Below are 72,089 nucleotides of genomic sequence, written 5' to 3' on the forward strand. Positions count from 1 at the left end.
ACTTATTAGCCACCTTTCTAACGCGTGCCTGACCCTCTGGTTTATACTTAACCAAACATTATATCCCTCCCCCACCCCCCATCCCCCCCCCCGATCCGCTGCCCGGTACTCTAGTGTTTTACTTTTGCTCTATATCATATACCCAGATTTTCATAACTTTTGTTTCAAAAACCCAAGGAAAAATAAACAAAAAATAAAACAATAAAAATAAATCAATCAGCATTACAATGTCGGCTAAGGTATCTTTTCATTCCAAGGACACACAAAGTTCCCCAGGGATGAAGGTAATTTCCCAAGTAACAGAGCCAGTCTACTACGTATGAGAGAGCTGCCTCCGACTCGGGAAAGTCCTGTCAATCCAGGCGGCCGCCTCTTCTGGGGAATAGAAGAATTTAGCTTCGTCATTTTGTATCACCCGGAACTTCACAGGGTACAACATAGCGTATTTAACATTCAATTCCCGCAGCCTTGTTTTAATTTCTCGAAACCCGGCCCTTCCCTTCTGAACATCATATGGAAGATCGGGAAATGCTGCAATTTTTTTCCCATTATATTCTAAATCCCCCATGTTGCGGGCGAGTCTTAGAATGTCATCCCTGTCCTTGGACTGAAGCACACGAGCGATTAGAGTCCGATGAGGGCCCCCCGGTATTGGTGGCCTTGTTGGAACACGATGCGCCCTTTCAATCGAGAACATGGGTGATAGGGCCTCACTCCCCAAACATTTACGAAGCCAATCCTCAATAAACTTTTCAGGTGAGGTCCCCTCAACCTTCTCCTCAAACCCCACAAAGCGAATGTTATTCCTGCGCATTCGTCCCTCCATGTCCGAGATTTTTGTGCGCATTTCAGATACTTTTTCTGACAACATCTTGACCTGGGTGGTTAGGGGATCCACCCTATCCTCAATTTGTGACACCCGAGATTCCACCTCTGATACTCTCTGGCGAACTTTTTGCATATCATCTCGTATAAGCATTACGTCTGATTGGACCTTATTCAATTGCTCAGAAAGCCGTGATTCACTGGTACTTATAGCTTCCAGCACTTGTGACAAGGTAACTTCATTTGCACCTGAATCAGTGCCAGTTTTTGTGGGGGTATTTTGGGGGGTAACATTTCGTGAAGCATTCGCTCCCTGTGCCTGCGTTCGGGCATATTTCTCCAGCCTTGCGGCTGCTGCAGACTGGCCCGTCTTCCCCATCTGAACTTGTGGATTTTTTCACCACACGCACCCTATGAGAGGATATGCACTCTGTATAATCAGACCCTATCAAAGCTTTTACCTATACAGTCCCGTACCAGTCACTGTCAATTTATCAGTGCGTGTGGACTTATTAAACACAGCTCAGAGAAAAAGAGAAAAAAAGACGATTATATCCTGTTTCACTGAATACAGGTGCTTAATACAATTGAAAAGTCCTGAGACACAGCCTGTTCTCTACAGGTCAGTTGCAATACCCTTGTCACAAAAAAGAGAAAAAATGCCAATGATACTTGCTGTTTGTTCTTTTCGAGTAGGCTTCCACTCATCCACCCAGTATCTTCATGGGTAGGCGATCTGCCCTCACAGCTGCAGTAGTACTCTCTATCTCTCCGGCCTCTCTTGCGAGCTTTCACGTAGGGGGTCCCCTGCTGCTGCAGTATACTGCCCACCTGCTACACCATTTGGTATAGCGTAGCACACCCCATTTAACAGGCACAGAGGGATGCAACCCACTCACTGCACCGCGCGTCCTTGAGTTCTCCACCAACTGGGCACACGTGGCAATCTGCCCGCCAAACGACTGGAGGGGTGAGCAGGTCTCTGCCGGCGTCTCCGCAGCAACTGTTTCACAGGGTCGCGGTAGAGGGGCTCTTTTTATTTTTATTTTGCCGGTGCCTGTATCTCAGGGACGCCGTTTCCACGCGCCCACCGCTGCACGCTAATCTGTGTCCGCCCCAGGCTCCAGACGCCGACCTCTGACGTCACCAGCCCAGTCCTTGCTGTATGGGAGCGCGCGGCAACCCGCCGCCTACCCTTGAAGCTCACCGTGCCACAGCACACACGCACCGGCTTCCGCAGCTCACACTATCGGGCAACAGGTAGGGGAAGGGTGGGAAGAGAGAGCATGAGATTCCCGACTGGTAGTCAAACACACCAGAGGGTCAGAGCAACCTCCCTCACGTGCACGCCGTCGTGGCTCCGCCCAATATGGCCCATTTCTCATTGTATATGGCCCCGTCATGTCCAAATATAAATGGCCCCCATTGTCAGCGGCACCCCAGTATTGACGCCAACCCGAAGCGTGGCGAGCGTAGCGAGCCCGCGAGGGGCGGCGGTACGCGTCCTACGACCTTTTCATACCCCTACTATCCACGTCGGCGTGGAGTTGAGAATAGAATAGTGTGGCGAGCGCAGCGAGCCACCGAGCCCGAAGCGTGGCGAGCGCAGCGAGCCCCGCGAGGGGTCGCGGATACCTTCACAGGTATCCGCGTCCCCACGCGGGCTTCACAGGTGTCCGCGTCCCCTCGCGGGGCTCGCTGCGCTCGCCACGCTTCGGGCTCGGTGGCTCGCTGCGCTCGCCACACTATTCTATTCTCAACTCCACGCCGACGTGGATAGTAGGGGTATGAAAAGGTCGGAGGACGCGCACCGCCGCCCCTCACGGGCTCGCTGCGCTCGCCACGCTTCGGGTTGACGTCAATACTGGGGTGCCACTCACAATGGGGGGGCAGTTATATTTGGACATGACGGGGACATATACAATGAGAAATGGGCCATATTGGCCCATTTCCCATTTTATTCCATGTAAAATGGACTTTATAAAGTCTAACTTATCTTGTGCCATTATAATGGCACAAGACCGACGCGACCGACACGATTTCAATGTTTAAATATTTTAACATTGAAGCCTATGGAGAAATCGCGTCCATCGCATCGGTCGCGTCGTGTGCCATGTTAATGCACACGACGCGACGCGATGGACGCGATGGACCCGATTTTTCACACACGATGGACGCGATCCTCATCGTGGGCGCCGCCAAAATACACAAGTACCTTATTTTCTAATTTGGTGGATGTCCCAGGATTGTTGATGCTTATCAATGCATTGATAAAGATTACTAACATTTTAATTAAAGTGAATATTTTATCTTGTTGGATCTATATTCATCATGGCAAAAGATAAAGGCCTTTTCATTTTTAGATTATGTATTTTGTTATTTCTTTTTCTTTCTAAATACATTGGTACCAGAAGAGTGTGCGCTTCAATGTGGACTTCAGGTGTTATTTCCTTAACACATTTGTTGAATAGCTACCTTTTGAAATTTTTATTCTAATTGAATTTGAATAAACTGTTTGTTTGATTTTCCCCAATATATATTTTACTGAGTATCAATGTAACATTGTTTATGGAAATGTCCTGTGAGACGGGGCTTCTGGACTCAGGTGTGGAGTTACACCACACAACATTTGCTATCTGCAATGTTACGAACCCCAGAGTAGGCGATATTTGACATTATGTCTGAAGGTACTCGTGTGACACAGGGGGTCCGCAAATTATTGATTATTGTATCCGTGGTTGCTAAGAAATGTATTTTACCGTTTTGGTTGCATCCCACGGCTTCCCCATTCTCTTTTTTTCTCAATAAATGATATCATATTTTTTTAAATGGAGTAGTGGGAAGCATCTTTGCGGACAGATATATCCACTGAATTTTATTTTAACATGTGGGAAAGTTTACATTGATACTCCACCCCATGCCATAAGGGATCAGATACGGAGATGCTCTGGTATGAAACTCGTATGTGTATGCAAGATCCCCCGATCTCCCTTGACACTACTCAGCATTAGTACAGTAGATTATGTTTTTATTTGGGATTGCCCATTATGGGAATATTGGTTTGGAAGTGGACCGTGCTACGATATATGTCTTTATCTCTTCTCCCTTTTATTTACAATGTTTTTTTTTGTTCAAAGACCTTTGCCCTATTACTGCATTGGTAAAATATACATTGGTGTTTTAACAAGTTATTATATGTTTATATACAGTATATTGTATTCTTTGCACAAACTATTTGTATTGAATTCTCTTTTTTTACGCTTCAATAAAAGAAAGTAATTTTTTTCTAAAATTACCCATTCCAGGAGGGACAAATACTTTCCCCTGCTGTGTGGTTTGAGTTTAGGGGGCTCGCTCATATTCCCAAGCAATTAGGACAGCCTCCCACTTAAATATAAACTGCCTGAAAAGCTACTAAAATAAAAAAAAAACATAAAAAGCTGCATAATAACCAAAAAAATGCCCTTTACATATTATGCACAACACCGCAATGCCCCAGACACAATATGCCACACACTGCAATGTCCACACATACCTACCACACATACCTACCAACACTGGAGGCAGAGGAGAAGGGACATGCAAAATTAGGGGGGATGACCTACAACCATGGTACTCCTGCAAGGCCACGTCCCCCATTTTTTTATGCTATGGGGGCATAGCCAGTGCTCTGAGAGCTGTCGCGCATGCCCCCAGCCTCTCTGAATAGAAGCTGTGCGCATGTGTACACTATCTATTCACCGCTGCTCCACCGCAGGACACTGCCAGCCCCTGGTGGAATGCAGTACAGACCCCAAAAATGCATTATGCTACACACCGCAATGTCCTACACATTATGCCACACACCACAATGCCCCCGACACAAGATTCCTCATGCAATGTCCCACAGTAAGGCTTCTAATGCAGGAGAGGTCCTGGGGACAGAAGGCTAACAGGGGGTGTTGAGCATGAGGTAGAGATGCTGGGGGCAGGAGACAGAGGTAAGGTGCAGAAGGAGCGGTGCTTGCATGAGGCTTACGTGAGGTTTTTCGGGGCAGGAGGCAGAGGTGAGGTGCTGCGGGCAGTAGGCAGAGGTGAGGTGCTGGGGGTAGGAGGCAGAGGTGAGGTGCTGGGGGCAGGAGGCAGAGGTGAGGTGCTGGGGGCAGGAGGCAAAGGTGAGGTGCTGGGGGCAGGAGGCAAAGGAGAGGTGCTGGGGCAGAAGGCAGAGGTGAGGTGCTGGGGGAAGGAGGCAGAGGTGAGGTGCAGGGGCAGGAAGCAGAGGTGAGGTGCTGGGGGGGTGCAGTTTTGAAGGTGGAGGGGAGCTGATCATTGGAAGAGTAGGGGGGAGCATGATCAGCTTCCCCCTACAGCATGAGTAGCCATGCAGTACAGGTGAAGGGGAGCCGTGGAGAGGAGTAAGCGGGTAGCTAAGGATTAGACAAGATACAGAGAAGAGTACTGCTGTGGGCGTTGCCCAGTGCGGTGCGGGCTTACCTCATTCCTGGTGGGTTCCTGGACAGGAAGACTGCACAGCCACAGGAACAGACTAATGGCCGGAAGACAGGAAAGGCCAGTGAGGAGATGCAAAGATAGGGGGCGGGGCCTCCCTGTCAGACGCTAAAAGTCAAATATGACTTCTAGCGCCTTTCTCCTCCAATGGCGGCGGCGAAAGAAGACATCGGGTGTGCGGGGGAAGGAGGCGGCAGCAGGGGAAGGAGTGCGGGGGAAGGAGCGCGGGGGAAGGAGGTGGCAGCAGGGGAAGGTGGCAGTGGGCGGACTGGGCGGGGAGCAGTGGTCGAGCCACCCGTTTTGCTACCTGTAGCTCGCGAGCGACAGGTTGGTGACCACTGATCTAGACTTTCCCTTTAAGCGGAGAGGTGTTTTAAGTTAGTAGACTTCAGATGAGAGAGTGAAGCTGTACAGTGGTTACATCTTTGGAGAGATCAGGAAGTTTGCTGTAGCATGTAACTTCCTCTAGTACCAGTGAACCTTCAAGTTATTGGGTTGGTTTGGTGTACTGTGGTTTTGATGACAAAAAAGGATATAGCATTTTATCCTATTGTAGCATTAGTCAATTTTAAATGTTAAAGGCTCAAAAATGAAATTACAGAGAGGCAAAGATTCAATTATATCTGTATGGCTCATTTTTCTAAAGGCCCAGGCAATGCGATGCGTTATCGGCTGGATTGCATCACATCGCAACTCATGTGTTTTGCATGCGATTTGCGTGCAATGCGATCTGCAGGCAGTACAAAAAGTATGTGCAGCACATACTTTCTGTACTGTGTGTTGCGATGCCCGCGGGAGCCTTTACAAAAATGTGTGCTTATATAAATCTGCAGCATTATTTTTACGAAACCTAACTGTCAAATACATTATTTTCTAGTGTTCAAAAAAGAGAAAATGTTGGGCAATGTGACATATAGCATTAATCCATGCAGACTGTTAGATATTAGTTGAAGAACTCAGTGTCAGGGGTAGTAGTCATGCGTTTGGAACCATAGCTCCCAACATGACCGATTCCAGAAGGGACAAAATGCTCTTTTCCTGGACTTCCTTGCCAGTGCAGTGGCAGTTGTGAGGCAATAGTGCAGTCCAAAATCAAATAGGGGAGCCATAACTACTGCCAGTGTTTTGGCAGTGTTTGGACTTGCAGTTGGTGGGGATCTCTATTTGAATTTAAATCTGTGCTGCAGCCCCACCTCTGCAACTGTCACAAAAAACTTCCCAACATGACCTGGAATGGCGCATGTTGGGAGGTATGCTTATGCTCCACTCTGTATGTTTTTTTCTGCTACCATGACACTTGCTGGTCAGAGCATGTGATATGGGTTTCATTGCACTGAATCAGCTAATGGAGGACTTGTCTTCCATTGCAGCTGTTTATTGACTGCTTGTACGATTATGCAACAGCAAAGCAACCAATCAAATCTATTTCTTATTCTTTTAGCACCTTCTAGAAAATAACATATAAAATCTTTTGCTATGGTTGCTATGGGATCTGATTGGTTACCAAATCTTCAATAGAACTCCCATCTTAGTAAGTTTACCCCCTTATCTCCAGAACTTAAGGTCCAGCTCTGGAAAAGTTTATGTAAAACACTATGGTACAGAATATAGCTATATGTCACGATCCGGGTATTACGTCAGGCCATCTTACCGGCTAAGTGCCTCCGCAGGCTCAGCTTGCGGTTCAGATCTCGTCACAGCCGGCATCCTGGCTGCCGTGCGCCATCATCGCTACCATCCTCCAGTCCTCTCAGCGCTGCTGAGTCTGCGGCTGCGCGGCGCACTGCTTCCTCCACCCGCAGAGACAGTGTCCAGTGCTCGGCAATCCGCCTGTCCGGCGCCATTGCTCCCGGCCACGAGCATGGTGCATACAAACAGTCTTTCCCGCCATAGCCTGACATGGGGGCTGCCATGTTTTCCCATTCACATGTCATTCCTGTCCAATCCTGTGTGATCTGATCTCCCTGTCATACCTGCCCGGCCAATCCTGGCCACACAGTGGGTATAAGTATGCTGGGAGCTCTCAGATCAATGCTAGTGCTTCAGTTGTCTTTTGTCTATGCAAGTGTTACCTGCTGGTGCATGTTCTCCATTGCTGCAGTGTGTTCCAGGTATTCCATCTCCTGAGAAGTCCGGGTGTTCCATCTCCTGTGATCCAGTATCCGCTGCCCAGCAATCCAAGCCTAGCTCCAGGACCTTGGTCCTATTCGATGTTCCACCATCGGCCCTGAAGTCCGATATTCCTGACCCACAGTCTACAGCTTCCGTCCGTTGTTCCGGACCTACAGTCTCAACTACAGTCCGTCATTCCGGACCCACAGTTCCATCTTCAATCCGATATTCCGGATCCGATGTTCCACCATCGATTCCATCATTCCATCCAGCTGTATCCAAGTATTGCTATCTACAGTGACTGTATATATTCCATCATTGCCTACTTTACTGCCTGTACCGTGACAACCTTCTGCATAATAAATCTGGTTGTACTTTTACCTCTGTCTGATTACTGGCTCTCGGTGCACTGTTTCGCATCACATGCGAAAGGGTCCTCTACAACCTCCCCGGTTCAGGTACCGGTCCAGGTCCCCACCAGAGGTCTCAGTCTCTGCGACTCAGACCCCTGGTGTGACACTATACTCCCAAGATTCCCTGATTACTGTCAACACTGCCTCAGTTCTGGCTGACTCTTGAAAACAGGTCTGAGTTTAGCTGTATTATTTGTTTATCAACATGTGAACATTGATATCTTAATCGTATTCGGTATTTCCTCATCTTTGCGGTCACAGTTTATGCTATGGAACTTACGTAGTGTAACCTGCACCACCCCGGGTCCACTTCACCCTCCTGTGTCCACGCCACCATCTATTACCTTTAGTAAAGTTGTGGCGAGTGAAGTGAGCCACCAAGCCTGAAGCATGGTGAGCGAGGGGACAATGGGGCTATTCTAAAAGTTGCTAATGTAACTGGCGTAAGCTGTGGTGGCAAAGATGAGGAAGTACCTTGCATTCTTATCTATTTGTGACATCAACACTTGTATTTCACTAATTACCATTGTCATATCATCTATATCAGGCATGTCCAAACTGTGGCCCCCCAGCTGTTCTGAAACTACACATCCCAGCATGCCTTGCCATAGTTAAGCATTTCCTAATAGCAAAACTGTGGCAAGGCATGATAAGACTTGTTGTTTCACAACAGCTGGAGGGCCATAGTTTGGACACTGCCATCTGCAGCAAGAGAAACAACATCTAGCTTTCAAAGCATTTGCTTCAAGCTGGCTTACTAGTTAATCGTATGTTACAATTTTTTCGGTACTTGTTTCCTAGCACGGCCACAATCTTAAGTAATCGTGTCCCTTACTTAAGGGACACGATTACCCCCGATGGACCCGATTTCTTTTGAAATCAGGTCCATTTTGCCGGCTAGGAGACAATATCGGGGGCATCGCGTCGGTCGGGACCATTAACATTGGTCCCGACGCGACCGACGCGATGCCCCCGATATTTCCATAGGCTTCAATGTTAAAAAATATTTTAACATTGAAATCTTGTCGGGAAAGGTAAAATATCGGGGGCATCGCGTCGGTCGGGACCATTAACATTGGTCCCGACGCGATGCGACGCGATGCACCCGATTTTTGCATAGGCTTCAATGTTAAAATATTTTTTAACATTGAAATGCTGTAAAAATGTGAAAAAATGTGAAATGGGCCAATATGACCCATTTCACATTATAGATGTCCCCGTCGTCACCCCACGATAGACGCCAACCCGAAGCGTGGCGAGCGCAGCGAGCCCGCGAGGGGCGGCGGTACGCGTCCTCCGACCTTTTCATGCCCTACTATCCACGTCGGCGTGGAGTGAGAATAGAATAGTGTGGCGAGCGCAGCGAGCCACCGATCCCGAAGCGTGGCGAGCGCAGCGAGCCCCGCGAGGGGACGCGGATACCTTCACAGTTATACGCGTCCCCTTGCGGGCTTCACAGGTGTCCGTGGCGACGCGGACACCTGTGAAGCCCGCGAAGGGACGCGTTTACCTGTGAAGGTATCCGCGTCCCCTCGCGGGGCACGCTGCGCTCGCCACGCTTCGGGCACGGTGGCTCGCTGCGCTCGCCACACTATTCTATTCTCACTCCACGCCGACGTGGATAGTAGGGCATGAAAAGGTCGGAGGACGCGTACCGCCGCCCCTCGCGGGCTCGCTGCGCTCGCCACGCTTCGGGTTGGCATCTATCGTGGGCTGGGGTTAACGCGCTTAAATTTGGGGGGGTTGGGAATTTTTTTCATTGAATCCAATGTAAAATTGGGTCCCAGGGACCCAATTTACATTGGATTCAATGAAAAAAATCGGGTCAAAAATCGGTCGGTCGCGTCGATCGCATCGCATGCGACCAAATCGCATGCGATGCGATCGACCCGATTTTTCCGACACGACCACCCCGATCTGAATCGGTGTGGCCGTGCTAGGAAACAAGTACCATTTTTTCTTGAAATGTAAAGGAAATGTGTATTTAAAAAAATGTAAGGGAGAGGGGAGTGTTAGAGGTAAAGACAATTAATAGCTAAATTTAAACGCATGGTTATTAAGCTGGGTTCACAGTAGAAGTCGACTATGTAGTCCAATTCAGCGGATATTACAGATATATCAGGCAGATCATTTACTGTTTTCCCACTATGTTGCCAACACTGCAAACTCCTGCTGGTCAGCAGCAACATCCTCTGTTGGTCCTACATGCATGGTTCACGGGGATGTCGCTAGCGAGGGCTATGCTGCCGAATGAAACATGGCCCCCACTCCGTCACTGTCGGCATTGTCAGATGCATACACTTGTCGATGCTGGGTCCCCCGCTGGGTCATGTCGCTGTCAAAGTGGGGCTGGGAACTTATATTACAATCCAGGGAAAGTGATTGAAGAGAATAAGATGTTGCTATATAATAATTCATGACAAAATGGAAAGTTTGGCAGGACAAATGGCAGGGATAGTTATAGTAGATAAATGTAAGGATATATACGTTGGCTGACATACTAATTATGTTATGCACCTTTTAAATGGAATATAATTGTAGATATTGAAGATTGAATATGATATAGGAATGTATGCTGCCTGGCAAGCCAGCCAGAATCATGCCCTATATGCAAACATAATTATACAGTTTAAGTCGGTTGACATGCCTCATCTCGAAAACTAGTGCACTAATGGGCACTTGTTCACAAGATGGTAATAATAATAATAATAATTAGAGATGTGCACCGGCCACTTTTCGCGTTTGGGTTTGGGGTTTTTGGTTCTGATTCCCTTCGGGTTTGGGGTTCTAATGGGTTTTGCCAAACACCCCCTCAACATTTTGGGTTCTTTTTTTTTTTTTCTAAAAAGCATAAAACCGCTAAAATCTGTGAATGTTTTTTTTTTTTTTGCTCCAACACTGTTATTAACCTCAATAACATTAATTTCCACTCATTTCCATTCTATTCTGAACACCTCACAATATTGTTTTTAGGCCAAAAGATTGCACCGAGGTAGCTGGATAACTATGATAAGCGACACAAGTGGGCGGCACAAACATGTGGCCCATCTAGGAGTGGCACTGCAGTGGACTGCATGGCAGATTGAAAAACTAGGCCCCAAAGAGCACATAATGCAAAGAAATAAAGAGGTGCAAGATGGAATTGTCCTTGGGCCCTTCCACCCACCCTTATGTTGCGGAAATAGGACATGCACACTTTAATCAACCAATTATTTCAGTGACAGGGCCTACAAAACTGTGGCTGAAATGATTGGTTCGTTTGGACCCCACAAAACAAGCTGGCAAAGCTCCCGGGGGAGCTTCATAAGATTTGGCACTTGATGTGCCATTTTTTACATGTGATAAATCGGATGCGATTTATCACATGTAAAAATCTGGGGAGCTGCAGGAGAGCTAGCGGTCCGTGGAAGCAGTCCGAAGGGGGGCGGGAGCGGTAGGAGCAGGCTGGAAGTGGGGACCAGTCCGGGGAGCGGCAGGAGCAGGCTGGGAGTGGGGACCGGTCCGGAGGAGCGGCACGAGATGTAGCGGCAGGCAGGGAGCGGGGACCGCGTTGCAGATCCCTACGCAATTTGGCCAATTTCATCCAGTTTCACGCCCCAATCCTCCAGAATCAGGTGAAATCGGGGCCAAATCGCGTAGTGTATGGGGGCCTTTAGAGCAGCAGTGGGTGCGCTGTTGGTTGCTGTAGCACAGGCTAGATGTCATCTTTTTGCCCTATTCCAGGTATTAGCAAGGCTCCTGGGACAGCAGTGGTGTGCAACAAAGCTCCACTGGAAAAGCTGCGGTCACACTTGGATCCCGCTGTGAACCACACAGGTGTAGTTATATGTGCAGGTGCTCCTTTAAGGCTTGGAGCCCGTCGGCAGGCGACTCCATGCCTCTGGGAGTGTTAAAGAAATCAGAAATTGAGCAGTCTAGTGAATACAAGATTAAAACAATGGCCATCCCAATGAATAAAAGACAGTCCATTGGGAGAGGCCAGAACAGGAGGTTAGAGATAGTAGTTTAAAGGGAAAACATAAATGGGGACAATCAAAAGGCATGTTTTCAAATGCTGTTCACTGTATGTTCAACTGTGTTGCTTAACTTTGCTTTCCTACACTTTGAGAGCAAAACGCTTTCAGATATACAGTATCAAAGTTTAGGGAACAATACATTTAGCAGAAAAAAAGTACCAACCAATCGGCTCCTGTAATTTTTTAAACACACACCTTAGTACACTGTTAGCTATAAGTTTTGTTGTATACATATTATTATTATTTGATCTGATGCCTGCATAAGATCAAATAATCATATGCCTTATTTTGTGTCATGTATATGTGCAGTTTGCCTTATAAAAGTAACATGGATGGTTGAACAGTTAGCATTACTGCCTCACAGCACTGAGGTTGTGAGTTCGATTCCCACCCTGTGGGGAGTTTGTATATTCTCCCTGTGCTTGCATGGAATTCCTCCCACAACCCAAAAATATACTGGTAGGTTAATTGGATCCCATCAAAAACAACCCTAGTGTGAATTGATGTGAATGTACATGTGGTAGGGAATACAGATTGTAAACTCCACTGGAGCAGGGACTGGTGTGAATTGCCAAAGATTCTCTGTACAGCGCTGCGGAATATGTGAGCATTATATAAATAACTGGTAATAAATTAATACAACTGTTTGCATTATTCTGAATATAAATAATGATTTTTGGGCTTTTAGCACCCTCTTGTGGATAGTTCTGCTCTACCAGCAAGCAATAAATACTGTTCTCAAACTTTGCCAAAAGGGAGAAAATAATAAAATACATTTCAGGACATATGTAGGGACAGGAACAGCAATAAATATCATATATTATTATAAGATGTAATATTCAAAAATTATCAGGCTCAGATTGGGAACTTAAAGTAATCTTGGATTTTTTTAAAGTGGCCTCAGGTTGGTGAGACCAAGTCAAAGGTAAGTGGAGCCCAACATAAACATAGGTCAGGGTTGCTTACCCTCCCGGAATGGCCGGGAGTCTCCCGAAAATCGGGTCCCCCTCCCGGCCCCCCGGAAGGGTGGGCAACCCTCCCGGATTCAGGGGGGACCCCCGCTGCGCCCCCAATTGCGGCACTTAAATGCCGCAATCCGCGGGTCTCAGAGGAGGGGGCGGAGCTAAAATGGCAAAATCACGTCATTTTAGCGCCGCCCCCTCCACGGAGATAGGCAAATTCACCCGTTTAACATCATGGGGTGCGGGGCTTAGTGACATCACACTCAGGGGGAGGAGAGGAGAATATTAAAGTCGTCAACCCTGACATAGGTTTAGTTAGCAAATGATTAGCTCTAACCAGGAGATTCCATGCGCACTCCATTAAAAGGGGTATGGTTTCATGGGAGGGGACTTTGCATCCTGACCCCTATTTTCATCACTCCAGGTGTCCCTGGGGCTCGGGCTGCCTCTGGTGATGCTGTTGTCTGTATTGGTAGTTCTTACACTGTGACAGGAACCTGGTGCTGCACATAATGTTACAGTGCAACATCCACCATCAGCCAGCATTTTGGTGTCAGCCCTTGACAGCTGGATGCTGCCTACACCCCCATAGTGACGCCATTGTCATTAACCACAGAGTGCATCCCAATGACCAGAAGGAGAGGGGACTAAGACATAAGAACTTACATTCTAAAAGGGATGAGCAAACACAGGAGTGGCACAGAAGGGGTAGAGGCAGGGCAGCCATCTATGAGGGGACGGGGACACCGTGATGCCTATTACATGTTACGCCACACACCATGATGCCCATTACACGGTACGTGACACACCATGATGCCCATTACAAGTTATGTCACACACTGTGATGCCCACTACACGTTATGCCACACACCATGGTGCCCATTACATGTTACATCACACACTGTGATGCCCACTCACCGTTACGCCACACACCGTGACGTCCATTACACGTTACGTCACACTGTGACACCCACTACACGCTACGCCACACACCATGTTGCCCACTACACGTTATGTCACACACCGTGATGCCATGTACATATTATACCAAACAATGGATATTAAGTGTTATGCCACTTACCTACATGTTAATTGCTAGGGAATTCTTGCTCGGTGCCATAGGGGATCACATTCTTGTAGCGTAGGGCTCAGGGCCCAGGCAGGACCAGTCAGGGCTCACTCAGATCATCAGCTGCAGGACAGGACACCTGGGGGCTCCTCGGCGCAGTCAGTCTCACTCAGTCAGGGCTGGAGCAGAGTCTAGGGCCTGCTATGGCGGGGCTGCTCAGCCACAGGCCCACACAGGGTTGGACCACTGCACAGTCAGACTCATTAATCTTAAGTAGTGCAGTGGGGTGGCTCCGCAATTCCCCGGGCTTGCGATGGGCGGCCACGGTGATGACATGGGCTGGGTGAACGCCAAGTCTTAACCCCCTAAATTACAATACTGGCAGTAGCAGCTGAGCTGCTCCTAAGGGTGGCGGGTGCGGGCAGAGTTTTCCTGCTGCTCGGACATCTTCTCTCTCCTCAAGTCGCAGTATCCGTCACGCCACACTGGAGGGTACATCAAGATGACACATCCGGATCCCAGCATGCGCCACGGCGGAGTCCACGGTCATCTGATGTAGAAATGGGGGGCGGAAGTCAGGCAGCCACAGAGGTCAGACCGACGAGGATGATCTGACTGACTCTCTGAGGAAGATGCCAGCCTCCAGGCCAGTGCAGTATTCCCGGACATTGTATAGTCCGGGAATGCCACCCGTCCAGACTCCGGAAGCCAATCCGAATTACCGGACTGTCCGGAGTAATCCCGGATGGGTGGTAACCCTAGTGGGAGCAGTGGGGGAAGTCTTGGAGGCAATGGAGTCATTCAACGCCAGACACCATATTTGAAGGGGACACCCGGCCTGACATCCATTGCCTCTGGTGAACTCCAGCCCCTGCGTGCCAGCTACAATACTGTATGAGAGCAGCGCTGCAATGATAAGCAGTGCTGCTCCAGAATCTCAGTGTGTGGAGGAGGCGGGACTTCCTGGCACACACAGAGTCTCCTCCTGACAGCCCTGCAGCCAGTTCAGCTCTTCACCTCCCCAGTTCTTCTGGCTCATGATATGGACAGATGCCTTTTATAGGTGAGAGAGGGCAGTTCTAGTGTTTGTTCAACTATGTGAGTGTATTGTGTGTATATCTAGGGCCAGGGGCTGGCTGGCAACTTTTAGCCTAGGTGGCAAGTCCAGGGCACAGGCCCATAAGATGCCAGCCCACCCCCGCCCACCCCGGAAAAAATAAAATATTGCCGCAAGTGGGCAAAGAATAATTCAGTAAGAGGGCGAGGGCGAGGGCAAAGCTACGATCGCATGCGTTATCGAACAATTTAAAAAAAAAAAAAAAGCATTTGGGGGGGGGTTTCACACACTCATACAATGCCGGCCTTGGGAGATTGCAGGATTGGTCCTCTGATGGGATTAGGAGCTCATACAACCAAAGTCTTTAGATGGCTCATACAACCAGAGTCATGTGACACTCCCTCCCTGACTAGTAGAGAAGAGAAGTGCAGCTTCCAGGCAGCCCGTGGCAGTGAAGACGCAGACGGGCGGGCGGCTGAAGAGAGCAGTGGGCGTCCTTTTGCACAATTCTGTCACTACTCTGAAAACAGTTATGAGAGAATTGCTGCATTAGGGCTATTTGATAATGGCATAACACAGCAGATGCAAGCAGATTGGTAGTTGCTGGCAACCTGTACAATAAAAAAAGAAATTAATAAATAAAAAAGGGATTTTTGGTACTCCTATACTTTTGATCCTAGTAGGCCAGTCCCCTATTTAAATGAAGCTTCAATCATACAATCATGCAGCAGATGGATTGTATGACAAATTGTATGACAGGCTTTGCATTGCACAGTACAAAAAGTATGTGCTGCACATACTTTTTGTACTGCCCGCGGATCGCATAGCACGCAAATCGCATACAAAATGCATCTTATCTCTGATGTGCTGTAATGGTGCAGAGTGATTGTAATCAGGCAATGTGTTGTTGATATAAATAAATACAATTTAAATACAATCTGTCACTTGTTTCTATAACTTTCAAAATGAAACAGTGTATTGTTACATTCTGTGACTGTTGCCTGTATGTGAATGGTCCTGATTGTTGTGATTAGGAGGGGATGACAAATGCTTAACACTACAGGTTGACTGTTGGTTGAAAGAATAGTCTGTATCTGAAAACAGTACACATATACACATATACAATGCAATGCAATGAAACATATATTCAAAACAGTATTGAGGCAAGATTAGAGCTCAATTATAAAACTAAAACAATAAAAAGAAATATAAAAATGGAGTTGAGGATTTTTGAAAAATGTTAATGTTAAAACATGCAGGTAGTGGCTCATTAGTTTAAAGGTGTGTACACACGGGGGCGATATTGGCTGAAATCGCTGGAAATATGGTCGCTGAGCGACCATATTGCCAGTGATTTGGAGTGCTGCTGGCGATAAATCGCCAGCTGCGCGCTCCTGTGTGCACTCCCTAATGGTCGCTGGTCACAGGAGCATGCTCCTGCGACCAGCGACTTCCCCCGGCACTGAGCAGGAGGTCAGCGGAGATCAGAGGCAAAAGGATTCCCTTCTGCTGCTGCTCCCTCCTCCGCTGCTGCTCCCCCCCGCTCCCTGACAGTAGTAGTGTCTCCTTTTCATCGCTGATGAAAAGGAGACACTGAGCACTATGATTTCTGGCAATATATTGCTAGCAATATATCGCTTGCAATCATATTGCACCGTGTGTACACAGTTTTAGCTTAAAATCGCTCAGCAATATATTGCTCAGTGTACTTGCAATATCTCTCAGCAATATATTGCTCAGTGTACTGTTTTCATCAGCGACCAGTGATTTTGACTGAAAATTGCAAGCTATTCTGTCTCATTCTGTCTCAACCTCATTTTGACTAGAAGTCGCTGGTTGATGGTGCACAGGTGTAGTCAGGTGCTGCACAGTGCAATGTGCACCAGCGACCAGCAATTTTTAGCCATAATCAAAGGAGCATGCTCCTGCGACCATGAAGGGCTCCCAGCGATTTATCTCCCACAGCACATGAAATCACTAAACATATCATGACCCAGTAGTGCTGTTACAGATATCCCCAGTAGTGCTTTTAGCACGAAAAATAGTTTTTTTTTCACTTTCTGGAATGTATGGTTTTCGGAATTATTTGGATATTTGGATAAGGGATACTCAACATGTATCTCTGAAATAATTTACAGCACAGTTAAGGGGTGTACTTACTTTTCATACATGGCTCTTTCATGCGGCTTCATTTTTAGTTGACTGTTATTTATCACAATATCAAATTGGTCAAATTTTAATATTTGATGAAGACAAAATGGCTATAACTAACAATGATTTATTGGTACTTGTTTCCTAGCACGGCCACAACGATCATGATCGTCGGCATCGTGAGGAAAAATCGGGGGCATCGCGGCCATCGCAAGCAGTAAAAAATCGGGTGCGATGCCCGCGATTTCCCCATATGGAACAATGTTAAATGCCTCAATTTAGCCGCGATGCCCCCGATTTCCCATAGGAAACAATGTTAAATGGGTCAATTTACCCAAATCATCATAGGGATCAATGTTAAATGGGCCATAAACCCCCCAAAACACCCCTGAACAGTGAAATGTCCCCCCAAAAGTACTTTAAGCCACCCCACGATCAACGCGAACCCGAAGCGTGGCGAGCGCAGCGAGCCTGCGAGGGGCCCGGTACGCGTCCTCTGACCTTTTCATACCCCCCACTATCCACGTCGGCGTGGAGTTGAGAATAGAATAGTGTGGCGAGCACAGCGAGCCACCGAGCCCGAAGCGCGGCGAGCGCAGCGAGCCCCGCGAGGGAACGTGGATACCTGTGAAGCCCGCAAAGGGACGCGTTTACCTGTGAAGGTATCCGCGGGGCTCGCTGCGCTCGCCACGCTTCGGGCTCGGTGGCTCGCTACGCTCGCCACACTATTCTATTCTCAACTCCACGCCGACGTGGATAGTGGGGGTATGAAAAGGTCGGAGGATGCGTACCGCCGACCCTCGCGGGCTCGCTGCGCTCGCCACGCTTCGGGTTCGCGTTGATCGTGGGGTGGCTTAAAGTACTTTTGGGGGGACATTTCACTGTTCTGGGGTGTTTTTGGGGCTTTCTGGCCCATTTACCATTGTTCCCTATGATGATTTGGTGAAATTGAGGTATTTAACATTGTTCCCTATGAGAAATCGGGGGCATCGCGGGTACATTGAGCCATTTAACATTGTTTCCTATGGGGAAATCGTGGGCATCGCGTCTGGACCATTTAAGGCTTTTTTAGCCGCATACGACGCGACCGGCGCGATTTTGACTATTTTCAATGCATTTCAATGGGAAAATTGGGGGCATCGCGTCGGTCACCACTAAAAATGACACACGATGCCCGCGATTGTGGCCGTGCTAGGAAACAAGTACCGATTTATTTTCTAAGCATACTCTGTCTCCATGGAATGTAAAGATCATAGCTGGTCAGCATGACCAAAGGCAGGGTTGCCTACTTTCTGGCTAGCCAGCTCCGTGAAGCAGGGGGCAAATCCTCTTATGTGGCATGAAAGGGGTGGATCTACGGTGACCACACCCCTCATGCTGGGTAACTTCATAATTACAGCCAATGTAAAGCGGGAGACTGGTGGCAATGCTGGGGACTTTTTGGGGGTCTGGAAAGGCAGACCTGATTTTCGGGAGCCTCCTGGCCATTGAGCAACCCCGAACAAAGGACATCTCAGGGAATTATTCATCATAAATCACTAATCAGAGTATTTGCAAATCTAGTGATTATCAAATGACTGCGCATGCGCACCATAAGCTGTTTGCATGCGCAAGGGGAAATAGTGACTGAAAATGTGTATGGATCGTAAGTGAATTACGGCAGGAACTTGACTGACAGGAAGCTGGAGTTTGGGGGTGAAACCTGTAATTCACTGGGTGTGGTGGTGGAAAAAATGTAGGGGGGCCCAGTTGTCACCATTTCCAGCATCAGTCACAGATTAGTGGGAGCCTCAGACCTACTCACAATTGGATGGATGACAAAACTCTTGGTTTGGGAATTGTGTATGGATTTGCAAGGGGAAGTTACTCTTTTGGTCTGGGTGGCGACTTTCTCCTTGCAGTCGACTGCGATTTCTTGCATTAGCGATCCATGCTGAATTAGGCCCTCATGGCAAATGATGTGTTTCTACTGCTGAATTTAGAAATATATTTTCCTGCCGACAGTCACTTCCGGTGTCCTTTTTCTATCTAGCTGCTGTATCTCAGTATTACCAGTGAGTGAAGACTGTGTTACTCGGCAACCACTTATAGGGCAGACTGAGGAACATATAATCAATAACCTTCCTACTGACTCACTGAGACACAAGGTTGTTGTGACCTCACTGCTCAAGCCAAGTCTATTAAAATGAAAACGATTACCTCTATCCATACACAGGAATAATATAAGCATAGCTGGACAAGTTGTTAATGTTCACTGTGCAATGGTGCAAGTCCGATATGTTTTTGTCGCTGGTGTCAGCCTTCAGGACTGTAGGTATTGCGACATAAAGCTTTATTACCTGATTACAAACTTTACATGTAGGACAACCTGACAACATAGGCAATTACTAAAATATAAATACACCTTATCAGCAAGTGCTGCTCAGATCAACTCCCTGCTAGATGTCGCTACCAACTTTGTACCTAAAAGATCACACATTTTTTAAAATTTCCATGTTGTCAGTTTTGCTTCATTTCTTTTTTCAACTATATATTTTTTTATTTCTTTCCTAGGTAAGATAAGATTTTTATTTTGTTTTAAAAGGGGAAATAAAATGTCTAGCAGCTTTAACTAAGATGCCTTTACACTATTCAACCCACCCGTCCTTTCATTCTAGTCAAATAAGAAGATGTGTTTTCTGCATAGGTCAAAAAATGTATTAACATAAAAGATATCTGTGTATACAGTACACTGTATGTTTGGCATATGCTGTATAGTTTATTGCTATGTACAAACCTAGGCAAAACAAGTAATTACAAAAAAATGTATTTATGCACTTTGAGAAGTTTGTGGAGTGCCGGCTTTATTCAATCTGTCATATAAATGCTCCCAGAACCCAAATTATCTAAAGAGGCTGATAGGTCTAAGCTATGCTATAAACTTAATTGCAAGTATTAGGCAGAAACCCAAACTTTGATACCAGATGTGCTTGTGCAATTTAAATATTATAATAAAATTGCATAGCTGTGGATATCAGAGCTTGGTCACAATTAGTGTACCTATGTAGTATAAGCAATAGGTTAAGGCAGAGGTTCCCAAACGCGGTCCTCAAGGCACCCCAACGGTCCAGGTTTCAGGTATATCCATGGCTCAGCACAGATGGTTAAATCAGACTGACTGAGCTACTAATTAAGTCACTTATGGCCAAGCATGGATAAACTTAATACCTGGACCGTTGGGGTGCCTTGAGGACCGCGTTTTGGAACCTCTGGGTCAAGGATTGTTTAGTATACCTTTAGTATTCTGTAGTATCCCCATTACATGCCATCTCTTCCAGGTATTACCTAATCTATACAGTATAACCAATGTAGTTGTCTAGTACCCTCATGGTCAGCATAAATTATCATACGAATTTATGGTCCAGAATGACTGCCTCATGTCTATATTATGTTCAGGAGTTCTGCAAAAGCATTGAGAATTCTTTTGGATAACAGCACTATATGATTTGTATGCAATAGGAACAAGCCTAAGGAGCCACAGCCTATTTCCACTAGTAAAATTTGGGAAAAAAAAAAAAAAAAACGTGCTGGTTTAGAACACCTACCATACCTGAGGAACAGATCCTGCTCCATTCCCAGGCAGATGGTAACTAGCTTTGTTGCTTGAGACTATGGGGGTTATTTTGGTTTACTCTGACAAATTCCTTCTTAGATGGACAAAACCATGTGCACTACAGGTAGGGCAGATGTTACTTGTGCAGAGAGAATTCGATTTGGGTGGGGTGTTACTTCTAAGTGAGATCTATATTGCAGTGTAAAATAATGCAGCCAGTATTTTCCCTGCACAGAAACAAAATAACTCACCCAAATCTAATTCTCTCTGCGCATGTTATATCTGCCCCATCCGCAGTGCACATGGTTTTGTCCATCTAAGAAGGAATTTGTCAGAGTGAACCAAAATAACCCCCTATATTCCCTGAAGGAACAATAGGAATGGATTTACCTAATGGTCGCTAAATAGGGGTAGATTATCAAGTGCAGATCAGTGTGTGTTCTTAATGGGTCATATATATTTTATGAATGTCTAATTTGTGTGTATTTTTATAAAGATGATCAAATTTGTGATTTTTAAAACCAAAAGTAACTGAGGTAGAAACATAGAATTTGACGGCAGATAACCATTTGGCCCATCTATTCTGCCCTTTTTTATCCTTCAGGTAATCTCAACCCTTTTTAATCCTTATCTCTTTGTAAGGATATTCATATGTCATCCCAGAGGGAGGAAACACCTACCAATTTGCTGCAGCCCATAGGGAAAAACCACCACTGATGGCAATCATTCATTTATTTATTTGCAAGCACTGGGGAAAAAAAAAAAATGTTTGATCAAATGGATTTAACCATTTTGATTAAATGACCATTGCCTTTTTCCAGCATGTAAATGACCAGAATTTTGTTCCCTCCAGACAGATAAATCTTAAGGCTTGTAGGGAGTGAACACGTTACAATTTACACTCTATTCGATTTTGACTATTCAATTTTGGCTAACTGCACTTTAGGTTTATAGTGGGTACACATGGTTAGATGTGGAATTTGACTCAATATGCCATTCCATTCGATTTCTGCTATAGTCTTGCCTGGCAAGACTATTTTTGTTTTAGAATTTCCACTAAACGTGAACATGCATCAGATTGTGGAAAAACCATTCAATTTGATTTTGCTTCTTTTTTTTTTTTTTTTTAAAGACAATTTTTATTTTTCAAATAAGCAAAATATACAACAAAGTTAACATTCCATGATGGAAAAGAATAAAGAAGAAATCACATTGACATTTTGTACTGTGGTTTGTGGTATTTACATGACATACGGTGGAATTCTTTTTAAACTAAACATCAGGACCTCCCAAAAGGGGGGAGTAGCATGTTCCGCCTGGGCAATCACATTTGGGATAGAACATTCCTGTATGAGATCTACGTAGTTCCTCAAAGTATAGTATGATAATACCAAGATATGCAAATTGACATTAAAGATATGATATCTCCCTAATGGTAAGTTGAATTAGTACAAAGAAAATGGGCAACAGGGGATAAGAAACTGGGGGGGGGGGGGGGGGGGGGGGGGAGAGGGGAAAGGGCGGGTAGGGGACAAATGCAATAGAAAAATCGTCTGCTTTTCATGTGGTGTTAGGCAATGTCGTAGCCAATGAGCAAATCATCCCAACTACTCGGGAGGGGTGCTCCCTGCTCCTCGAGCATTGAGGTGTAACATAGGTGGATGGATCAATCTGAGGTAGTTGGTGTCGCTGGAAGGGCTGCCTGCCGTATCAAGAACCAGGTCGCATTTTCAAAAGCTTTCTGTATGGTCGCTTGTATACTAGGGTCTAACGTCAGAATATAAGTTTCCCATTTAGCGTAAAATCGTGTTACCCCTTTCTCTATGTCACCCAAGGCTGCCCTTCATTCAAAGAATAGGATCTTGAGAAGTGAATTTTTCATCTCCATGAGAGGGGGGGGTCTTATGAATCCAGTGGGTGAGGATTAATTTTTTTGCTAGTACTAAGATTAAGGTGAGTAAAGGTATTAATTTTGTTTTTTCTCTGCTAAGATTCCACTCGGGAAAGTATAGGAACAAGGTGGGTAAGGGGTGATAAGTTAAGTTTAAGGAGAACGTCAAATTCAGGAAACCCAGCAACTTCCTCCTAAAGGTTTTTATCAGACCACACTCCCAGAAGTTATGGAAGAGGGTCAACCCTCTCATCTTACACTTAGGGCAGAGGCCCAGATCATCAGGGATGAAATGGCTCCTTTGTTGTTGGGAGACATATGCCCTGTTAAGGAACTTAAGATGGGTCTCCTGAAGTGAGGCGGCTTGTAGATACTTTAAAGAGTAAGGGAGCTTTTTGAGTATTACCTCGTAAGTGGGAAGGGATATCTAGTCTCCATCTAGCCTCCAAGTGGTGTAAGAGTTTGTTCTCTGGGAGGATTACCAGTAATTGATACAAATTTCTTATTCTGTAACCTAAGATGTTGTAGAATAGGGTCAGGGGTAGTGGTCTCAGTGGGTCTTGCTTGTGGTAGAGATTGAGCAAAGCCTGTAGGTACATAAAAAAACTGGGTTCTAGGGATATGATATTCTTCTGAGAATTTTGAAAAGGGTAGAATAGCGCCGCCAGGATCAAAGATATTTCTTATGGCTGATATGCCCTTCTGTCGCCACTCTATATATAGGTTGTTTTCCAAGCCTGGGATAAAGCATGGGTTGCCCCAAAAAGTGGTATAAGGGGAGCTGGTGTAATTTTTGTTAAAGCGTTTATTGATATAGGTCCACATTTTGTATACATCATAAAAAAGAATATTATCTTTGATGCGGGCGGGAATCTTACTACCTGGTGCGTGCAATAGTGCTGCCGGGGAGTAAGGGTGGAATAGTGCTATTTCCAGGTCTTTGTTGGTGTAATCCGATCTATGGAAAAAACAATCTGTGGCGTATCTAAATAAAGAGGCCAGCAAGAACAGGTGTGCGTGGGGTAAAGCAAAGCCACCCGCTGACTTCGGTAGAAACATCTGTGCCAATGGCATTCTAGGTTTTTTGTTGGTCCATATAAATTTTGAAATCATGGTATTGTAGCGGGACATATCTGCTTTAGAAAGGGAGATGGGTAGCATCTGCAGCAAGTATGCTAGTTTTGGAAACAGGACACTTAACTACTGTTACTTGGCCATATAGTAAAAGTGATACCCATCTGTCTGTGTTTTGCTATGTTTTGTAGGGCAGGTTTAATATTTGTCGTGTATAATAGGTTTAAGTGCAGTGGTATCAGAATAGCAAGGTATTTGAAGGAGGAACATATACTATATCGTGCGAAGAAAGGGTTCGTAGCAATGAATGTTGGGGGAACGCAATGGGGTATAGACATGATTTAGGGTGATTTATTTTGAGCCCTACAAATGTACCAAAGTCATCTATGACTAACATGGCAGCTGGGATGGAGGTCCCTGGATTTGAGAAAAATAGGAGCATGTCATCGGCAAACATACTCAGTTTGGCTTCTACTGCGCCTATCTGAACCCCAGTGAATGATGTGGTATTACATAGTTTTATAGCTAAAGGCTCTAGAGCTAGGGCAAAATAAGAGCGGAGATAGTGGGCAACCTTGACGTGTAACTCGTAGTATTTGGACGAGGGGGGGGGGGGGGGGGGGGCGATAGGTAATTATTGGCTAGAATTTGGGAAGTGGAATTAGTATATAAGTTTTGGATTACTTCGGAAAAGGCCCCCGGGATTCCGAATTTCTGTAAGGTTATAAAGAGGTGATCCCAGGAGATCATGTCAAAAGCCTTTTCGGCATCTAATGACAAGATAGCATGAGGGTCTTTATTCCCCGAGGCCTGTAACCACTGCAACACCAAAAGCAGCTTTCGCACGTTAAGGACAGAGTGTCTGCCCCATATGAAACCAGTTTGGTCTTTACTTATGATAGAGGGTAGTAAATACTTCAACCTGTCCGCCAGCAATTTAGTACATAAATCAGTATTAAGTAGGGAGATTGGTCTATAGGAGGATGGTAAGGTGGGGTCACGTCCCGGTTTCAGTATTACTTTCAGTAATGCAGAATTAAAATAGGGGGGTTGGGGGGCTCCCTTGAGCAAGGCGTTAAAGCAAGCTGTTAAGGAGGGCACAATCCTGGGGGCTAAAAGTTTATTATACTCGCTGGTCAGTCCATCCGGACCGGGGGATTTATTAGGTTTCAATTGTCCAATAGCTCTAGACACATCTTCCTCTGAAGTCGGACAACAATGCGTCCGGATTTACCCAAATCTATGGAATTTACTTTGGATATTAAATGTCATGCGCGTTTCTTCTTTGGACAGGAGAGTCAAACAACGTTTTTACTTGGGTGAATGCTAGTTTATGTGGCTGGGTAGGCGAGGATTTGAATTTGTGGTATGCTGAGGCAAGGTTAGATTGAGCCTCGAGGTAAAGTTTTGATCGTTCCCTGCAGGCATGGGATTTGATTTTGCTTCTAGAAGCAAAATCAATTAGAGAAATAGAAATCTCACTGTGTGTACCCTTCTCTATTAGAATATCTTGCAACTGCAGATAGACATGCCTGCAGCCTAAGTTTTCTATTTGATACTGACTAAAAAGCCATTGCCATCTAATGTGACTATATACTGTGCGATTCAGACTAACGTTTTAGTCTATTTTGACTATCGCCAGAATTGCATAGCATGCCCACCTCTTGTGTGCCTTAAGGAATACTGTGTTACACTGTACTGCCCAAATTTCACAGGCTTAGTCCCACTAGCAAGCACTATCCCACAGAGTTGTTTCACTGCTCTAGTACTGCATTGAATGAAGGTAACGTGCATCCATTCAGTGACAGTAGGAGGATGGGGGCAGCCCAGCAGCTGGAGGAGTAAAGGGCACTCCAATGAGAAACAGGAGTGACATGCAGTTACAAACTCTGATACTCAACAGGTAGAGAAGTTACCCATAGCAACCTATCAGTTTCTAACAAACATTAAGTGCATGCTCTAATCTGATTGGGTTCGATGGGCAACTTCGTACGTCCTCTATAGGTTTGTGCTATAAATGGAGTGAAAATGTATCAAATGTTTATAATTCCACAGCTGAGTGGCAGGACTACACAGCTTCCACATTTTTCAGTCTCGCAATGGAAAAAGGAGGGAGAAATAAATAAAACCAAAGACCAGAGCAAGTTGTAGGACTTTATTTTAAAAAACAAAAACCTACACTCAAGTTAATGGCAAGTCATGATAAAAATAGATGAGGGAAAATAAAAAGGAAAAAATAAAAATGAAGGACTGTTCTGAACACTCATTTATATTAAAAAAAATAAGCATTCTAAGCAAAACAAATAACAATAAATCTTTTACAGGCTCTGATTTTTAAAACAAAAAAACCTGCACAAGACTCCATTTGCTTTCTTACCAACTGTTTTGCAATTGCCATTATTAAGCTATTAGAAAGTCCATAGTGTAATCTGTTTCAAGTAAATCTTCCAAATGAAACCAAAGGTTTCAAATAGTTAATCTAAGTTTTCCACCCTCCCCCTCATTTCAAACAGGCTCCTAAATGCAACAGCGTCTGCATGAGTAACCCCGGGAACAAGGCAGGACTGCTGCTAACTTATGGTGCAGCAGTTTCAGTTCATAACGCTTTTATAAAAAGGATTACAGGTTTGGTCTCCATTGCACTCCTAGATAAGTACTCTTCACATTAAATAAAGTTCTGTGTTAGAAGCATTTCTTGACATAAAAGTTCAATGTTTGTTTCTTTTGTTTGCTACCAAGATAAAATGATTAAATACTTCAAATTAATAGTACAATAGCTATGGGCAAAGAAATAAAAAATAAAAAGAATAAAATAAAAATCACATTTCTAAAGCAAGATTAAGATTATTTCCCCTTTCAGAAATCTGACAAAGAAGAAGTCACATTTTATGTAATTGTCCAAACCAAAGAAAAGGATTGGCTTGAATGTAGTTTCACGTTTACTGGGAAAACAGGAGTCAAACTGACCCCCTCAGCTGCCAGACAACAGACCCCTCTTATCAACAGAACAGTGTTATCAGGGTAAGGGGATATGTCCAGATGAAAGGGAAGGGTACAATTTATAATTTTCTATTAAAATAGACGTTATTGCAAAAAAATCTTAACTGTAAAAACACACAGGATTTCTCTTTTTAATTCTATTATACAGACTTTTTTGAAAAGCAGATTTTTTTTTATGCCTGGTGCAAACCTCCCATCTAAGAGTACATAAAACCTTTGCAATCACAATTTCAGATTTTCCCACTTTGTACATATGTATATAACTCCTTGTCCATGGGACAATACTGAAGGCAGCATGGGGATGTTATTACCCACAATTTTTCCATCGGCTTTAACCTCTTTCTACACATTTGTTTCCCCTTAATCTGCTGCATATCCCCTTCCCATCTCAAAATAAAAGTTGATAAAAGGTAAGGCTCACAGCTCTTTATAAAATCTTTCTGAGGTGACATCCAGGCTTAAAATAAAATAATTAAAAACAAATTAAAAACATTGTCTCTTGCACTCATTAAAACTCATAGTCATCCTCTGCCATATCAATAGCCCATGCAAACTTCTCACGCTGTGTTTTGTTGTAGATCTTCTCAATAGGAATACCAAATTTTTTACACCTGTGAAAAACAAACATTGAATAATACAAATCAGTTACAGTTTAGAATAAAAGATCACTAAAGAAAAGCAAAAGATTGTCTTTGTTGGTGCACTAAGTAGAAGATATTGTATATATTGTTATAAAATCGAATATACCTTTTGATTACTATTAACCCCTTGAGTGGTGGGTTTTGCAGGGGCAGGACAAGCCTACCAGGGCAGGTTTGTCCCGCACCAGCAAAACCCACCACAAAACGTACTGCCACCCACCACCATCGCTCCCCCCTCTCATCTCTGCTCAGTCAATCATACGCCGGAGTTGGCCTGCCACAGCAGAAAGTGATCAGGTGGCAGGCTCGGAGATGTTAGAGGTGACTCTGGAGGACTCAGAGGTGACGCGCCAGTGGTGCACAGCTGCAGGCGCCACTGGTGCACCCCCTCATATTGGTGGTATGCACGGAAATTTTCTGGGACAGCCTGCTGCAACAGCGCAGCTGAGCCCGGAAAATTTCTGGTCATACCACTGAGGTGGTTAAATACAGTCTAAAGTGAATAGATGCTAGGACCTTCACAGGTGCCAAAGAGACACTCTCACTTTTCTGCTTTAGCTTTCTATCCTTATGGTCTTTGGCAGCACCCCCCCAAACTTCGATTGTACAAACGTGGGATCATACATAAGAGTACACCGAGTACCCACTGGTGCAGGATGTTCACATTTCCCTTATACATAGAATTAAAGATCTACTTGGCTAATATATTAAACAACTACAAGTTCCAGATACACATAAAATGAATGGAGATGCTGAAGAAAACCAGCCTTACCAGGCTACAGAGATTCTGGGGTCCAAATAATTTAGTTTTGAGGTTCCAAGTGCAATCTGTTTGTTCTCTTCTCGGTCTGTGGCTTGAACCTCTAATTTCATTAGTTGCTCCTCTACTCTTTGCAGAGCTTTCTTCTTGCTTTCCACTAGCCTACAGAAAGACAATTATTACCATCTCTTTATCTACCGGCAAAATATTGCACTTTATAATGTGGAACAAAAACAAGACTGCGTAAAATGCAGAGGCAACAGGACCAAAGAGGCAGGGACACAACAGAAATCACAATATATGGGACATAGCCATTAGGATTATTTTTTGTCAGATTGACAACCTGCTAGCACCCTACTGATTACTTGTACTATACAAAAGAATTAGAAAAACTGCCAAATATCCAGAATTTGTCTTTAATGCCGACTGGGCAGCTTTCCTAGCATTCTCTAACTGCAAGGAGATGGATAATCGTGTACATGTCAGGGAATTTGGCCACAACTTGTTTCACACACAGGAAAGAAACCCTGTGTATATAACATACTTTTTAGTTCTCTCATCGCGCTTGACCTTGGCATCTGCCTTTGCACTTTTCAGCTCACGTCTTGCATCTGCCAATTGATCTTTCTTAGCATCGATCTAAAATAAACAAAAAAAAAATTAAATAAATCTATCGGTACTTATGTAATATCTGGGCTCCCGTTTTTCTTATTAGACCACGTCCCCTCGCGGGGCTCGCTGCGCTCGCCACGCTTCGGGCACGGTGGCTCGCTGCGCTCGCCACACTATATAAAATCAACTCCATGCGTAATTGGATAGTAGGGGTATGAAAAAATGGGGTGCATTTATCATGGGAGCCCAGATAATACATAAGTACCAATCTATCTAAAAACACAAATGAGGCGGCTTCCAGTAAGTATGTAAACTGATATAAAAAAGAAACAAAGATTCCACATAGAGATCCTACCTTGGTCTGCAAGTTCATCATAGATTTTTCAAAGGTTTTAGGAGGAGCACGTTGATGGTTACACAATATAGCCACAGCTCTATTGGCACGATTATAAGATAAAATTTTGGCAGGAACATTATCATCACCTGCAAAAGAAGTGTTTCATGAAGTCAAAGCAACCAAACCACAAAAGTAATGTCAGGACTGGCAGAGATGGGTTTACAATATATGTCCAGCGCATATAAAGAATGGGCTTACTATTTGTGAGCTCCTTCAGCTGTTGCTGTAAGGTGATGGAGGCATTGTAGGTTCTGAATACTTTGGCTGTCAAGCCGTCCATCAGATCTTGAAGGTGCTTATTTAGAATGCTTGTCTAGGGTAGAGGAGAAAAAAAAAAAACCCTCTTGAAAATAGTCTAGCTTTCTAAAATTACTATAATAGCATTTGCAAATGTTCATGTCCCACCTGACACCCACAATGCTTTTTTTTAAAGAGATATAAATATAGCGATAAAGATATACATATTTAAAAACCAACATATAATCACTGTAGAATTTTTTTTTGCATTGCAACACAACTTACATTGAGCCTATCAAACAAGTCATCTTCAGGTTGTTTGTTTTCCATGAAGAGCTGCAAATTCTTGAAAACCTTAAAAAAAGAAAAAGTGCATGAAAGGACATCAGGATACAATAAGGACAGTAACAGGGCCACATTTACAATGAGATGCACTGAGTACAACCAGAGCATGTTGTCATGTACCTACCCTCTTTTCCACAGGCACCTTGTTGTAGTAGCGGATGGAATCTTTACCAAGGAAATCAAACTCCACCACATATTCCATTCCATCAATCTCTGGGTAAAGCTTTATGTGTTCTACTCTTAAGGAGCAGCAGCCTACAGTGTCTGCAGTCTCTCCCTCTTCCTTCTCATTACCAGCTCTCAGTGCAAGCTGGGGAAAAAACAAAAAAACTGTTCACTACGATACTAGGCAAGTTTTATTTTTCCGACAAAAGTTATAAAAAAAAAAACCCCACACACCACAAATCATGGAAAGTGTAAACGTACACTGGACATTATATTGCAAGTCTCTGTGCCCAGCATTGGCAAGTTAATGATGCCAACTGCCTAACAACCCTTGAAATCCCGTTGTCCCCACTTTGTAACTCTTAAAGAAAAAGATGGTACATTTATTCTGAGCAGGAACTCTTGAGGCTTTGTATTTCTGTAAAAGTAGTTCCCGATCCTATGCAACTAGAATACAGTGCAGCATGCTAGGCAAAGAGAATACAATAACACACTTCTAGTGTTCAAGTTTACATAATGAAACAGTCTGTAAAATAATGACTTGCCATGCGAGAGTTCATATTACACAAATAGGTCACCATACATTAGTGGTCTAACAATGTAATACGTGTTATATCAACATTATAAGCTACCAGACCATCACTGTCCCTACCTTGTCTATAAAGTACAATGCCACAGATCTCTGCCTGGCCTTCATCTCCTTGGATTTCCAGTCTTCCCGGTAAGTGTTACGGATCTTCTCAACACATAGCTTCAGCCTGCGGGCAGTCTCATACTTCTGCCAATCCTTCTCTCCCTAGTAAGAAAAAACAAAAAACACACTAATAGCGTTAAATACCCTTTCTAAAGTGAAAATATAGAGCGTGGGAAACAAAAGTCATAAGATGAAACAAAAAAACACATAAATGTAATAAGTGCTATCTTACCTTAATACGGGAACTGGGATTCAGCATTATGTATTTTATGGACCCCTGGATGTTTTCAGTCCAGGACACTAACCAGGTGACCTTGTTATCATGTCTGACCTCCTTCCACTTGTGACCAGATGGAGCAGTGGGAATCTTTGAATCTCTAGGGGAAGGGCACAGAAAAAAATAAAATAAAGAAGGTTGGCCAAACAATCACCACCGTCTAGCTGTACATTTAAATGGCAACCCAAGGAGCGGAATCTGTTCAAGGTTATCTACTAGGAGGGAGTGGACCAAAAGGGAAATATGTAAGCCACCCAAGTATATTTTAATTATCTAATTCTTTACTGAAGCCTCACTAATTTAGACAATGGTCAGTCTCTCAAGGCTTATTCAAACAGGAGAACTAGAAGCATTTTCTTAGACAAATCCAGCACCATGTACCAGTCTATATAGTTCACCACTGCCGATCACCACATACTTGCTGCAGTTAATGATAATGTTCTCAGGCATAATCCTCCTCTTCAGCTTGCCCATTTTTGGATGATTTCCTCTGCCTCTAAACAAGCCTGGGGGTTCTATCCGGAAATTGGCGATGCGTTCTTTGTGGTTGTCCATAATACAATAACCATATTCCTCTACCAATCGCTCATTCTCTGCTTTTATTTTCTACAGGACAATTGGGAGAAAAAGTTAATGTAAATACACTTTAATTGGTACTTGTTTCCTAGCACGGCGCCAGCGATAAAAATTGTATCCACCGGGTCCTAAAAAAATCACGTCCATCGCATGCAACCAAATCGCATGCGATGGACGCGATTTTTACATTGGAACCAATGTAAAATGGTCCCTGAGCCCGAAGCGTGGCGAGCACAGCGAGACCCACGTGGGGACGCGCATTACTTCACAGGTATTACGCGTCCCCTCGCAGGGCTGCGCTCGCCACGCTTCAGGCTCGGTGGCTCACCACACTATATAAAATCAACTCCACGCCGACGTGGACAGTGAGGGTATGAAAAGGTCGGAGGGCGCGTACCGCTGCGCTCGCCACACTTTGGGTTGGCGTGCATCTTGGGGTGGCGTTAACAATGGGGGGGGGGGGGGGGGGGGGGGCATTTCACATACTAATTACCCATCAGGGTGGGTATACAATCAAAAATCGGGTCCATTGGGCCAGCTAACATTGTTCTTTATGTAAAATCGGGTCCATCGCATCGGTCGCATTGTATGACATTATAATGGCATAAAATGGACCCGATTTTACATAGGAATTTAACATTGAATATAATGCATTCAATGTTAAATCACGTCGGTCGCATCGCATACCTTAAGTTAAGGCATGTGATGGACGCAATTTTTAATTGTCTGGAAAAAGGCTAAAAATAGCCCAAAAATTGCGTCGGTCGCGTCCATCGCATACCTTAACTTAAGGTATGCGATGACCCACGACGGGAGCCGTGCTAGGAAACAAGTACCCTTTAATTTAATCAATAATACCACCACCTATTCTGTATATATTGCAATATAGCCTACTTTACAGTTTGTAGCAACTACAAGCTCGTAACACATTGTGGCTATAAACAAAAAATCAGTGCGCTCTAAGAGGGTGCAAATCAGTATTTTTTACAGTAAAGTGTATACAATAATTTTAGGGAAGACAAGTTACCAGTTTCTCTTCCTTTGTCATTTGCTTTCTGGCCTCAGATTGGGCTTTGAAGTACACGCTTAGCTCATTAAAGTCACACTTGTTCAGGTTGGTGAGGAGATTTCGTTCATCAGTGGTCATTTCCTAAAAGAGGGCAGAACAATGGTTACAGCTGTTCCCTAAATAAACTATTTACATAGAGGAATGATGAGAAACTATAGGTACCTTCTTCCAGTCTTTAAAGAAGTTCTTCCTGAATATGTCCTTCGTAGTATATTCGTGATCCAACATTTTGGCAAAGAAAGTGGCTACCTCCTCTGCTTTTGGACTGAGCTTGATGACTTTACCTATGGTCAAACCACAGAACTTTTAAACTTCCTTCAAAAGTGACTATGCATCGGTTATCAAGTGCAAGTGACCCCCAAAATGCTTGCATTAAGTGCCCCAATGAGCAGGAGGAGTATAGAAGTAATTTGTCTAGAGTCAGACACCCAGTCATACCATCATAGTAAAATTTCACATTGTCTGGGAGGGGCTCATATGGCGGAGCAAACACGGGGCCTTTGTGTTCCAGGAACTTCCACTTTATGCCATCGGCATGACGTTCTTCTTCCCACCTGTGATGAAAAGCAGCCAATGAGCAGCAATTACAAATATCAGTTAAGATTTATAGACCAGTAGAGTCTATAATTCTATTATTTCAATAATAAAGAAAAACAGGTTGTGAGCAACTTCTGCACTACAGGTTGAGTATCCCCTATCCGAAATGCTCGGGACCACGAGCATTCCGGATAGGGGAATATTCCGGTTTTTAGAATAAATTGTTTTAGCCATACTTACCTGTCCCCTGATGGTGTCCGGTGGTCCCTCGGCGTCCACGCAGTCCACGGGCGTCCACAGCAGGCCTCCGGCATCTTCTACGGGTCTCCAGCGGTCCCAGGAATGCATTGCGCGAGTGTGCGCGCGCACCGGTGACGTCACCGGCGCGCGCGCACACACTCGCGCAATGCATTCCTGGGACCTCTGGAGACCCTGGAGAAGATGCCGGAGGACTGCTGTGGACGCCCTGGGACTTGGTAAGTATAAAAAGAGGGTTAGGGAGGGTAAAATAAAAAATAAAAAAAATCTAATGATTCCAAAAACCACGGTTTTTGGAATAATTCGGATAATAGATATACGGATACGGGATACTCAACCTGTATTAATAATTTTAAACCCATAGCATCTTATTGGTTGATATTTATTTAAAGTTCACAAATAGGGCAGGAAGAGACTACCAGCTAATAACCAAAGTTGTGGATGTCTACCAAAAAGAAATCATCATAACACACTTACCATTTCCATTTTTCTTCCTCCACCTTTTTCCCCTTCTTTTTCTTAACCTCTCCCACTTCACCTTTGATTTTATTTTTCTTAGGTTTTACATCCTAGAAGAAATGTATATGTTACACCAAGGAACGGCTTGCCTGTAACAAGATATCTTTATCTGAGATACAGGTATCTTTACCTCCTCTTCCACTTGTTTGCGTTTCTTGCCTTTTTTAATATCTTCAGTTTTAATTTTCTTGGGTTTATAGTCATTGCTGTTGAGAAAAATAAGACAACATTAATTGAAAAATAGATAACCACAGTGTACAAATATACTTTAACCATAGCCCATAAAGTTTAGTAAAGTCATGAAATATAAAAAAAAAAATAAAAAAAAAAATGCAAGTTTCTCAGGCCCAGGTGTATCAAGCTTTAAAACGTGATAACGGAGAGTGATAAACAGCCAATCAGCTCCTAACTGCCATACCACAGGCTGAGTTTGAAAAATTACAGGTAGGAGCTGATTGGCTGGTTTTAGATCACTCTCCACTTGAGGGCCAGATGTATCAAGGTTCAAAAACACCTAAACAAAATTTTACTTCTAAAACCATTATGGAACCCAAACCCACACATACTCTTCATCATCTCGGGCTCTCTTTAGTATCTTGTTATGCTGCTTGGGAGAGATGGTGAAGCCTTCATCTTCTGGCTCATCCTTAACACGAGGAGGACTAAGGAAGAGAACAGTTCACTATAATATAGCACTGTACTTCATACAACAAATTAGCCACTAACAAGCTATGTGCAACAAGGGATTAGACAGAAGTTAGCTCTTAATATGAAAAGCAATAATTGCAGCGCTACTAAAATGTCACGTGCACCGACTACATCTGTAGGTTTAATAAAACACAACATTGAAAATGTATTAACCTTATGCTACCTATTTATTATTTGAGCGGAACCGCAAAATGTAGGAGTGGGACAAGCCATGTCGTTTTTTACGATTTAAGAGTTGCACGCAAGTCCACCACTATTGCACCCGCATTGCATGAAAGAAATAAGTAACGGCTAGATGAACATATAAAGAGTTACGGGAAATCTATATGACCACCACAATCCACTTGGTTTTATAAAAAGCCATCAGAGCACACTTGCAGCAGCCTATGGAGAAAGAAGCATCTAAAATCCATGTTGGATCAAAAGCGCAAAATGCCCAGTTGCCATCCAGTTCCCCCTATTCTCCCACCAAAGGAGCTGCAACTCAATTGCCCATAGACACTGTGTTAGATACAAAGCATGCAGAGTGCTAAGAGTTACAATAACCATCAAAAAATTGCATCTAAATCTGCACTAAAGTACATAAGGTTACAGGTCTACTTAAGGTTCTTAATATAATGTAAACATTAATTGGCCACCAACAAAATTAACTAGAATGAATGTGTGTGCACGCGCGTGTGTACATGTGGTAGGTAATAGATTGTAAGCTACACTGGGGCAGGGACTAAAGGTGAATGTTTAAATATGGTCTGTAAAGCGCTGCGGAATAGGTGTGCGCTATATAAATAAATCAAGCTTACCTAGAGAAACCATTTTCCTTCTTCACCTTGATACCATCAGAGGATTTTAGCTGCAAAATACACAAAAAATAAGCTCAGGTTCCCTCTCCAACAAACCAGGTTACAAAAATTAAATGAATGTGGCAGTATTAACCCAGTGCTTACACATGATATTGGAGAAATGTTATAGGTTATGTCATCCGTGTGGCGGCCATCTTACATGCAACTATCTTTTTAATTGGGATGGTAGTCATGAAATTCTGCATCTGTCATCTCACATTGAATGAAGGTGCGTTAAAAGGAAGAACACCATTAGACATTCTTGAATTTAGACTGAGTTTTCTTTTTGCAGGTATTGACATTAATGCTATATTACATTACCAAAAACATGCACTGAAGACCCACCTGTTCAAAGCGTACCCTTCCACAAAACCTAGTAATGAGGATGCTCTCTACCTGCCAACTCATGCCTTGGATATCCCTGCCTTCAGGCCTCCCTGTCTGTACCTCATATCACCTGTCTGTCTCCCCCTCTTGCTTTGCAAGCTCCTTGGAGCAGGGCACTTTTTCCTCCCATTCTCACAGCCCTATTCTCTCACACTTCAATTACAACACTCTTACTCCATTGCCATCTAGAACCATAGCTCTTCCAACTTGTGATTGTTCATCTGTACAAATGACAACCCCCACTCCCAACAACTCCTACGTAAACAACTTGTTTGCTTCCAGACATCAGCTGTGTGGTGGCAATTGTAAACTGTGCTCCGTTTAGTTTTTTTAATGCCTTTTTTTTTTTATTTTATTCTTTTACATTGCAACATTAAACAATATCCTTTGCAATAGCATGTGTGCTTCATTCTCCAGATATCAGTACACTCTCAACATGTTCTGCTTGTGCTAGTGCCATTACGGAAGGTCATAATATAATTCAGTAACACACCTTTTCCTCCTTCCTCTTCTCTTTATCCCTGTGTTTTTCTTTATGTTTTTCTCCATCTTTATGTTTTTCACGGTCTTTGCGCTTCTCCCCATCTTTATCCCGATGCTTTTCTCCATCTTTGTGCTTTTCTCCATCCTTATCTCGATGCTTCTCCCCATCCTTCTCTCTAGGTTTCTCCCCATCCTTCTCCCGATGCTTTTCCCCATCTTTGTGTTTCTCCCCATCCTTCTCCCGATGCTTTTCCCCATCTTTGTGTTTCTCCCCATCCTTCTCCCGATGCTTCTCATCCTTGTGTTTGTCTTTCTCTTTGTGTTTTTTTTCAGAGGGATCTTTGTGTTCACTGATAAACAGACACAATTAGTTGTTTGCCATATATGAAATGACACAGCATTTGCTCATGCCAAAAATACCCATATTAAAAAACAGGATTGGGATTGGGGGGGGGGGGGGGGGTGGCAGGGGACAGATAGGCAAACTTATTCAGCTAACAACCAAATGAAGTATGTTAAGATTGACACTTCAAAGGATGCCAACATATGGGTGACAGCTTGCACTGATATGGAAGTTACAGGGCAAATAATGCTGAAGTGAGAAACGGACCTGTTGTTGTGCTTGGATTTTTCACGATCTTTGTCCTTCTTGTGTTCTTTGTGACGATGTTCCTTGTCTTTCTTGTGTTTATGGGAATCTGACAGGCACAAGAGAGGCATATTAAAAAACGGAATAAAATATAGCGGAAGCATAAATGTGAGAGCAGATAACAATCACTGTGCCCACCCCGTCTGCTCTAAACACAAACAAACCATGGTTAATTTTTGTCAGGAGCAAATTATCCACCGGTATATTTTTGGATTGTGGGAAGTAACCAACACAAGCACAAGGGGGATATACAAACTCCTCACAGGTTTTGTATACAATCAGCCAGTTTATAGTATAGCGTGTCAGGCAAACGGAGCTGCTACTTTACATAGTTTTGAGAGAATTTCTTTGAAGTGCTAAACAAATGTAACAGTTTCTGATATAAATTCCAATGAATCATGTAAATCTCATGTATGGTAAGTATGGTACAGTAGAGTGCAAATAACAGTTGAAAATGACCTTCAAGTCCCATTTCATCCTTAACGGAATAAAGGTGCCGGGTCTCTTATTTATGACCCAACCCTAATGAATACAACTGACATAAGATAATAGGTAGTGTTAGTTCCCATTAAGATTAGATACAAACCACTTAAAGCCAGCTGTGTTAAAATAGGTTTAATTCCATAATCGGAGTAGACCAGTTTGTGCTTAGGTTGATAAAGATGAACATTAATTTCAGACATGTATAAATGCAGTCTGAAAACACTGTACACTGCTCTGCCTTTTACTTGCCCGGGTGCCACAATTTTAACCATTAAGAGGTTAATTCTACTTCTGACATTACCTGTAGATCTAAAATCTTCCAAATGCAGCAATTTCACCAAGATTTGTTTAGTAACTTAAGTCACTTTTAGACATGCATTACATTTCTTCTAATTTATATCCCGTCTGGCAGCCAGACAAATGGTCAAACCTGCTACACGGAAAGGATCAACTATGCTAAGTGTTTGAGGCATTGGCAGAGGGATGTGGAGCATAGGTGGTCACAAGACCCATGATACATGATGTTTTGAGACCCTCTGAGCTCTATCACACTGCATACAGATTAGTCTTAAGGTGCACATACATGGTGCAATGATCGCACCCGTTATGGGCAGGATCGCAACGCATGTGATGCGATCAGAAGGTAGTACAAAAAGTATGTGTGGCACATACTTTTTGTACTGTGCAATGAGATGCCCGTGGGAGCGCGCATCGCATTGGTGTATGGGCACCTTTATAGCCAGCCAGAGTTGTGTGTGTGTCATCAATTCTACATTAGGGCCATTTCAATGACATACAAACTTCTACAGATGTCCTGTAAGACCTAACTTTTTTTTTTTTAAAGTTATTTGTAAATATAAAGCGCCTATTTAGGCTTATTTTGTAGGTAGAAAAAAAAAACGTTATACCCAAAATAAAATCACAAAATTTAGTGGTCACATACAAGCAAAGTCCAACACAAGTATATTAAAAGGGAACTTCTGCTTAATAATTGCCCTCAACTGCAAACTAGGGGCCTGTGTTTTTCTTTTAGGACAACAGAAAGAGCTAGAAATTGACTTGATGACCTATGTTGAAATGCCCATATTGGGCATTACTACTTCTTACAAGAAAAACATCTCATTAGGGTGCACCAAAGTACACAGATACTTGGTGTGCCCTCATGGCTGCGTTCTACTCTGAAAAATATCACTTATTTAAAAGTTTTATAGTTAAAAATAAAAACGTATTCATTATTTTCCTATAGTCAAGTTCCAGAGGCAGTTTACAGATATTGGAACAACAAGAAAAATGACAGAGTGCAAATCTATTTTAAACAAGTTGCGAATCTGCTGCTGTCCTTAAAAAAGGGGATACTCCACCCCTTAAATTACAGACAAACAAAACAAAAAAAAGTGAAGACATCGCTGATTCGGAATGAAATCTTACTAAAACATTTTTTTTTAGGTACTTGTGTAGTTTCACGGTGGCAGCTTACGCTACGTTTGAAGCTACGCTAATAGCGTAGCCCAACGGCTACCTTACTTGTGTAGTTTCACGGCAGCAGCCTAAGCTACGTTATCAGCGTAGGCTGCCGCCGTGAAACTACACAGGTAACTACCGTACTGTTGCTGGGAACTGCATCTCTGTCCCCAGCGTCTCTGGCAAGCCTAGTCAGCGCCAGAGGGGATCATTGTGGCGCCGGCGGAGAGGCGCTCCAACTATTTGAGACACAGGAGCATCTCAGACGCTCCAGTATTGAGACGCTCCTGCATCTGAGTAGCTATTTCGGCAGGGTACAGCAACTCTGCCGACAGGGTTAGGGGTTCTGTAGCGCGTGCATCTCCTGTCCAAAGAGGGGGTGTGGACGCAAGTGCATCTCATTCACAATGAAGGAGGCATTTGCCAGTGCTCCAAATTACATACTGGCAAATGCCTCCATTTGAAACCCCCACTACTATCCACGGCAGCTGGAAGCGTGGCGAGCCCCGCGTGCGGACACGTTACGTGTCCTTCTGACCTTTTCATACCCCCACTATCCACGTCCGCGTGGAGTCGATTCTATATAGTGTGGCGTGCGCAGCAAGCCCCGCGAGGGGACGCGGATTACATGTAAGTTAATCCGCTGCGCTCACCACGCTTCGGGCTCGGTGGCTCGACACACTACATAAAATCAATTCTACGCCGACGTGGATAGTGGGGTATGAAAAGGTCGGGAGGACGCGCAACGAGTCCGCTCGCCACGCTTTGGGCTGCCGTGGATAGAGGGGGTGCTTCAGGAACACATTCACACCTGCCATATCATACATCTGAGACCGTAATGACGACATGTGTTAACTGGATTTTAGTTAATAAGAATTAAAGCAACTTAACACATTACAGTACAATCAGTACTTCTGACTGACTACGCTAACCGCGGGAACACTGCGCTACTTCTGACTGAATTTTTATTTTATTTTTATTAACAGTACATTCCAAATCAGTGCGGTCTTCATTCTCTTTTTTGTTTTGCTTATCAGATATTAGAATAGGATTTGAGTTTTTTTTTTTTTTTTAATCACCCGGTGTTCACTAGTACAATCTGCATAAGATTCAGATGCGATTACAATAGACTATATAGTGCAGATCTGCACTATATAGACAAAGCTTGTTTACTAAACTAATTAATAGTTTGTTAAAGACATTTTGGGAACAATTGGGCACCCACTAGAGAATACAGCAGGCGCACGCATCTGCTTACAGCCTCCAGAGGAGACAAGCAAAAAACACGTCTAAACCTCATTTAAACACTGCCCCAATTGAGTAGACACTGCGTGGATAAATCTGATGCTTTTGGGAATCTGATCGGAGCAATAAATGATTCACTCTGGTGGATGCCCATTACATTGGAGTCACAAAAAAAAAAAAAAGATACCTCCACAATTAAATTGCCACCTATAAGACAACCAGTATTCATATTCTATAAATGGATCAGAATGTCTATAATCACTTGCAGTGATTGTGATGCTGCCAGTTTACTGCTGTAAGTGCAAAATCAATGTATCACATTTCATGCAATAAATTGTATACCTGCATTAACTATATTAGGTGTTACAGTCTGAGGGGGTAGTAAAATCAAAAACATTCATGTACTAACATGTCAGATCTGTAGTTTCAAGATCAAAGGGTCCCAAGATACTGCTATCATTCAAGCAGCTATGGAAAAAATAAAATAAAAAGGGAACTTGCAGAAGTTCAGCTTTACATTTAGGGGGAGGACTACAATGGGAACAGTCAAGGTCACTAAAAGCAGCAGGTTAAGCTGACTATGAACCTAAAGATTTATTGTCCCTTCTGGCTGCTTGAAACAAAACTGGTAAATATATGAGAGCAAAAGACAATTGACCATTTGCTCCGAAATGCCAGAAGACTGACAATGATCATTTAGACAAATTGGTTAAATAAAATTAATTTTACAGATTTGATTGACCATTTGACAGTTTTTCAGTGTTTGGGAGCAAATCAATTGTCGCTTGCACCCATATATTACCAGATTTTTGTTCCAACTAGCTTTACATGTGTATTGAGTACTGTGGACCAAGCAAGAAAAAAAAAAAAAACCTGAATAATTTTTTATTTATTAGAGAATCATTTTTAATCCAGAAATGAATAAAAGCAGCATCCGAAAACTTGTGTAGCAGCCACTAAACATATTGAATCAGTACTATCACTCTTCCTTCATAGGATAAAAAGCACTGCTCCCAAATACAGTTGTATTTCTAAAGGAGCTCATACACGCTCCGATCCTGGAGGTGCGATGTGTGCTTTGAGGTGCGCGCTCATCGCACAGTACAAGTAGTATGTGCAGCACTTGCTTTTCATCACATCGCATGCACAAGTCATGCAATGCGATGGATGCTATTTAAGCCCAGAACGCACGCCGGGATTGGAGCGTGTATGGGCTCATTCAGTCTATTCTTGTCTAAATGGGTGTATACATGGTGATATTGCCTTCTGATTAGATTACAATTCGATCGGGATCAAATTGCACGGCAAGCAAAATGCATTTGATTTTGACTATATTGCACAGATCTGTATAGTCTTGCCCACACAGTATTTTGCTATTCGGTATAGACTAAACGGGAGCACGCATCAGCATAGAAACAGCATTGAATGCTGATTCCACCTACATATATATAAACAAAATAAAAATAGTCTGAAAATCGAACCATGGGTACACCCTATTAAACACAGATTGTATGAAAGTGCTTTTGTAGCCCGCATAACTGTTGTAAACTCAATTAAAAAATTACTTCAAACACATAATTGTTACAAGAGCCCAAACAGTAATGCTAGAATACATCCATATGCAGGCCTCTCAAGCTAAAATTGGTGCAGAGATCAAAAGGCCTGTTCACAGAGATTGCGCAGAAAGAATCACGTGTCCCATGGAGAGCATCTCAATTTCTGTCAAGGGCTGACTTTTCTGTCATACAAAATCCATTTGTGCCTAAACTGGATGTTAGCACTGCATTAGTAACCGCTGCCAAAAGACCCATACTACCTTGTTAGGGTATGTAGCCATTATGTCGACATGGACTAGGGGCCTTATTCTGGTTCACTCCTTCTGGCAAATTCCTTCTTAGATGGACAAAACCATGTGCGCTGCAGGTGGGGTAGGTGTTACTAGAGAGAGAGTCAAGCTGTGTACACATGGTGCAATAATCACTGGCAAAATGGTCGCTGAGTGATCATATTGCCAGCAATTTGTTTGTGCTGCAGCAATAAATCGCCAGGTGCACGCTCCCATATTCAGCCTCCGAATGGTCGCTGGAGCAAGCTGTTTCCCCCTGCAGAGTCTCCTGTTCATCAGCGACCATCTCTTGTCGCTGATGAAAAGGGAGATACTGAGCAATATAATGTGTACACCGCTTTAGATTTGGGTGGGGTTTTCTTCAAAGTGAGATCTATATTGCAGTGTAAAAATAAAGCAGTCAGTATTTTCCCTGCACAGAAACAAAATAACTCTCCCAAATCTAAATCTGCACATTTTACATCTGCCCTTCTGCAGTGCACATGGTTTTGTCCATCTTAAAAGGAATTTACCAGAAGGAGTGAACCAGAATAAGGCCCTAAATGTCAACAGAGTTGATCAAGGTCTTTAATGGTACTGAATGTCGACATTTTCTCACACCATCTTGCTAGTTTGGGTAGATAAAAGCACTCACACAAATGTTATCATTGCTTGAAAACTCTAGAAGGCACCAGGACAGTGTGAGCATAAATATATTTTGGGGAGCTTGTGTAAATTATATATTACAAGCTGGACGTGCCCCCCCTGTGGGCGGTGACACACCTGCAGCTGAGACCGCCGCTCACCGGCGTGATGCGGTGGGTCTGGTCTGACATCACCTGGCAGCGGGAAATCCAGGCAGCCAGCTGCATGCGCAGGAAGGGGGTAAGTTGATTGCTTCAGTTTGGTGCTATATATGTGGTGTATTGACACAGTCTTCTTTGTATGCAAAAAAAGTTCTTGAAAAAAGTCTGACTGACTGAAACATCGAACCCCTTGGTCAGGGCTGGGCAATTGCGGCCCTCCAGATGTTGAGGAACTACACATCCCAGGATGCTTTGCATTAGTTTTGCTATATGGCCATGCTGAAACTGATGCAAGGCATGCTGGGATGTGTAGTTCCTCAACATCTGGAGGGCCGCAATTGCCCAGCTCTGCCCTTGGTGGTCTGAGAGGTTTTTTGAATTAGCCCTGCGAGTGCTGCCCACCTTCCCTACATGTAACTGGATTGCATCTGCACCCTGGAGGGCACCCGGGCAAGTAAACTTTCCTTATTTGTGGAGAGATAGATACTATATGTACAAGTCACCCTCGTTCCTAGAGACTAAGCAAACCCATCTTCCTGAAACCTTCTTAGTTATGGATGTGCAGGACAGTCCGGAAGGAAGTATGTTTTAATTACCGACCCACTTAAACCGGATTAGCTCAGCGTACATGTGCCGCCCCCCCCCCAAAAAGGAGGCAATTATTTCCCTACAAACTGAGCCCTAATAAAAGGATACTGCACATAAGCTGGTTTCAATAAATATTTAAGATACAAGTATCTCAAGTGAAACAAACAAGACTTTATTCACAAGTCTCAATTAAAGTTCTGAACCTTTCAATACAACCTACTATTTATGAAAACCCCATACTTACAATGCTCACCATTTTTATAGTGAGTATTATACTCCCAGTGTGGTGCTATTTTTTACCGTTGCCTTTAGGTCTCATTGGATACTTTCCACATCTCACAGATGTGGGTTAACTGTCAGTGCTGTTTGAGGGGTTCCTTTGTCAATTCTTGTTACATTACATATTCATTCCTTTTTAGTCTGGCAAGCTATACTCGAATTCAACATTCTCATACAGCAATTGTTAAGCAGGCAAATCATTTTTCTGCCAAAAGGCCAGAGAAAGTTACGATTTTCACGACATGTTGTAAAACTGTATCATCACCCAAGGATGAGTTTGAGTTAAAGTGTACTTACAGTTCTATGGCACCAGTTTACACAGGTGCAGTATGTAGGATGTATGGCTAGGTAGATTTCTCAGAGATTCTACTATTTAATATGGTTGTGTGACCTTTCCATTGACATATACACAAGGGGAAAACATTTTTTTTCCCCAAACTTTAGTATAATAAATGGGGGCAGGTGCAATATCTTCCACTTCACCAGGCCTAATATATCTGCCCCATGAAGCCCATCAGCTATTATCCTTTTTCAAGCACTTGACTGTCATTTGTTTGAAATGTGACAGTTTGCACTGATCAGTTGGGCACCATTTATCATAAGTTATAAGTTTTAACTAGATAAAAAATAAACGTATTGATAAATTGATCTGTGGATTTTGCAGTAAGAACTACTTGCCATGGTAGTATTTCACACCTCCCAGTGGATGTGCATTATAAATAGGGGTACAAACATTATGTATTGCTGCAATACATAATGTATGTTTTGCAGAAAAGACATTTACAAAAGTCTTAATGCATTAAACAGTAATCTGCAGTGCAGGAAAAACTAGTAAAGGTGTGTACACACGTACAGATCTTCTGTCTGATCTATCTGGTGGGAACAAAAACCTGGAAAAGTATGGGAGCATATGACAATCAAAAGTTTCCACCCAAATGCAGGAAAACAGAAAAAAAATATATGCATTGATAAATTTGTTATATCAGAACGATTAAACAATTTGTCTGACTGATCACTGTCTGGGAACAATTTTTTGATTGATGCTCCCATACACTTCCAGGTTTTTGTTCCCACCAGATAGATCAGACAGAAAATCTGTACATGTGTACGCACCTTAACTTGCACTAGTTAGCCGCTCCATTCATATTGGCACTCAGGGTACTTTTGTAACTAGTTTACATTCAAGTCTGTAGACAAGTAACCTTTAAACTTGTATTGCTTATCCTCAACTAGATATATAACTCCTAAAGCTACAAATATCTTTTGTTAGAGAAATGTTGTTTATTTTTTTCCCAAAAAGCCTTAGGGCTCTCTCAAACAAAAGATTCTGCCACTTTTTATTTAACCACCAATAAAATACAAAAATGTCAATGGAATACTTCATCTCAAGGGGTCCTGGTGGTGGGAGAGGGAGAAAAGTTCAAAAAAAAAAAAAATAGTTTACACCCCGATCCCACAACCAAGCAAACTGCAGTTTTCAGCCAATTGCTTTAGCTGTCAAAGTTTGTGAAAAAGTTCTTATAAAAGTAACCACATTAATACTATTTTAACCTACATGTGAAGCAGAATATACCTAGTTAAACCAATATAATAATGTCCCTTTTGGCTTAAAAATTGCAAATGGGTTATTGCTTTGGTACAGTAAGCCATTAAAATAAAGTATTGTGGGTGACATACTAAGTAAAAATTACCAACTGGACCATTTTACATGTCGCCCATTTAAGCATTCATTAGTATAAAGGCCATTTATATACTACCTATTGTTACAGTGATGCCAATCTATGTCCATTTAAGAAATGTATCAATCATACATTTATAGTAGAGAGCATGTGACAGCATACAGGACAGAAAGAAAGAAGAAAAAGTGTATAATAATCGGAATAAATGGCGTTCCTGCAGGCAGCAGCAGGCTGAGGGGTGTCTGTAGCTGCAGATGAGCAGCAGCCATGTCAGCCCCGCAGCCCAGGCCTGAGACACACGCACACAGCCTCCCTCACACACAGGCAGCAGCGAGAGAGAAAAAGAAAATGGCGCAGAGACTAAGTCCCCACCGACTGAAAGCCGACTTTCAGACGGGAAAAGCGGTGGGGAAACGGGCTCAGGTGCAGCCGGGGAGGCGGTGGCCCGGGAGATCGGCTCGGGCTGAAGCAGAATATGAGGTTTATTTGGGTTGCCGGGGCCCGATGGAGGAGATGCACAGGGCTGTAGGTGAACAAAGGAGCCAGTGAGCGAGCAGACGGGACTTAGTCTCTGGACGCCATGTCTGCCCTTTCTAGAGGAGGAAGGAGAGTGAGAGGTGGGGGAGGGAGAGGCAGGAGCAGGAAAACAGGGGGCCCACACCCCATGAAACACTCACTACACCCCACATTCAGCTCAACACACCCGGCTACACCCCAATATTAGCAGAAACCCGGAATACTCACCATTCGCCCGGAAATTCGCGTCAATCTACGGGAAAAATGGGAGAGAGATACATCAGGCAGAGAGCTCACAAAAGCGGGGCTAGTACCCTGCCAGAGGGGCTACCCGTACCCCACATACCCGGGTAGGGAGGGAGGGGGGGGGGGCAGCTACACACATGGAGGTAGAAGGGGGGGCTGTGTGGGTGGCCGGTTTGGGGTGGGAGGCATTGCCGGGTGACCACCCGCTGCTCCAGCTGGTACTGTAGCCGGTCTAAGGGGGGACTCGTATGTGCCCCAGTTACATTATTAGGGGGGGGGGGGGGGGGGTGACCGGCTACATGTAGACAGACACCACTTTAAGAGCAGCCCTACCGGGGAGGGGGGGGGAATGGGGGGCTACGCTGAAACATTTGGGGTCAACTAGAAATTCAGCATTGGTGCCGATTCAGCCCAATGCGCTGCACAATGGCATACAGCACCGGCTGTAGCACACACCATTGTGTGCCTGTGAGAGGGGGGGGGGGGGGGGGTAGTGGGGGGCATTGCACGCCGGCCGGCTCCAAGCCTCCCGGCACAGGGCACGCGGGCTCATAGAGACAGCCTGGGACTCCCGCTGCTGGCGCATGGCCTCTAGGCCGTGTGGCTGGGGAGGAGGTCTGGGGGTTACGATGTGACCCGGCTTACCTGTGAGTCGTTATGGCCTTGATCCCCACTCATCCTCACGAGGTACCGGTGGGGTCAGTAGGTGGGAAGGGTGGGGGTCTTGCGCTTGGCAGGGAGCACAGATGCTGCTATACGGTGGGAGGACTTCTGAGCGGCGTATGTACTCTCCTAGTGTGAAGCAAGGAAAGGGAGCCGGGCACAGCCAACAGCAAAATGAGAGTGGGCAGAGCCACTCAGCGGATTGTGTAACAACTAAGTCCCGATTTAGCGTCACTGCGCAGGCGCAGCTGATTTAAAAGGACTAGGAGGAGCATGTGCCTCGCACGCCGCGCCTCTTCCGCCTCTCTCAGCTGCTGCTCTCCCGGCGTGGCGTAAGCCGCACCGGCTGGTGGCTGCAGCTGCTGATGTCACATTTAGCTGTGGCTCCTTGCTGTACTGTGTTCCATCGTCACCGCGTCACTATTGCCCGCGCTGGCAATGGCGCCTCCCTAATAAAAAATAGTAAAAAGTAAAGCTGCGTGCTGCAGCACCCACAGCTCAGTCCTGTTACATGGCGACAGCTGACCTATAGAGTTATTAGACATACTTTGAACTGAAAGCGTTTCGAATTCTAGTTTATTATATGAGACAAGGCTGAAGTTAACTTCCAATTCGTCCAGGTTCTTGTTCACTTCTTATTCGAGCTCCAGCTTCTTATTCAGGATATTCATCTTTACAAGGGTTAATGAGTATTGGAACACAAATTTGACACGAGAAACCAACACATATGACCCACTTGCAATTTATTTTGATCAACAAGGGTTTGGCCAGAAATTGGGCACTAATCGGGGCATAGATGCCAGATATCAGCTTTTTAAATAAGAACTGTTGTCCTGCAAGGGTTAAACAGTGTTTGTCAAAAAAATATTTCACTTGAAACCCACACAGTTGGGTCTCTTACATATGACCCACTTGCATACCTCCCAACTTTGTGTGACAAGCCGGCGGGACCCTGCTGCTGCGCGCCGAAATTTTCGGGGGGGTGTGTGGCCTAATTAGGGGGCGTGGCCTATACTCGCGGCTCTCCCGCGAGGCCACGCCCCCATTTCGCCGCTATGGGGGCATGACCCAGAGGCTCTGTGAGCCTCTAGCCATGCCCCCAGCCCCTGGCTACGGGAATAGACGCTGTGCACAGCGTTTATTCCCCGCTGCTTAGCAGCTGACAGGGGGGGACTCCCAACAGCCCCCCCACACCGCTGGACACTGCCGCCCGCGGGTGGGACAGCGGGACAGGCCCTGATAATCGGGACTGTCCCGCTAAAATCGGGACTGTTGGGAGGTATGCACTTGCAAATGACTTTGACCAACAATGGTTTGGGCAGAAAAAGGGCGATACAATGGTCATGGGTCCCAAATTTCATTATTTATAAGTAGCTGTTGTCCTCCAATGATTAAACAGCATTGGTCAAACAGTATGACACTTGAAACCCACACAGGAGGTTCACTTATATATGACCCACTTGCAATTTATTTTGACCAACAAGGATTTGGTCAGAAATAGGGCACTAAAGAGGGCATAGGTCCTAGATGTCATCATTTTGAATAAGTAGCTGGTGTCCTTCAAGGGTTAAACAGCATTGGTGAAACAGTTTGACACTTAAAACCCACACAGGGGGGTCAATTACATATGACCAACCTGCAAATGACTTTGACCAACAAGGATTTGGGCAAAAATAGGGCGATACAATGAGTTAAACAACATTGGTCACACAAATATTACACTTGAAACCCACACAGGGGGGTCATTTACATATCACCCACCAAAAATTGTCTTTGAACTACAAGTATTTCGGCATCAAAATAGGTAGTAAAGTGGGCATGGGAAACAGATTTGGTTGAATGGACAAATCATCTGTAGTTTGCAAGGGTTAAACAGGTCTGGTCAACAAAAATGTATACCATACTCTAATGTATAATTAAGTTAAACTTTGTATACTTTAATATAAATCAGTGGTGCAAGTAAGGGGGTACAGAGTGGTACGGCATACCTGTAAGAAATATATTGCAGGTACGCCGTACCACTTCCCCCAACCCACAGCCAATGCTTTTGCACGCCGACTCACCTGGCAGAACGGGAGCAATGTGACAGCCGGGCAAAGAGTGGTGAACTGTCCGGCTCTCTTTTGAGCAGGTCCACGGCTATTTGAAATAGCGCGCCAGATCCCCAGCCAATAGGAGCGGCTCCTAATTGGCTGCTGGGCCGCTAACTCCTATTGGCTGGTGACCCGCCGCGATATTTTAAGCCTCATGGTATTTTTTTCTTTAATAAATCATAAAACATTATGAATACATTTTGGTTTTAAGATTTAAACTTTTGTTGAAATTGGGGGTCCTGAAAAGAGTACAAAGGCCCTTATTCTGGTTGGTGCGGTAATGTCCGCGTGCGGTCGGTCCGCCGATGTTTTGTGTCTGCGCATGTGCAGAGGCGTCTCTGCGCATGTGCGAGCGGGGCGTACGGCCAAATCCCGCATGAAATGTGAACACTCCGAACAGGGGGTGGAGAGGGGCGTGAAGGGCTATTTGGGCTCATTACCATATGCATATGCCCCGCGTTTCATGGGCGTTCCCATTCAAACGCTGGGCGTACGTATGGTAATGCAGTCGTGACGCACGTGTAGGGGGCGGACATATGACATCGCCGGATGTCAGCTGCCCGCCCAGATCCCTGCTTTTGCACGGAAAAATGTCCGTGTGGTCTGAGGTTGCGGGAGCTGGTGGACCACTCGGTCCTGCATTCGATGGTCTGCGACCATCGAATGATGGGGGAGGTTCCCTGAGTTGGAGGAGGCGTATTCTGTGAAAAATACACGTGCGGTCCGTTCGGCCAGCTTCTTACCGCGTACGGACGGAGTTGGCGATCCGTATGGAAGGCGGGGTTTCGCACGCACGGTCCTGGCCGCATATTCGGATCCGGCCGCACCGATCAGAATAAGGCCCAAAGTTAGCAGAGGAATAGTTTGGTGTTTAGCTGTGCCCTTTCATAATTCTAAATTAAGTCCCCCATCCTAATGTGTATAATGAGTATGTTTTGGTTAAGTGGTTCTATTTAAAAAAGATAATGCTTGGTTATTGAGGGACTACTTGCGCACCAGCTAATCAGACTAGCTGCTGTACCATGTGGGTGACCACCCCCGAATTGATTGGCATATAATACAAAAAGTATGGTACTGCACTCTGTCTTGTACCAAATTATGAAGTAATGGTATTTTCTTTAAAAAAGGCCCTCTTTGGGCTGAAACGCATTATTGCTTTGCCGCAACACAGCCTTCCCTGTGGTCATCCACATCACAAGTCTAAAGACCCAGCGGTCACGTGACAAGTATCCAGCACGATCAAGCCCATGAAAATGTGCCTTTTTGCAGATGACACAAAGGTATGCAACAGGGTAAACACACCAAGAGGGGTAAAACAAATGATTGATGATCTAGGTAGATTAGAGGAATGGTCAAGAGCATGGCAACTACAGTTTAATGACAAAAAATACAAAATCATGCACTTGGGTCTCAAAAATCCAAAGTGGTTTTATGGTTGGTTCTGCGCACTGGGTTTTGTTGTGCGGTGCTAGCTGCTGCACTGGTCCGGTGACCGGCCCGGTTTGCTTGACAAATGTTTTTTCTGTTGGTAGTGCTGCGCTTTGCTCAGTGGCGTAACTATATAATTTGCGCCCCCCCGCCAAACTTTTTCGGCGCCCCCCCCATACCCATACCTGACAGAGCCGCATCTGCGGTCACTGTCCCGTCCAGTCTCCCTCAGCTCCGCTGTGCTGCTCCAGTCTCCGCTGCGCTGCTGCCCGGCCGCATCTGTGGTCACTGTCCCGTCACTCGCTCCCGGCGCCGGCTCCTGCTGATAATGAAAAGTGACTCTTAGAAAATGGCTGCCAAAACTGTCTGCAATACGGGGGCAGCCATTTACTAAGTGTCACTTTTCATTATCAGCAGGAGCCGGCGCCGGGAGCGAGTGACGGGACAGTGACGAAGATGCGGCCGGGCAGCAGCGCAGCGGGTAACTATAGCACCGCAGCCCCCCCGGCGCCCATAGTTACTCTGCGCCTCCCCGCCACGGCGGGGGCTGCGGAGGCTTAGTTATGCCACTGGCTTTGCTCCTTATTGTGGTGTGTGTAATAATAAATGGTGTTCAATTACTATACCGTCCAGTCCACATAAACAGAAATCTGTTTATGTGGACTGGACGGTATAGTAATTGAACACCATTCATTATTACACACACCACACTAAGGAGCAAAGCGCAGCACTACCAACAGAAAAACCATTTCTCAAAAATCCAAAGACTAAATATAGTATAAATGGCACTATAATGGAAACTACTGACGAAGAGAGGGATCTAGGTGTCACTATTTCAGGGGACTTAAAGACAGGGAGGCAATGTAACAAAGCAATGAAGAAGGCAAGTCAGATGCATAGTTGCATAGGGAGAGGTATCAGCAGTAGAAAGAAATAAGTAATAATGCTATTGTATAGGTCATTGGTACGACCTCATCTAGAGTACTGTGTTCAGTTCTGGAGGCCATATCTCCAAAAGGATATAAATACATTAGAGACTGTACAAAGAAGGGCAACTAAAATGGTGCATGGCCTACATCACAAAACGTACCAGGAAAGACTAAAAGATCTTAATATGTATAGTTTGGAGCAGAGAAGGGAAAGGGGGGACATGATAGAAACTTTCAAATACATTAAGGGTTTAACAAGGTACAGGTGGGAGACATTCTTCACAGGAAGAGGAGCAGCAGAACAAGAGGACATGCACTGAAACTAGAGGGAGGAAGATTCAGGGGAAATTTGAGGAAGAAAGAGTAGTCGATACGTGGAATAGCCTCCCATCAGAGGTGGTAGAGGCAAATACAGTAGTACAATTTAAACATGCTTGGGATAGGCATATTGATATCCTTACTCAAAAATAAGAATCAAATATGGTTTGAGGTAACATGTTTAAAAAAGGGGCAGACTAGATGGGCCAAGTGATTCTTATCTGCCGTCAAATTCTATGTTTCTATGAATGTGGGGAGCACAGCAGCAGTTAAAAGAGGTCGGAGAGGGAGATTTAGGAGCCGTAGACAGGAGACATATACGTGGCATCACGCTTCACCGGTCTGCGTTGTGTCTACCCCTTGTCAAGACCGCCAGGGGTCCCAGAGCAGTGGTTTGGAGGCTACAGAGCTCACACTCCAGTCGCATTACCATACTTTTTGTATTATATGCTATTAAAAAAAGATAAATAAAAAAAAAAACACAAATAGAAAATAAGCTAAAATTGATCCAGAACAAAAATAAAGAATTAAGACATTGAGGATCATAATATGGCTGAACTTTTATTTAGTGCTTGAAACCTGCTGACAACACGAAATTGAGTAAGGAAATTAACTCAGGAGAGGATGTGGAAAGTGACAAAGGGGTTTATTCTGCTTGGTACGCTGGGACCGTATACGAGCGGCTCGGTTTTTTTTATTCATCTGCGCATGCGTAGCTTTCGCAATGCGCATGTGTGGCGACCTCACACATCTCACGGACGGGTCTCTCCGTGCGAAAAAACCTGTCCGCAAGAGTACGGTCATTGTGGGCGGCATGTGGGCGTTTTTAATGGAGCGGCCGGAATAATGAGGAAAACTGGGCGTACACGGGGGTGTGCACACAAAATGTACGGTGCCACAACCGCCTCGATCGGCGAACGCACCGTGCATTTTGGACCTTTTATTAGGCTGGCGCCAAAGATAGCTCCAGACCACCCCTAGAGATACCGTATGAGAGCGGACACCTGGGTCTGCTAATTAACGCTGATTACTACACCTGAATGTAATAAGCAATGCTGCAGTCTATTAAGTGAAAACCATGATTTTGCTACCTGCAAGCCACACACAGCCCTCAAACACATTGGAAGCATATCTTTCTGCACTTCTCTACATGTAAAGTTTGGTTTAATTTTAGGTAAGATTCATTCTAAGACCAGGGGCGAAATGTAATAGGGTGCGATTTTTAGACATGTGCGATTTTTGGACAAAAAACGGCCGAAATCGCACATTTTCCGAAAATCGCACATTTAATAGGTTAAAAATCGCGGTAAAAAATCGCACTTTTTACCGCGAAATCGCACTTTTAGAAGTGCGATTTTTAGTCACATTTCAATTCGCATCCAGATGTTTTCCCATTATAAAGTATACAACTCGCAAATGTAATAGGGTGCGATTTTTGGTAAATGTTACCAAAAATCGCAAAAAAAATAGACCAGGTTCTGACAGGCGAATTTGACAGAACCATGCACAGATCATTGAGATCTGTGCATGGTTCTGTTAATAAAAATGTGTAAAAGTGTTTTTATAAAAAAAAAACGGCGTGGGGTCCCCCCTCCTAAGCATAACCAGCCCCGGGCTCATTGAGCCGGACCTGGTTCCAAAAATACGGGGGGACAAAAAGCATAGGGGTCCCCCGTATTTCTGAAACCAGCACCTGACTCTTGGACCGGTCCTGGTTCCAAAAATACGGGGGACAAAAAATCTGGGGGTCCCCCGTATTTTGAAACCAGCACCGGGCTCCAACAGCCCACGGTGTCATGCCACAGCCGGGGGACACTTTTTATACAAGGTCCCCCGGCCAAAACATGAGCACCGTGGCTGGTCAGCCTTGGACGGGGTACCTGGAGGAGTGGGGACCCCCCCCAATAAAGGGGTCCCCCCCCCCAGGCTTCACCCGTCCAGGGCTGAAGCCCGGGGCTGTCACCGGCGTCCGTGGCCAGTGGACGCCGGCCTGATAGGGTTAAATCCATCATACATATCATTACATTGCTTTTTACCGGCGAACTACAAGTGCCAGCAGACCTCCCCCGCATGCTGGGACTTGGAGAACCACAAGTCCCAGCATGCGGGGCATTAATGGGCCCGCTGGGACTTGTAGTCCACCTGTAAAAAGAATGTTTATAAAAAACACACACACAGAGAAGTAAAAGTTTATTACACACACACACACCTCACTTTTACACCAGCGTTACTTACCATTCCTGGATCCAGCGCTGGTCTGGCTGCTTTACAGCCGGCTCCCCCCGAACTGACAGGCAGCGGGGAGAACCGGCTTTCTCCGTTGCTTCTAACAGCTTCTGTAGCGCTGTCCGAGTGCTACAGAGGCTGAGAGCGTGATTGGCTGAGCTACAGTATGCGTCTCCATGGAGACGCATAGCTCAGCCAATCAGGACTGAGCTATGCGTCTCCATGGAGACGCATACTGTAGCTCAGCCAATCGCGCTCTCAGCCTCTGTAGCACTCGGAGCTATGCGTCTCCATGGAGACGCATACTGTAGCTCAGCCAATCGCGCTCTCAGCCTCTGTAGCACTCGGACAGCGCTACAGAAGCTGTTAGAAGCAACGGAGAAAGCCGGTTCTCCCCGCTGCCTGTCAGTTCGGGGGGAGCCGGCTGTAAAGCAGCCAGACCAGCGCTGGATCCAGGAATGGTAAGTAACGCTGGTGTAAAAGTGAGGTGTGTGTGTGTGTAATAAACTTTTACTTCTCTGTGTGTGTGTTTTTTATAAACATTCTTTTTACAGGTGGACTACAAGTCCCAGCGGGCCCATTAATGCCCCGCATGCTGGGACTTGTGGTTCTCCAAGTCCCAGCATGCGGGGGAGGTCTGCTGGCACTTGTAGTTCGCCGGTAAAAAGCAATGTAATGATATGTATGATGGATTTAACCCTATCAGGCCGGCGTCCACTGGCCACGGACGCCGGTGACAGCCCCGGGCTTCAGCCCTGGACGGGTGAAGCCTGGGGGGGGGGGACCCCTTTATTGGGAGGGGTCCCCACTCCTCCAGGTACCCCGTCCAAGGCTGACCAGCCACGGTGCTCATGTTTTGGCCGGGGGACCTTGTATAAAAAGTGTCCCCCGGCTGTGGCATGACACCGTGGGCTGTTGGAGCCCGGTGCTGGTTTCAAAATACGGGGGACCCCCAGATTTTTTGTCCCCCGTATTTTTGGAACCAGGACCGGTCCAAGAGTCCGGGGCTGGTTTCAGAAATACGGGGGACCCCTATGCTTTTTGTCCCCCCCGTATTTTTGGAACCAGGTCCGGCTCAATGAGCCCGGGGCTGGTTATGCTTAGGAGGGGGGACCCCACGCCGTTTTTTTTAAACTTTTTTTTTTTTGCACAAAATCGCATTAATGAAAATGCGCACATTTTCATGACTGAAAATGCGCACATTTTCATGACTAAAAATCGCGGCAAATCGCGGCAAATCGCATTTTTTGCCGCTAATTCGCATCTCATTACATATGCGAATTCGCGGCAAAAAACGCGATTTTTAAAGGTGCGATTTCTGGCGAGTTTGGAACTCGTCCAAAAATCGCACCCTATTACATTTCACCCCTGGTTATATATGTCAAGGTAGTTATTTTATAACCATCTACACCCATTCAGAAAGTGTTTTGGTATACTTTAAAAAGCAGGACACTCAATTCACAGAAGTCGACATGTGTCAACTTTTTCACTGTAACACAAACATACCAGTTTTTTATATGGAAAAAGACACATAAACCACATCTAAGAGCAACAAGGATGTTTTTGGACTCAATTTCTACTTGCACTGTGACGTACGCTCAGATATACGGAAGGTGTCGGTGTGAAAACGGACAACATCCGTCGGTACATGGTGGCGTACGCTCTGATGTACGCCAGGTATCGGTGGCTGAGAGGGAGATCCGTCCGAACACGATGGCGTACGCTCAAGTGTACGCCACTCCCCATTGTCGGTGTTTGTGACCGTCCGTGTGTGTCTGTTCTGTGGGCGGACTTTCGCTCACCGCGAGCGTACGGTACGTACAGTGAAACGGACCGTACGTACGTTTCACCGACCTAACCAGAATAAGGCCCAAAGTGACTTAAATAAACTGGAAAGGTGGACGGAAAGGTGGAAAATGCAGTTTAACGTTAATAAGTGTAAAATAATTCATTATAGGAACAAAAATTAACAAGCTACTTATTGACTAAATGGAGTTATTATAGGGAATTCTGCTGTAAAGAAGGACTTGGATGTCATCAAAGATTAAGAACTGGGTAATAGTGCACACTGATCTAGTGCAGCAGCAAAAAGCAAACTGGACACTGACATGCATTAAAAGGGGTATGGATTCAAGGGATGCCAATGTGATAGTGCCTCTTTACAAGGCATTGGTGAGAGCACACTTGGAATACTGTGTTCAGTTCTGGGCACCGCACCTTAAAAAGGACATAAATTAATTGGGACAGGTACAGAGAAGGGCGACTAAGCTAGTAAAAGGTCTCGAATCACTAGAATACAAAGATGGGTTAACCAGGCTGAATATGTTTTCACTGGAGAAAATGAGGTTGAGAGGTGATATGATTAGTGTTAGGAACAGGGAGATCTCGCCTACCCTAACTCCGTTGTTACCCCTTGGAGTTGGCGGATGCGTGCTAAGCTAACCTTCACCAATAATAGCCGCGTTCGTGGGAGCCCGTTAGTCAGGCTCCCACCCCGATGCCACCTGGTCTTACTAGTGACAACGCAGCCGCCAAGGCCGGAGGTAAACAAGGGGAAATCTACCTAACAAACCAAAGAGGCGAGAACCACCCTGCCCCACGGAGGGGGTGTCAGTGGATAGCGGACTGGGCTGGGTCCCGCGGTGCTAATGCTGTGGGCAACAGGCAAGACAATGTACCGTGGCCAAACTGACTGGTATCACAATACACGAGGTGTACCCAGATGCTGAGCAAGAGTAACAATACACGGTAGTCTGACACAATCAGACCTGCTGATGGGTGTAACAATACACAGTATGCTGACACAATAAGAACTGCTGACGGGTGTAACAATACACAGTATGCTGATACAATAAGAACTGCTGACGGGTGTAACAATACACAATATGCTGACACAATAAGAACTGCTGACGGGTGTAACAATACACAATATGCTGACACAATAAGAACTGCTGACGGGTGTAACAATACACGATATGCTGACACAATAAGAGAAGCAAGGAGTGAGAATGTCCCAACTTATCTGAACACCAAGAGATCGGCAGGCAGACACAAGCAAGGATTCTGGAGGCAGCCAGGAACAGGGACTGGAAAACAGGAACCACGGGTGAGCAGGAGCCTGGAACCGGAAACACTCAGGACGCCAAATCAAGAGCTATAGCCGGCGTCTGAGTGCTCCAGCAACCAGGTTTAAATAGCGCGCCAAGCGCTACCCTGACGCTGCGTGCGGCGTCATGCACACCCCTTCCTCCCTGCGGCCGCCAGGCGTCCCCCGTCGCCTTGGCAACCGCTGCGGCAGGGGAGGAAGGGGTTGTACGCCGGCAGCCTGACTGCCTGCCGGAAGCTCCCGGCTGATGACGCAACGGCGTCGCGGTAACCCGGCAACCGCCGGAAGAACAGAGGAGACTGCCGGGCGAGCGGAGGCGCTGCCCGTGCAGCTCCTAACAGTACCCCCCCCTTGAGGAGGGGTCACCGAACCCTTAGAACCAGGTTTGAACGGGAAGGTCTTAAAGAACTCTGCTTTGAGCCTGGGCGCATGTAACAATCGCTCAGGCACCGAACCCCTTCCAATGGACCAAAAATTTCAGTTGACCCCGAACAACCTTGGAATCCAATATCTGTTCTACTATGAATTCCTTGTGCCCTTGAATGAGGACTGGTTCGCGGTTGGAAGCAGGCCCTGATTGGGAAGCCATCGAGGCTGGTTTAAGAAGAGAACAATGAAAGACATTATTGATCCGCAGTGCTCTGGGGAGCTGCAACCTAAATGCCACCGGATTGACTTGAGCAGTGATCAAAAATGGACCGATGAACCTGGGCCCTAATTTAGGACATCTCTGGCGAAGCTTAATGTGGTGAGTAGACAACCACACCTTTTGCCCCACTCGGAAAAACATGGTCTCCTATGTTTGTCAAAAAACATTTTTGAACGTGCTGAAGATTGCCTCAGAGCCAAATGAACCTTTTGCCACGACTTCCTAAGGAAGGAGACTGTGGAGAAGGGCGGCCGAGAGGAATCCCTAGGAACAAAGAAGGAGTTGCACTTGGGATGGAACCCGAAATTACACAAAAAAGGCGAGCTCTTGGAGGCCGCATGATACGAGTTGTTATAAGCAAATTCTGCCAAAGGTACCAGTTCGGCCCAATTGCTCTGACATTTGGAGACGAAGCAGCGTAAATATTGCTCCAATGCCTGATTGACCCTTTCGGTCTGCCCGTTGGACTGTGGGTGATGCCCGGAGGAAAGACTGACCTGTATTCCTAAACCGGAACAAAAACTTCTCCAGAACCTGGCCACAAACTGAGATCCCCTGTCAGAAACTATATCCAAGGGAAGGCCATGGAGTCTGAAAATATGCGAGATAAAGAGCTGTGCCAACTCTTTAGCAGTGGGAAGTTTACGCAAGGGAATAAAATGTGCCATCTTGCTAAAGCGGTCGACTGTGACCCAAATGGTGGTAAAACGAGAAGAAGAAGGAAGATTGACAATGAAGTCCATAGAAATATGGGACCATGGCCTTTCTGGAATGAACAACGGCAGGAGAGTACCCACTGGTGATGATCTGGGAGATTTATGTCGAGCACATACCGGACAAGAGGAGATAAACAGAGCAACATCCTGTTTTATGGTGGGCCACCAAACCGCCCTAGACAAGTGCTCAAGGGTCTTGGTAACGCCAGGGTGTCCAGTGACCCTACTGGAATGAAAGTCTTTGAGGACCAATTTTCTGAGGTGTTTGGGAATAAACAGTCTATTATGTGGAGTCCCCTGAGGAGCAGAAGGCTGGGAAGCCAGGACACGGGAGGCCAAGTCCTGAGTCAGACCCGCAAAAATGACAGAAGACGGGACAATGGGTGTATCTTTGAGTCCAGTGCTCTGACAAGTCTGGAAACTACGAGATAATGCATCAGCTTTGACATTTTTGGGGCCGGGTCTGAATGTAATGATGAATTGAAACCTGGTAAAGAACAACGCCCACCGGGCTTGTCGTGGGTTTAATCGTTTAGCAGACTCGATGTAGGCTAAGTTTTTATGGTCGGTAATCACAGTGATGATGTGTTTGGCCCCTTCTAACCAATGACGCCACTCCTCAAAGGCCCACTTAATGGCCAACAATTCACGATTCCCGACATCATAGTTCCTTTCGGCCGAGGAGAACTTACGGGAGAAGAAGGCGTAAGGATGAATCTTCTGATCATGAATGTCCTTCTGAGACAGGACAGCTCCAGCCCCTACATCCGAGGCGTCAACCTCCACAATGAAAGGAATTCTGGGATCTGGGTGATGTAAGACAGGAGCTGAGCAGAAGGCCTTTTTTAACTGATGAAAAGACTCAACGGCCTGTGGGGACCAAATTTCAGGATTGGCTCCCTTGCGAGTCAGTTCCACAATGGGGGCAACAATGTCAGAAAAGGACCGGATGAATCTCCGATAATAATTGGAGAATCCTAAGAATCTTTGGATGGCCTTGAGATTGTTTGGACGAGCCCAGGACATGATGGCTTGAACCTTGCTGGGGTCCATGGAAAAACCCTTTGGAGAGATGACATAACCCAGAAAAGAGACTTGAGCAATTTCGAATTCACACTTTTCGAGTTTGGCGTATAATTGATTTTCACGCAACTTCTGAAGAATCAGGCGGACGTGTTGCCGATGTTCAGAAAGTGACTTGGAAAAAAATCAAAATGTCGTCTAAGTAAACCACAGCAAATACCCCCAGGAACGGCCGGAGTACTTCAATGATGAAATCCTGAAAAACTGCAGGAGCGTTGGCCAAGCCGAACGGCATCACAAGATATTCGTAGTGACCTGAATGTGTGTTAAAGGCTGTCTTCCACTCATCTCCCTTTTTAATCCTGATGAGGTTATATGCTCCTCTAAGATCAATCTTGGAAAACACCACCGCTTCCCGGATTTGATCGAACAAAACAGAGATGAGTGGTAACGGATAGGAATTTTTTACAGTAATTTTGTTCAAGGCCCTATAGTCTATGCAGGGACGCAAAGATCCATCTTTTTTTTCAACAAAAAAAACCCCTGCACCTACAGGAGATTTAGAAGGACGAATGAATCCCTTTTCGAGACTCTCTTTTATGTATGAATCCATGGCCTGGGATTCAGGTTCTGAGAGAGCATATAGACGTCCCTTGGGCAATCTGGCATTGGGAACTAAGTCTATAGCACAATCAAAGGGACGGTGAGGGGGCAACGTATCAGCTTCCTTCTTGGAAAACACATCGGCAAAGTCTCTGTAGGGTACGGGTAAAGAAGAAAAAACGGGAAGGACAAGACGAAGAGGAAGAGAGAGACAATGATCAGAACAGGAAGAGCCCCAACGTATGATTTCTCCTGTGGTCCAGTCGATACTGGGATTGTGCTTCCTAAGCCATGGTAACCCCAGGACGAGTGGCGTGAGTGGACAGTGAAATAACAGAAAAGAAATCTCTTCCGAATGAAGAGCCCCCACCGAAAGCTGGAGAGAAGGGGTGCACGCGGTAACACTGCCGTTGGCGAGTGGCTGACCATCCAGGCCACAAACCGACAAGGAATTGACCAGGGAAATGGGTTTGAGCCCCAACGAACAAACCAGCCCCTTGTCAATAAAATTGCCGGCTGCACCGCAATCTACAAAGGCAGTGGTAGCGACAGTGCAGTTATTACAGGTGACAGAAACCTGAATAATGATCGAGTCTAGGGGAGAAAAACAAGATAGGCCTAAGTGAGTTTCCCCAAACCCACCTAGGCCCTGTCTTTTCCCGCCTTCAACGGACAGACCACTGCACGGTGACCCTGACCTCCACAATACAGACAGAGACCCTTCAGCCTCCTACGATTCTTTTCTGCGGCAGATAAACGTGTAGCCCCAATTTGCATGGGTTCGTCACAGACAACCTCCGAGGTCTCCCCCGGTGATGTGGAAGGATATACCCCAGAGACCCTTTCCCTCTGGCGTTCCCGGAACCTCCGATCTACCTTGATGGCTAACTCCATAATTTCATCCAGGGAGGTCGGGGTAGGGTAGTGAACCAATGCATCTTTTAACGTCTCAGATAAACCAATGCGAAACTGGCTACGGAGTGCTGGGTCATTCCAACCAGAGTCAATGGCCCACCTCCTGAATTGGGTACAATAAGCCTCTGCGTTACTCTGACCCTGCCGTAGTGCCCTCAGGTTGGCTTCGGCTGAGGCAGCACGGTCTGGGTCGTCGTAAAGCAACCCCATGGCTGAAAAAAAAGCATTCACAGAGGTAAGGGCCTCGGACCCTGCGGGAAGGCCAAACGCCCAGGTCTGAGGGTCTCCTTGTAACAGGGAGATGACCATTCCCACACGCTGGGATTCCACGCCAGAGGAGGCCGGGCGGAGTTTGAAATAAAGTTTACATGACTCTCTAAAGTTAAAAAACTGGGAACGTTCCCCGGAAAACCGGTCCGGGAGACTCAACTTGGGTTCGGGGTTTCTAGATGAGGATAAGACCCCTTGCACCCGTTCCTCTTGTGAGTTTACCCGGAGGGTCAATTTCTGAAGCTCTTGAGTAAGAGTATGCATCTGCCCCGCCAGAGCGTGATTAGCAGCCTGCTGGGCCGGATCCATAATAGCTGACTGGAAGTTGGGTGAAGTAGTGGCCGGCTATAATGTTAGGAACAGGGAGATCTCGCCTACCCTAACTCCGTTGTTACCCCTTGGAGTTGGCGGATGCGTGCTAAGCTAACCTTCACCAATAATAGCCGCGTTCGTGGGAGCCCGTTAGTCAGGCTCCCACCCCGATGCCACCTGGTCTTACTAGTGACAACGCAGCCGCCAAGGCCGGAGGTAAACAAGGGGAAATCTACCTAACAAACCAAAGAGGCGAGAACCACCCTGCCCCACGGAGGGGGTGTCAGTGGATAGCGGACTGGGCTGGGTCCCGCGGTGCTAATGCTGTGGGCAACAGGCAAGACAATGTACCGTGGCCAAACTGACTGGTATCACAATACACGAGGTGTACCCAGATGCTGAGCAAGAGTAACAATACACGGTAGTCTGACACAATCAGACCTGCTGATGGGTGTAACAATACACAGTATGCTGACACAATAAGAACTGCTGACGGGTGTAACAATACACAGTATGCTGATACAATAAGAACTGCTGACGGGTGTAACAATACACAATATGCTGACACAATAAGAACTGCTGACGGGTGTAACAATACACAATATGCTGACACAATAAGAACTGCTGACGGGTGTAACAATACACGATATGCTGACACAATAAGAGAAGCAAGGAGTGAGAATGTCCCAATTTATCTGAACACCAAGAGATCGGCAGGCAGACACAAGCAAGGATTCTGGAGGCAGCCAGGAACAGGGACTGGAAAACAGGAACCACGGGTGAGCAGGAGCCTGGAACCGGAAACACTCAGGACGCCAAATCAAGAGCTATAGCCGGCGTCTGAGTGCTCCAGCAACCAGGTTTAAATAGCGCGCCAAGCGCTACCCTGACGCTGCGTGCGGCGTCATGCACACCCCTTCCTCCCTGCGGCCGCCAGGCGTCCCCCGTCGCCTTGGCAACCGCTGCGGCAGGGGAGGAAGGGGTTGTACGCCGGCAGCCTGACTGCCTGCCGGAAGCTCCCGGCTGATGACGCGACGGCGTCGCGGTAACCCGGCAACCGCCGGAAGAACAGAGGAGACTGCCGGGCGAGCGGAGGCGCTGCCCGTGCAGCTCCTAACAATTAGTATGTTCAAATACAGGATTGGGAATCATATGGAACTGGGAGATTATTTGTTCACTAACAGGCCTATACTTAGGACACGCGGGCATGTAGTGAGGCTCGAGGAAAATAAATTCCAAACTGAATTAAGAAGAGGATTCTTCACCATTAAAGCAGTAAAATTCTGGAGCTCATTTACGGTGGGGGTGATAACAGCAACTACTGTTACTGAATTTAAATCAAAACTGGATGCATTTTTGGCCACTAAGGGGGATTCAGTATTGAATCCCGGCGGTCGGGATCCCGGCGTTCAGAATCTGGACGCCGAAATGCCGACAGCCGAAATGCCGACAAGGGGGGGACGTGGATTGCCCCCCCTTGCGGGCTCGCTGCGCTCGCCACGCAGCGGGCCCGGTGCCTCGCTACGCTCGGCACACTAATTTATTCTCCCTCCAGGGGTGTCGTGGACACCCACGGAGGGAGAATGTGTCGGCATTTCGGCCGTCGGGATCCCGGCGTCGGGATTCTGAACGCCGGGATATATATATACTGTATATATATATATATATATATATAAGACTTACTCAAGTCAGTAGTTACAAGTTAGATAGGTTGAACTAGATGGACTAATGTCTTTTTTTCAGCCTTAATTACTATGTTACCTAGGGAAACATGAAAAATTATTTGTTTTCTAAATGTTATAACTATGGGCCTTATTCTGGTTGATGCGTAAATTTCCGATTACTTTCGGATGACGTTTTTTAGCCGTCTGCGCATGCGTGGGGAACGCTATGCGCATGTGCCACGCATGGTCTCCGTACTTGTTCTCACTAATACCGTACAGAAATGTGCACCGCAATCACTCGGGAGATGTGGGCGTATTATGGGCGTCATTCGGAAATACACAGGGGCGTAGTTTCAAAGTGGGCTAAACTGGGCGTAAACATGGGCGGACACGAGGGAGTACACTCATTCTGGAACCGAAAGGCTAGATATATGCGGTGTTCATAAGCAAGTATTGCTTTGCGGAAAACACTCGGTCATGCGCTAGGCAATCGGAACGCCTAATCAGTACGGGCGCACCTCAACCAATGTCAGCTGAACACAATACAATCCACTCCTTTACTCATTACTCATTAATTACACGCTTGTCAGTGCTTCAATTGGAACCATTGCAGCTTAAATGGACCATTACTAAACACACAAATATATGCTGCACTTTGGACACACATTTACACTGCAACCAATGGACAGAACTTACTATCACTAATAGAAATAGACATGTCACTTCTACATTTAACAATTAAACCACACATTTGGGGATAAAAATATACATTTATTACAATAAATTCAAAAATAAAATGGAAAGCATGTTATTTCTCACATGCATCAAATTAAAAGGTACCATGGCAGGAATGTTAAAAAAAAAAAAAATAAAAAAAAATGTATTATGACATACATAGCCACAGCAGAATCATTAGGAACACATCAGGTGGCTTCACAACAAAAGTATAGCACCAACACTTCAAGTACAGCAGACAGTAATGGTAGCCGAAAGAGGCCAACAGGGGAACCAAACAAGACATTCGAACCAAGGGCAAATGTGGGTACCCTCTGCACGGGATTGGACACAGGAAGCTGACACACACAGCTCAATGAAAGATTTGGGAAGACATAAGGGTGGAGATTAATGCGGACACAAGTTCATTTGCGGGCACGTTTGGCCCTGGTAGGCTCCTTGCCATGTGCAGCAGCTCTTCGGCCACGGCCACGGCCACGGCCACGTTCTGATGGTGGCCCAGGTGGAGCAGATGCTGGTGAGGGGGGGGATGGTGTTCTCCCTCTGCCAGCAGGGAGTGCTGCTGGTGGGAATGCACAAGAAAACGGATGACAATAGGGCCCTATTGCTGGAAACTAGCTCCACTATAAGCTCATTATGGTGGAGGAAGAGGTAATTTTGGCGCAGGGCTTGATCTGCCAGCACCTGCAGGCTTGCAGCTATTGACTGCTGGGCCTCAGCCATAGCCTGCAGGCTCCCAGCTATTGTGTGCTGGGTGCTGACCAAACCCTGCATGACCTCCTCGGTCCTACGCATCCGCTCTGATGCTAAGTCTCCCTGCTGGTGAATCTGCCCAAGCACCTGCACCCACCTGCAATCAAAGTTTACATATTACTACATGTCACTCCTGATGTTTGCTGTAGCAACCATTGCAATCTGCAACAGATTACAACATGTGCTTCATTACACACAACTTACATTCTATTAAAATATACAAACAACCCTTAGAAGATACATTCACACTCACCCTACAATAACTATCGATTAAATGACATGGCAATCATGTCTGTGGCTCCAAGCAACGTGACCGGCCATTTACCAACTCCATATAACATCTATTTTAAACATTACTGGTCTTGTACTGGTCAAATGTAACACACATGAACTTGCCTCTTCTTAACGTGCTCCACCTCACGAACTTATGGAGCCACTGCATTAATCTCCGCAGTTATGTCCTCCCAAATCTTCCATCTCCTTGTGTGTGTCAACCTGTCCTGTGGACACTCGATCCAATCCCGTGTGCGGGGTACCAGTATGGCAAGCTCCTGCGGTTCGTATGCCATGTTCCTGCTGCTTGGTTCCTCCGTTGGCCTATTTCGCCCACGGCCACCTGTCGCTGTACTTGAAGTGCTGGCCAGGCTACACTGTTGGGAAGCCACCAGTTGTGTTCCCAATGATTCTGCTGAGGCAGAAGATGGGCCAGCTGCAGATTGGGCTGATGTGGATGGCCCAGCAGCCTGCTCTTCTCCCACTGGCTGGTCTGTGGTGAGGGGCACATAGGAGGTGCTGGAGTCCAGGCGTTCAAAAAGTTCCTGGCACTCCTGGTCTCCTTCAGATTGAGATCCAGCCATGTTTGCAACAACATTTAGTTTTTCTATCACACCTTTATATACTATTTCTGTAATTGGCGTACATCAGCGACACCCTGCGTTCCGTGCGGCAGCGTTCCGTACGGCAGCGTAGACCGTGCGGCGCATAGGCCACGCCCATACCAGCGAAAAAAAAAAAAACAGGCATACTTGCTAAGTCTAATTTAGTGGTTAATGGCAGATTTGAACACCAATAAACACCTCAAACTGTGGCCAGACATGAAATGTATATGTGAATGTACATTTGTACTGTGCACTTGTTTGTTATGTACTACTAATGACACTAACCCATTCCATATGTAAATCCAGTCCACCACTCAGGCAATAGTAATCAGTGCTTGCATCCAAATCACATGTGAAAGGTCTCCAAATACTGGCTTGATGCTAGGTACATTGAATTCCACATCTCTAGTGTGGGCCGGTAGAAGGTAAGTGTTCACATGGCACCATGGCCTAATATTGGGAAAAGGGCTTGCACTATTTGCTATGTTTCTGGTGTATAGCTTTCACTATAATAAAGCTGTCTAGTTTAGTACCTTGTAGAGTTAGGTGTAACTGGCTAGTGATGCACACTATTTCACCTGTTGTTTTCACCCATGTTTGGTGAATGTAATAGATTATTTATAATGGGTTGCAAACTTCTTTCACCCTGTCTGTTTTGGAGATACTAAGTAATGGCATGGTCTGCTCAACTATGCAAAGCTACAGCAAATGTTGTTTTGCGATGCAATGGTTTAGCCGTCTGTTGTGGCGCATACACGCTGTTAATGACAAAATGAACAATAAAGTTAATACCAAATATCACTCTGAACAACCAATTACAGGACATGATTGCTTGAATTGTACCATTGCTAAGATGGCGGCCTATGGGAGAGCAGCCCCATTCTCTGCTGCGGAGCTGAGGGCACTGGTCTCCGTTATGGAGACCAGGCTGGGCCGTGCGGCCCCTTTCATCACGAACCGGCAGAAGCACCATGCGTATGCTGCGGCCCGCAGGTGCATATTCGCGCGCACCCAGGTGCGCAGGACTATCGCACAGCTGGAGCGGCGATGGTCTGATCTGAGGCGCCGCCAGCCCAAATTGCTCCAGCAAATAAGGGCCAGCATTGCACGATGTGAGTGTTTACACATTAAATGGCCAAGTGTACATTAATGCTACCATGACCTTTTTTTAGCCAATAAGGTAACATGGCTGATCACGAGTTAAACATGGCATACACTATATGTGTGGTACTTCATGTTTGACATGCTGTAATGTGGGTCTAATATGTCATTGTTTTTGCTGCATGATGAATGAACAAATCATGTGCCTTATTTAACACTCTGCATTTTGAATTTTCTTACAGCACGTGACCGTGCAAGACAGGCCCGTGAGCAGGGCCAGGAGGAGGTGGGCTCGGAGGAGGCGGCTCAGGAGGAGGTGGCCCAGGAGGAGGTGGGCTCGGAGGTGATGGGCCAGGAGGAGGTGGGCTCCGAGGTGATGGGCCAGGAGGAGGTGGCCAAGGAGGTCGTGGACGAGGAGGAGGCGTGTGAGGTGTTGGAGGTTGAAGGAAGTGGTAGGTAAACATAAGGCATCATTATTAATTGGTGGTACTACTATTTGTTAGGTACCACTGCTGAATCTAGTGTGTTTTACTCTATTATAAATTAATAAACAAAAGTGGGTTACAACAGACACACTTAGGGGCTATAGGCCCAAGCTGAAAACGTGGAATCTGGAGGCTCACGTAGGTGATGAGTGTTTATTTATGGAGGGCCTTTCTATACAAGCACAAATAAAACATCAATGGAGTATAGTCAGGCGTGATTTATAATGGAGTCACAAGTGGGCAGTTCCCCTGGGCCCCCCTCTAGCCAGTTGGCCCGTGTTGTTGCCATGTATTTTGCTAAGCTATTTCGTAGGATGGATTGCCTTTAGAAATTGTTTGGTGTATGGAAGCGGATTAGTGCTGCACTTTCAACTATCTGGCAATGTGACAATGAATCAGGAAGTAAGGGGTAGAGGGACTAGGCTAGCCTTTAAATGTGGTATCCATCCATCCATCCATCCATCCATCCATCCATCCATCCATCCATCCATCCATCCATGTATCTATCTATCATGCAGTTTAGCTATTAAGCAGTGACATGCAGGTATATATATGTATGGCAAAATGTGGCATGTTCTATTGGATGTAGCTTTCTAGTAGATTGGTGAGTGTTAAGGCAGGAGAAGTGTGAGTGAGGCTCAAGTGTTGTTATGATTTTGATACATACATTGGCAATTTTATCACTCACATATTGTGTAGTGTAAGCCACTGTGTGTGTGTGTGGGCCCATCTTTTTTTTTTCCATTACAACATGCTGTAGGTACTTAGGATTGACTGTACAAGGTCGACCTGAATAGCATAATTACTGATCCCCCTTTAACATGCCCACAGATGACCAGAGGCAAGAAGGCGAGGGGTTGAGAGGGGCCCTCCTCAGGCTGCGCCAGCACCTTCTGCACATGGCTGAAGAGGTCCAGAATGTGTGCGACCTCCTGGTCTGAAGCCTTTAGTTAATTTATTTTGTTATATGTTAATAAATTTTTGTCATAAAAGTTAGAAGTGGTCTGTGTGTTATTGTATAATTTTACAGTATAAGTATAAATATAAGTATATAAGTATAAATAGTGGTGTTTATTTATGTAAGGTGCAAAAGGGATATACAGTATATATAGATGGGTTTAGTGCATAAAAGTGGTTGAAAGTGAAGGGTAATGTAAAGATGTACATAGTGTGTTGATGTGTATGTGTATGTTTGCAGGTGAAGAATAATTGATGATGTAATATGCATACATAACACATGGGCGTAAAGGGGCAAGAAAGAATGTGGTGAACTTAGCATGATGTAAGGGTTAATCTAAAGTGGTATTAAAGTGTTTAATTATCAATTAGACAAATAATTGATGACCATTAAAAACAATCCCTTTTGAATGAGGTAGCCTAATTGCATAAGTGGGTCATGTTACAGATTTGGGTGTTCTGATAATAGTGGTGATTTGTGCGTAAATACACTGCATCGGTGCGTACGGCCAGGTTCCCGTCCGTTCTGACGCGGTAAGACCGTGCTTACGCTGTAAGACCGTGCCGAATCTGTGCGTGTCCACCGCACATGCAAGGTTTGTATGTCGTCCGTACACACGCCCTCTTCTTAAACAGTGAGTCCGTCCGAATGCGGAGGCTCTGTGGGCATTTCTACGGACGATGTCCGCACAGCGTGGCGTGCGGCCCGCTACGTAAGAATTCGGGAAAGTACGCACCGATCAGAATAAGGGCCTATGTTATTCTAATGATTTTAAACATTTTATGGAATAGACTGCTGCTGTAAAGAACCTACATGGTGCAAAAAAAGAAAAAATCTTGCCTAGTGCACCAGATTGGTCACACTGGCTCTAGTCATCACAGCTGGTGCTGGCAAATCAGATCCAAAAATGCCAACAGGTTTCCATGGTAAACATGGTATATACAAGAAGTATACATATATACAAGAAGTTTATAGGGTATGAACTATGTTTACATTAGCAGCGTTGCAGAAGTTCACGGGTCTGCCTATGCCTATACACCTTCCCTATCAAGCACTATTAGTCAGAGCTACCCCAAAATAAGAGGAATTGTGTTTTAGAGGGTGAGTTGGTTGCAGAACGCTTCTGAGTCAGTTATCCCACAAACTTTGATGTTGAAGGTAGCGTTTGACTACAGTAATTTTTTTCAATGAGTTATACAATCTTGTTATAGTAAAAGACAACAAAAACTTTTAAGAAAAGTTCTATTTTCTATCCAAAACAAGCTAAAGGGAGTTGTATAGATTGTTTCAACTAGGTTGTAACCAATGATTTAGAGAAAGTAAAAATAGGTACTAATAGAAAATCTAATCTCACGAAAAGAGAATGCGAGGCCTGAAAACTTTACAATAGATGAAAGTTTAATTATCAGAACCACATATAAAGGCAGAGTGGTTGTCTTAATAAACAATTAGGGCTACTGTGTATAGAGGAGATAAATAGACAATTAACAGACCTTACAGAAGGATCGACATACAGTAGATAAAACTTAAAAACGATACCACCCTGAAGATAATGTAGAATTTTATTGATTTAAGCACTAAAGCATTGGAAAAGGAAGTGTTAATTAAAGATCAATTTGAATTCATTAACATACTGTCGCGGCTCACCGCCGCAGGGTGTGGCGGCTATAGTACTCACCCGGCGGCACCCTGTGGCAGCTCTCTGTGAGGTCTGCTGGCCAACTGGGGAGGCTGGAATCGGGCAGCCGGGGATCCGTGAATAGGGCGCCAGGTCCAGGGAGCAGTGTGAGCAGCAGAGGCAGGCACGGCACCTGGAGGCCGGCGGCGCCATCTTGGAAAAGGGTAAAATAATACTTTTGCCAGGTTCTGCCCTTTCCTGGTTTCTGGCACTGGGAACCAATGGCAGCCGCCCTCATTTTCCCTCACGCCAAACTTCCAGTTGTAACCCTGATCCAAGTTCCGAGTTTGCCACCTTCTTATGTTTCTGGACTCATTCGCCACAAAGACGCATTTGCGAGCACAGTTATTGCCACAAAGTCATTTAGTGCAAAAATAAGTTGTTCATGCAGAGGTCCTTCATTATACCTGCTCGTTTCAAACCACCAACTTCCGAGTCTGTAGTAGTCCCTAATCAGCACACAAGACAATCAAATACCACACTTGTGACAGTTTGCACTGACCCAACGGACTCGGGTGCAACTCCGGGACTACCTGCTGAGCTCCTACAGGGAATCTTGGGGTGCCTGGAGCAACTGGAGACTTCGCAACGGCAGATAGCACCATGCCTGCAAGAATTAGTACAGCGTCAACCGCCACCTGCAACTCCAACGATACTGTGGCATCTCCCCCCATATCTTCTGTTGCCCCGTCTCATCTCCATCTACCAGCACCAAACAAGTTTGACGGTTCACCCAAGGCTTGCCGCGGGTTCCTAAATTAGTGCGAGGTCCACTTCACTCTGCAGCCACACAATTTTCCTAACAATTAACAACATCTTTCGAGATCTTCTTTACAAGTTGGTGGTCGTCTATTTGGACGACATACTAATCTTCTCATCTGATATCTCCTCGCATCGCCAAATGGTTAAGGAGGTTCTCATCCGATTGCGCAGAAATCATCTCTTCTGCAAGCTAGAGAAATGCGTTTTTTTGAGTTGTCATCAATTCCATTCCTGGGGCACACTCGGGCACACTCTCTCTGGCTCTAGCCTGGCAATGGATCCCGAGAAGGTTAAACCCATCCAAGACTGGACCGCTCCAACCATCCTCAAAGGGATTCAGCGATTTCTTGGCTTCGCCATTTATTACAGATGTTTTATTCAAAATGTGTCCATCATTGCCGCTCCCCTGACAGCCATGACTCGCAAAGGTGCAGATCTGGCCAATTGGTCTCCCGAGGCGACTGCTGTTTTCAAACAACTTAAGTGAGCATTCATCTCTGCTCCGATTCTTCTACAACCAAACATACACAAGCCTTTCTTCCTCGAAGTCGACGCCTCGTCAGAAGGAGTAGGAGCCGTGCTTTCACAAAAAGGAGAGACACAAGTCTTACAACCCTGCGGGTTCTTCTCCAAAAAGTTTCTCCTGGCTGAAAGGAATTATCCAATTGGGGAGCAAGAATTGCTAGCCATCAAGCTAGCCCTTGAAGAATGGCGATATATGTTGGAGGGGGCTCATCATCAAATTACTATTTATTCTGATCATAAGAACTTATCCGGAAGGTTCAATGTCTTACTGCTCATCAAGCTCGATGGACCATGTTTTTTGAACGTTTCAATTTCAAAATTATCTTTCGGCCAGGATCCCAAAATTGTAAAGCGGATGCCCTTTCTCGATCCTTTTTGTCAGAAGAGAGACCTCTGTCGCAAACCCATCCTCAACTCAGTGGTGTTCACTCAAACTAATCCAGTGCCTTCGATACCTCCGGGAAAGACGTTCGTTCCAGATGAGTTGAGGAAGAAAATCTTAACTTGGGCCCATGCCTCTGGTTTTTCTGGTCATCAGGGCCGGTGCTAGGGTGTCCGGCGCCCTCCTGCAAATTATAAATTTTGCGCCCTTTCACATTGCCATTGCAACAAGCTGCAGCCTAATTGTGGGAGCGTATGCAACATGCGATCCTAAGGAGGATCTCGGGTGCATGTACATGTATGCATACACCATCTCATGCTGGGTTCCTATTAAAAGATTTTCCAAAATGGCCCACTTCATTCCCTTAAAATCGCTACCTTCCACTCCTGTGTTGGCCAAACTCTTCATCTCTTCAATTTTTAAACTACATGGGCTACCCACTCAAATAATCTCAGACCGGCGAGTGCACTTCGTTGCTAGATTCTGGAGGGCATTATGTTCTGCATTACAAGTTCAGCTTAAATTCTCCACAGCCTACCATCTGCAAACTAACGGACAAACTGAACGAATTAATCAAGACTTCGAGGGCTTCTTACGTCTATATATCTCTTCATCTCAAGACGACTGGCTCGACTTACTGCCTTGGGCTGAATTTTCCCACAATAATTCCTATCATGCGTCTTCCAAAACTACTCAGTCCCCCTGAGTTTTCCAGCCTACCCTCTTTTGATCTACCTGCAGTCTCAACACATCTTCGTAATTTTTCTAAGATCTGGGCTGAAGTTCATGCAGCAGTTAAAAGATCCTCTAAACCAGGGGTGTCAAACTCAAATTCATCGGGGGCCGCATTCAGAGAATAAAAGAGGTGAAAACTAGGGGGAGCGCTCGGTGTGAGTGGCTTTCTCAGCAGCTGCTAGAGAAACAGGTTAGTGAGACCTGTATGATTAAATTGCAAAGAAAGGGGGGATAGCAGCGCTCTAAGGATT

The 72,089-nt window shown here is 45.3% G+C and overlaps 1 protein-coding gene and 1 long non-coding RNA gene across 2 annotated transcripts in view; one reads left to right on the forward strand and one right to left on the reverse strand.

The window, feature by feature from the left end:
- The window catches only part of LOC146007115 (uncharacterized), a 31,783-nt gene extending 23,978 nt beyond the window's left edge, over nt 1–7,805 (forward strand). The window contains exon 3 of the long non-coding RNA XR_014444242.1: nt 7,425–7,805. This is a non-coding gene — a long non-coding RNA (uncharacterized LOC146007115). The remainder of the gene's footprint in view (nt 1–7,424) is intronic.
- A 17,985-nt stretch (nt 7,806–25,790) lies between these two features.
- On the reverse strand, nt 25,791–46,819 carry TOP1 (DNA topoisomerase I). Its single transcript, XM_083147710.1, has 21 exons — nt 46,577–46,819; nt 45,914–45,938; nt 36,765–36,852; nt 36,165–36,504; nt 35,246–35,295; nt 34,304–34,399; nt 33,868–33,943; nt 33,696–33,787; nt 32,862–32,977; nt 32,586–32,707; nt 32,382–32,504; nt 31,197–31,384; nt 30,734–30,878; nt 30,460–30,603; nt 29,767–29,952; nt 29,583–29,651; nt 29,259–29,373; nt 29,019–29,146; nt 28,596–28,690; nt 28,064–28,213; nt 25,791–27,261 (listed from the first exon to the last, which is right to left on the reverse strand). The coding sequence occupies exons 1-21, from the start codon at nt 46,607–46,609 to the stop codon at nt 27,159–27,161; spliced, it is 2,484 nt and encodes an 827-aa protein (XP_083003836.1). The 5' UTR covers nt 46,610–46,819; the 3' UTR covers nt 25,791–27,158.
- Between the last annotated feature and the right edge of the window lie 25,270 nt (nt 46,820–72,089).

Source organism: Crinia signifera, chromosome 6, assembly GCF_055691185.1.
Source record: "Crinia signifera chromosome 6, ASM5569118v1, whole genome shotgun sequence".
NCBI classification, from domain to species: domain Eukaryota; kingdom Metazoa; phylum Chordata; class Amphibia; order Anura; family Myobatrachidae; genus Crinia; species Crinia signifera.

Excerpts from the sequence above, each read along its gene's own strand:
- TOP1 (XM_083147710.1), bottom strand. The coding sequence starts at position 46,609 with ATGAGTGGGGATCAAGGCCATAACGACTCACAG. Across the intron at positions 33,944-34,303 it reads AGAGCCCGAGATGATGAAGA|CAATGACTATAAACCCAAGA; the intron begins GTATGTGTGGGT and ends TTTTCTCAACAG. Across the intron at positions 29,652-29,766 it reads AGGTGCCTGTGGAAAAGAGG|GTTTTCAAGAATTTGCAGCT; the intron begins GTAGGTACATGA and ends TCTTTTTTTAAG.